Source organism: Apium graveolens, chromosome 11 (genome assembly GCF_009905375.1).
Source record: "Apium graveolens cultivar Ventura chromosome 11, ASM990537v1, whole genome shotgun sequence".
NCBI classification, from domain to species: Eukaryota; Viridiplantae; Streptophyta; class Magnoliopsida; order Apiales; family Apiaceae; genus Apium; species Apium graveolens.
Window position 1 is genome coordinate 34,318,549 of NC_133657.1, and position 72,089 is coordinate 34,390,637.

Genomic DNA, 72,089 nt, shown 5'->3' on the forward strand with positions numbered 1-72,089 from the left:
ATAGGGGGATAAGCAAGAGAGATATGTGTTTCTCAACAGGAAATGTGGTTGTACAAAAGAAGCTGCTGATGATTACTTCAAGACTGAGAAGTATTATCTGTAAAAATTTGAAGAACCAGTGAAATAAAGATGAGACTACTTGAAGATCAGTTCAGTGTTAGAGGAACAAGCATCTTTCATTTCAGTTACTCAAGAAGTCTAGAAATGCAAAATTTGATTCAGAAAACCAGTAGCATTATTTTCAAGTCCTGGTAGTTTACTTTTTCTAGTTGTTATTTGAGTTATCCTCTCTATTTAATTTGTTTGTTAGGTTTAACAATCAAATATGGAGAGATTGTTGGTGAGATTGCGTAGCTGTATGAACAGTATACTTGATAACTCAGCACCAGAATAAGACACAAAATAATACTACGTTTACACAAAAAATCAAGAAAAAATGAAGACAAGGAAAATACAAAGAATCAAAAGATTAGAAGAAGGCTTGAAGTCTGTTTACAGGTCATTGAAAGAAGTTCATTAATATGTTCATGCCCCAGTGGAGAATAAAGGTTAAAGACTTTCAGGGTTTCATAAATGTTAAAAAGTCAGTGTATAAGTGCCACCAGAAGATTTCAGTGTATTGAAGGTAGACAGTGTTTGAAGCATAAGAATCTAAAGAATTGGAGACATGGTATAGACTGTGGTTAAAGAAGACAACTGCAGTCTTGAAGTTATACTCACTAAAAGGAGTTCATTTATATGTTCAAGCGTCAGTGAAGAACAGTGAATGAAGTATTTAAGATTGTAGTAACATTGAAGACGTTGTCTAAGTACCCGAAAGGATTCCAGTGAAAGTACAGTTGTTTATTGACAGTCAGTGTTCGAAGCGATAAAGTTGCTGCAAGCTTAATAATGTAATCAAAGCTAAAATACGAAGACCTGAATCGAAGTTAGTCATCTGTGAAACAGACCAGTTGCACTAGGCATCAACTGTTCGTAAAAGGAATCGAAGTATTACTTATAGACGAATTATTAAGTTGAAGAATGTGCTTGGATTGAACGTTTATCTGTTAAAGTACGAGAAGAGGTGTACATGGTATGCAGATAAACAGATCGAGAAATTGGCCAAGTTCAAAGTTTAATTGTTAACTTAAACAAATTTATTCAATGGACTTTAATATAGTTTATTTAATAAACTTAAAATGATTTATTTCATAAATTTTAAATAAGTTTATTTTATAAATCTAAATTAGTTTTATTTATATAAATTATATTTTAAACTTAAATAACAAAATGAGGTGACCATTTGTTTTTAGTTGCTAATTATCGCAACTAAGAAAATGGCTAAGGAAGTCTACTCATAATCCCTCTAGTCGTCACTTAAAGTAATTGTAAGGGAATTGGGTTGCCTGGATGCAACTTAGTTCAAAAACTAAGTAAAGGAAGTATATTAGGTGGTGGTGATCGCAACTCAGGAAAACAAAGGCCAAAGAAGTCTTCTAGTCGCCATTTACTTGGAAAATACATATTAAATCAAGGCAAATACTCTCCTAGTGCACGCAAGTAAATAAATGGACATCTCTGGTTGCTAGTCATCTCTCGGCCACAATTTTAGTGGAAACATAAATTAATTTGTAAGTCTCAAAATCAGCCACATAAATTAATTATGTACAAAAGTCTACACTTGAAGCAGATGCAGTTCAGTTGTTTTGTTCATTTTTTCTCTCACAAGAGCTGAAGATTTGAAGTAAAGAGAGACAAAGGAGATACACACTCAAATTGATATCCGTTAATCTTCTCACCGGAGTAACGTTATAATCCCCGATTTAACTATTGTATATTCATAGGGGCTATTATAAACGTTATCTGGTAATTAAATCCTTAGTTAAGCAAAAGTTAGATATTTGTATAGGGTTTAATTTGTTGATCTTTGTAATAGCTAGTAACTTTGTTGTTCTTGAATTATAACCGGTTAATTTATTTACCGGAGTGTAGCAACCCCTCGCGGATTTATATATGAATATATATTCCCCATATATGTTCCTCGTTTTATTATCCTAAACACTATTCACCTCAAAAATACGGAAACACTAACTGAAAGCTAAATTATTTATCCACAAAAGATTCGAAAGTATCGTATTGAACCCCGTTTCTACGATAATTCGGGACCTAATAATTTTCATTAAGTTATAATAGATAGAGTAATAATCTCGTTAAAATAATATAATATTTTGATCCCAATATAATGAATATAGTGTATTTTTACTTTTAATAAAATAATAAATTAGTTATAATAATAATATATATATATATTTATTTTCAAATATATTACTTTAAAGAAATGTAACCGTATTGTTATAAAGAAAAAAAAATGGAGAAAATGGTAAGAAGAAATGATAAAAAGGAAGGAAAAAAGAGGGACAAGGACACAATAGAAAAAGTGTTGGGAGTCCGGAAAAAGAAAGAAGAGGAGCTTAACAAACGGACGGGGAGGGAGGAACGAGAGAGGGGCACATCGCATAGCTGTTGCTGCCTCGGCGGCGATTAATTGTGATGATAACGCGTTCAAATCTAGCGGAACAGCTACGAGAATATCAACTTCGATCCAAACATGATTGGGCTTCTGTCTCTTTCTTCTCCTCTACCTCCAATCTTTCTTCTTCCAGGTTTATGCCTTTCTTTCTTTCCTTTTTTTAATTCATTACTCTGTTTTACTTGATTCAACAAATTATTGTTTTTTTTATGGATTAATTCTATGCCCTTCATTTTTTCAATCTACTTTTTATTTATCTTCAACTGCCCCCCCCCCATTTTGTATCTCCAATTCTGTATTTATTAACTACAATTAGTTTACATTGGGGAATTTCTTCACCGCTGCTTGTACAATTTTCTTCTGCCAAAACTTTGCTTCATGTTTGTACCACTAGTTTTTTTTTGGGATTCAAATTTATGTCAGATCAAATTAATTCCCTACACCCCTAATCTTTATTAATTTTCTTCCCTCCAATCTTTATTAATTTTCTATTAATTTTATCTATTCCATTCCCTACACCCCAGCCAAATACAACCAAAGTTAATTAAACAAGTAAGAGTTTGCACTGGAATTTTCTTTTCTGGTTTATTGGCTTTGACAAAAAATTCAAACATGGGGTTAACCATCAATATAATGTATATAGTTTACGCAAGTTTCTACAATAATTAACAAAGATCACCTACGTAGACTGATCATTAACTCAGGAATCATTATATTTGTCGTTATGTAGCATGAGCTCTGGATTAACTCACCTCCCCATTTCCCACAGTAAAAATGTTGATTGCTAACAAGCAACACAGCATGAAACTAGATTTTATTTAGCAGTTCAATTCACAATTATATTAAAAACTACCTCCCTCTTTGACATTAGATCTCTACACCTTTGCAAAGAATTCTTTGACGGGCTCAATATTTTCATCCATCTGATAAATTGAGAGGAAGAACCAGAGTTAATAAAGTTTTGGCCCATATGACAATGAAGACATTAGAGAACAGATGAAAAGGAAGGGTATATATACATATATATTAGCGTAAAAATATAACTCTACTGCTGTACTCCCAGTCATTGATAATAGGATAACAATGTTCTACCTATATTTTCTGCCAGTTTGTAATTATTATAGCTAAAGATTGTTGTAACTTAAAACTATTATGATGTGTATATGTGTGTGTAATGAAATTGCTTATATAAATTAGCAAAAAAAATAAAACTTTTAATTTTTTATTAGTTTGAGACTTTACCTACAAGGTTACCCACCAAGTGGCAAGTGCAACAACAGGATATTCAGTTTTCTACTTACAATTGTGACATATCAACAAAAGATATATATATATGTGTGTGTGTGTGTGTGATAAAACCTTCATTTTGGAAGCACGCAATCATACTCTTACCAAATTAGATAACATAATATGTATTTGCAAGTTACAAGCAAAGATTACATCCTTGTAGCCAATTAGGTAACACAGGTTTTTATTTATCACTCCCTGTGTGAAAGATTATAACACATAATTTCTACTGCACCAAGATCTAAAATCAATTACCTTTTAGTACCGATTCATATATAGCTGTAAATTTTTATTGAGATGCATGAATTTTGAATTTGGAAAATATAACATTTAAAAGCGCTCTCTCATAACGTGGAAAAAATGGAGTGATAGTTTTCTTGTTACCCACACTAATATATGGATCTACTGACTGCACTTGCTGTTTTTTTTTAATCCATACTCTTAATTACTTAATTACTTAATAATTACTACCAATTATCATCACAATTAGCTTCTCTATGATCAGTTACTTTGCTACATTATGTGACAAATAATTTTTTCAGTTAAGTCACAATGTGTTTGGGAATAGCAACTGAGGTTTAGAGTTTTGTTCTTGCTTTTTATGCGTTTTGTTTATGGTAATAATAAAACTATAGTAACTTTATGGTAGTTAGAAACACTAGTGAGACCGAAGAGGACAGAAACTAATCACATGGAAACAAGTAAGAGAAAAATGAGAATTGGAAGACATGAATAGGATGATGAGCTGGAAAGTAGTGGTGCGGCACTAAACCTACGACCTGCGCACTAGATACGTTCGGGCACGGGGTGCGCGGGGGGGGGGGGGCTCGATACGTACGGGGTGCGCCACGAACCGTGGCGTGTCCCCGTATTTCACAGTCCAGATTTGTGGGGTGTGGGCAAGGCAGAGACCGTAATTTTTTTGGTTGACTTTCACTTATCGTTTCAATTAGAGGAGCCCTAATTTTAAGTTTGAGAGGAGAGATGACTGAGCCCTAATCGTCTCCGTCCCTTCACCGTGGTCGTCGTTCCTTTCATCGTCGTCCTCGTTCTATTCCTTTCCGTCGATATCAATTGGATTGGTGTTTTAAGATGTGTATCAATTGATATCAGTTGGTTTTGGGTTGGGCTATCACTTATCACTACTTTGTGTGTATCGTGTATGTATATATATGGGCTGATGCATATATGGGCCATTATTGCTGTTGTTTGACTGTTGAAAGTTTAAACCACCAACTTGGTCTATTAGTGTAATTGACTTCTTAAATACTTTTTTGCTATCTTTAAGCATTCTAGTTTCTTATTTCAGTTGTTATTATTATTTTCTATAAATTTTGGTATGTGCTGAGGCCTGAGCATTTGTTAGTTTTATAAAAAATATATAATTTTTTATATGACTATTTGGTTTAATTATATATATATATGTATATATATATATAGGGGAATGATCAAATACAAACTAAAATTAAAATAGAAACTAGGAATCAATCTAAGCCATTAGATCTACCTAATCTAATGGTCCCCCCTAAATCACCCCACCCACCTACTCTGCACCCTCCCACATTCAATTTCAGCTTTTCCCCTCCGTTTTTAAATTGATTTTTCCCGTCAAACCGTAAGTTTTTTTTAAAATCCGATTTCACTATATTTTTCTACATCTCTCAACGATCGATTTGCATATCATATGTGTTATATTTCGAATTAATTTAAAAAAAAATTATTTGGTTTCTAGTTTCTATTCTAAATTGGTTTCTATTGGAGTAGCCTCTATATATATATAATATATATATATATTAATTTTTCAATATTTTAATATTTGCCGTATACGCCAGCATCCGAATCCCCATATTTTTGAAATTGCGAAATTCCCGTATCCCGGTACCGCGCATGGTCCCCCGCACCCGCACCCGTGCTTCCTAGAAGATGAGGAATTAAAATATATATTTTTAATTAGTTTATATTTATTTAGTTTAAAGATTAATAATGTATTTATCTATATGTTTATGTGTGGGGCTAGGAGGATATTAATTAATTACTTTATTTATAATAAAGCCCAGTTGTTTGCGAACCTTATTACATTAGGTTACTTTATTAGGGTTTTTATGCCTTATATAGGATTTTAACCCCCCACATATGTCAGGAAGGCAGCAGTAGTATAATAATAGTAGTATGTCAAGCCAAGAGTCTTATTAGTACTACAGATATGGTAGTATCAGGTCATTAAGGGTAGTATGGTAATTGTTGAGTTAGTTACATTTGCAGACTAGTATAAATAGAGTTGTAAGAATACTTTTCAGATTATGCATTATGAATATATGAAAATGGAACTTGTTCCACAAGTCTCTCTCTTCTCTCTCTAGGGTTTTTCTCTAGAAATCTATCAACTTCTTCAAGTTACTATCTGATTCTGTCTCTCTCTACAATTTCTGACTCAATCTCTCTGTTTCTGCCTCTAATCTGCTGTTTCTCTCTGTTTCTTTGCTATATCTAGCAGTTATCTCTCATATAACTAGAAAATACCAAAAACAGTTACAAAACTAGTTCAAGAACCACCAATTCCTGACAAATTGGTATCAGAGCTCTAAATTCGGATCAACTACTGCTTCTATCCTGTTGTGCACTCTAATCCGAGCTGATCGCGCCTAGAATCACAGTAATCGCAGCTCAAAGTTCAGAAATTTAGTTTTTCTCACTTCAGGTGCTTTGTTTCAATCTCTACTTACAGATCTGTTCTTAATATGTTGAAATCGGTAATTGATTGTGTTGTTACTGCTTATTCAGTTGTGTTTAGACACAATTAGTGTTAGTAGCTGTTCTTATTGAAGAGAAACACAAAAGTATTAGGTCAGATTCTGTTTTGAAGCTTTGTAGTTCATATTACATTGTTTGGAGAACTTAGAGACACTGTTGGATCTCAAAATTGATTGAGGTTGAAGAGTTGATTGCATCTGTGAAGTAATTGTGGTTTTTGCGAATTAGTATAGTAAGGATTGGTGTATTTGATGTACACTAAGGTAATTGTAGTGGATCTGTGGATTGAGGTTGAAATTTAGTGAAAGCTTTTGTGGTCAGAAATTGTGCACACCGGGTGTTTGTGTGAGGTCCTGTGAGTGTAGAGTTGATAAACTAGTGTGTTGTTGTGTTCAGAAGTGATTTGTGGTGAACTACTATGTATTTGTAGTGTGCATTGAAGGTGTTCGAGATGTTAATTGAGTGAACAGTTGTTAAAAGTTTGGTGAATTGTGAAGGTGTAGCATTTGTGGAAGTAACTAGGACTGTGAATTCTTGTGATTGTGAAAGTTGTGAAGTATTAGAGTGTAGTTTTGAGTAGTTGAAGACAGGTGCCTATAAACTGTTTGATAATTTGATTTATGAGGAAGAAAACTGTTATGTGAAATTGTGTTTGGAGGTGTGCCTAGTAGAAATTGATAATACACAAGGATGAGTATGGAGGCCGAGGAGGACACAAAATTTGATGAACTTTTTCATGAAGTTCAGCTACAGTTCTTGAGCTATAGCGAGAAATCTAATAAGAGATTTCAGGAGTTGGAGAATTCGATTGAGATAGCTGCACGGTACATGGAAGTATTAACAAAGAAAAATCAGAAAAAGAGAGCACTTAAGTTGGAGAAGTTAGTTGCTAAAACAAAGCAGGAGACTGCACAGAAGGCACACGAGAAACCTCTACATCACCCTAAGCTCAGTTTTCCTATCTTCACCAAGGAAACTGGAGTGAGTGTATGGATACAAGATTGTGAACAATATTTCACAATGTTCAGAATTAAAGATGCAAAGAAGGCTGCAATAGCAGGAATGCACCTGGAAGGATTGGCTAGAAGATGGTTTCAGACCTATACATTGGGAAGAAATACTATGAATTGGACAGACTTTTGTCAACAACTAATTGATAGGTTTGGAGCATGGGGCCAGGAACTTCATAGTTCTCTGATAACAAGAAAGAAGGAGGTAGCAGAATATCAAGAGCATCTGAAGTTTGATGAATTTCCAGGTGAAGATAAAGGGGATTGGCAGTCTCACGAAATCATTTGTATAGCTTTGGGATTAGAGGATTTCTTTCAGCCGAAGAGAAATTCTGAAGAAGGAAATTATGGTGGTGCAGAATTGATAGGTGGTGAATCTCTTCAACTTGAACCTCTGATGCTTATGTGTTCTGTGAAGACTCTCAGAAGAATGATTCAAGTTCAGAAAATGGGGCACAATATAGAGCATTAGGCAACAAAAGGAAATGGCATGACAAAGATACATTTTCATTGTTGGACATCTCCACAGAAGATAATGATAAGCCTCTTGTTGAAAACCACTTCAGGCAGAAGTTTAAGAAAGAGGAACATGCATCACTCTTAAACGAGATTAAGCTAATAGACATTGGAGTTAGCGTTCCTTCTTCAACTAAAGAAGTGAAATCTGCAAATGATCTGAATCCAGTAATTTTGGATGAAACTCCACAATTTTTGGAGTATAGTGATTTCAGCAGTTGTCCTTTTGAAGCTGGACAGATCAAGTTGATACAGGGTGAAGAGCAACTACTTAGTGATAAAAACATAGCTTCAATAATTCTCACCAACATGACAAAAATGGCCGAGGCTTCCCTGTACAAGACAACTACTGAAGATCTCTTAACCACCACAATTTCTTACAGATGTGGTAAAATGTCTAGCAATTTCAGTAAGAATGAAGTGCTTATATTTGATCCTGGTGGTTCTGTTTTGAACGGCCAGCAAACAGATCCTGGTGGTTGTGGTTTAAATGGCCAGCAAACAGATTTTGTTGATGTGTTCAAAGATCTGGTCAGGAATATTCAAGAAACTCAAGGATTTTGTGTGGAGACTGCTGAAATTGTTAATAAGATAAATCAATGGTATGTGCATTCTGTAAGGGATGGAATGAAGGTGATACACAATTACCTTGAGATGAGACAAGGCATACCTAAAATGGATAGGGTTATTAAAATTGAAGACCCCGAGGCCTCAAAGAAAAGTGTTAAAAGAACCATTTTTGATCCAGGAGGATATTTGAAGTGTTTCAATCATGTTTACTATGGTGGTTCTACTGAATTTCTAAATGGTCATTACATGGTGCAAATTGTTCTAGAGGTAGAAGAGCTGACCAATAAATTACAAGAGAACAATTGGAAGTTTTATGCCCTCATCAATGCTCCAAGGCAGCATCTCGGGGAGCTTGTCTCAGCCTTCTATGAAGATATATTAGTGCATTGGAAAGTTGGACAAGTCTACCTGAACCAGCAAGAGGATAGTTTTGAAGAGCATGATCCACCATGAGGACATGGTTCAATTTCAAGGAGGGAGGAATGTCAGGAAGGCAGCAGTAGTATAATAATAGTAGTATGTCAAGCCAAGAGTCTTATTAGTACTACAGATATGGTAGTATCAGGTCATTAACGGTAGTATGGTAATTGTTGAGTTAGTTACATTTGCAGACTAGTATAAATAGAGTTGTAAGAATACTTTTCAGATTATGCATTATGAATATATGAAAATGGAACTTGTTCCACAAGTCTCTCTCTTCTCTCTCTAGGGTTTCTCTCTAGAAATCTATCAACTTCTTCAAGTTACTATCTGATTCTGTCTCTCTCTCTACAATTTCTGACTCAATCTCTCTGTTTCTGCCTCTAATCTGCTGTTTCTCTCTGTTTCTTTGCTATATCTAGCAGTTATCTCTCATATAACTAGAAAATACCAAAAACAGTTACAAAACTAGTTCAGGAACCACCAATTCCTGACAACATATTACTTAGATTTGATTATACATTTTTCCTGGGTATAATATTGATTTTATTCTTGAGAATCGTATAATTAATTGCTTATTGTTAAATCTTTGAGTTACTCTCTGTTCGATAATCTTGTCCTGCATCATAGGAGTTTCAAGGTTTCACAGCTAAATATTCGGCATGAAACCCTTGGGAATATATAATATTTTTAAACTCTAGGTGCAAGATTATAACAGCGGTACTAGGTTCTAGAGTTTTTCAATTCACTCGATATCTTATGCTTGGTTTGTTCTGATACTTGACTTTATTTAAGACAAGATCCTTCTTACTTTCTCTCTATGTTTGCCTCGTACTTATTCTTTATAATGCTTTTCTCTAGCATACTCATGTTCTGTTTTGGTTTTATTTGCACACAGGGTTGATGTCGTGGTCTTTGTATTATGGGAATTGGTCATTCTAGCCTTCTTGGTGTTTTCGGCAGTCTCTTTATATTTCAGGCATTTAAGACTCACCTTTATTTTGGTATGCATTGCATTCTTACTACTTTTATGCATGAAAGTTACAAAGCAATTGAGGCTTTCCAGGAAAAAGAAACGGAGGATGCTTCTACCATTATCCATGTAAAAGTGTATTAATTTGCTAATTTTTTAGGGCAACTCAACCTGGTCGAACAAGTTACTGAGTGTTTTGATCATCAGCTTTGGTCATTGGTATTTTTGGTTTTTGTTGTATTTAATTGCTTCTAAAAAGCGGATTAAAGAATGTATTCTGATGGGATTAATCTTTGGGTTGATGGGTGTTTCGTGTTTTAAGGATCGACATCCATATGTAATTATGAGCAAGATGTTTACATTTTCTTCAAATTAGTGGCACACAAAAGAATCCAGCAGTTTTTACAAGTGTCCCTCTATATCTTAGAAATCACTCACTTCGATCACTTTGAATTCCTTTTCAACGCATCTTTCCCAAGTTCGAACACAGTTAAGCAGTTGCATTTGAATATTACAATGTTTTTTCAGTAAACACTTGAAGAATATGAAATTCCCTGTTCAGGTACACAATGTCTTCATGTTGAGGTATCTACAAGTGTATAGTTTGCTATATCAGGAAAACCACTTGTATATATAAGTAGGCTTAATTTATTTTTATTTCTTTTTAACGACGTTTCCACTAACTAAACTGTCGAACCTGGAAGTAGTCTCCAAATCAGGTAACACACATAAGCTTTGTTTCAACTGTTGGATTCCCATTGAGGTTTAAAGAAGTGAACTTCGATTCCTTTTGTCACAATATTCCAAATTGCTCCAAAAACAAGTAATATGCTCAAGATCATTCCCATGAAACCTAGAGTCCAGTTGAGCAACCACATTACAGTGAGTTTCTTAGGTTTCTTGAGAACTATCCACATGAAACAGGGATATGCCAAGGTGATTGGCAAGGCAATTCCTCCTAATAACCCAGCCAAGCTTGGCAGGAACGGGAGTGCAAAAGCAATGAAGAATGCTAGGCATCCAAAGAAAGCACGAAATCCCATACGCAACCACCAGGGACAAGGTTTGTTCATGTTGCTCGTGTATCTAAACTCCAGGTTATCAAAAACAGGCATAGCGTATATCTGGAAAGAGGTGAGGCAGTTGATGGAAACAAAAAGACTTGTCATCCCTAAAATAACTTTTGATGTGTGTTTCCTATGATACTTGTAAAAGGCACTCAGCAATCCTCCATTTGCAGGTATCTAAAATTGAACAATGATTAGATTGGGCATCAATAAAACAATAATGGTACTATGGAGGTAAAAGAGCTCAAATAAGCTTAGCAAATAAGAAAAGAGGGAGGGGAGGGGGGGGGCGGTCAAGTAATGGTAGTGCTTACAAAGTTTCCGTAAGCCCAATAACCTACAATTGCGAGTGGGAACAAAGACAATGCGATGATAAGATAGGATAATGTTACACCTCTCCACATTGGCAAATGAGATGGGTGTTTCGGACTAGATGGCATTGTCCCCTGCACTCACATTACGTTTTATCAGTTGGTGTCATTTTTGTCCCCTGGGATTTATTAATCAAAAATTGAGGATTCAATTTTAGTTTCGCAAGAAAAGGATGAAAGAGTGAGAGAGAAAAGAATGAAGCTGCACAAATATAAAAGAACTGTGAAGAATATGAGTACACTAAACAGGCAGGCCCTTTCAAGATTAGTTGAATGAGTAGTGCTAAAGTTTGGACTGATATCAGGAAAGACCAACCTGAATCTCAAGCACTAAATTATGACCTCTAAAGGCAAATGCAATGATCCCAAGGGCATTAAGAATGTCACACAATCTAGCCATAGTGGGTTTTGCTTCCAGCTGGTGGTATGATACATCAATCATCCTTCCTTTAGTTAGAGATAGTATCCATATTAATGCACAATAAGCTACTGCAGTGATTGCACCAATTAGAGAAACTCCTGCTATGGAATTCAGATTTGGAAGCTGTGACAGGACGATGCCTGAGCATGTAAATACGAGGTACCATTCTGTTGTTGTCAATGGAGTCACGTCTGATGTAGCATCGGAAATTGTCTGGAAAAACAATTTCAAGGTTCCTCCTCCGATTATAATCAGGGTAACGCAGGTTCCTCCAGACAGATACATAGTTGGAATAAGTGCCATTATCTTTCCTGGTTTGTCACCTGTACTTAAATAAACAACCATGGTCATTAAAACTAAGAAATTTGGAATAATATGTAAGTATTGCTTTTAGACTTGGTGATATTGATCGATGGCATGTAAAGTTGTTTTGAATCAGATCATGCTTACCGAAAGCAGCCATTGAAAGCCACAAGTATCTACTATAGCGTGTACCGGGGACCGATTCATGGAGTTGAGTGAGTAACCATAATGTGTATAGTTGCCACACAAACGCTAACGCTAAACATGCAACTCCCCAAATCCTTGAGTAAAAACAAGTAGTAATCAAATTCATGCAATGAGTGGAAAAACCGACCCACGGAAATCTTTATTGATAGAGAGATTAAGAATGAAATTAATTAAGGAATGTAGGATTTCTTACCAACCAAGGGAATTAAAGGCAAGGGGAAGAACAAGGGCTTGTACTCCGAGCCCGGAACTAAGAGTGTGAAATGCAGCATAATAAGCATTACCATTCCTTGATTCTGTGATGGGAAGCCACGCTTCTTGAGGATCAAGTTTAGTGAGGTGACCTATTTCTTCCAAGTAGCCTTGCATGCTTGTAATAGCCTTCTTCACGGGGCTACCCAATGGAGTGGTCATTATCGAAAACGGGCTTTTTGTGGAGGGCGATGGTGTGGAAAATGGCCACTGTAAATCAAATTTGGAAGAGTATGTCGGTATTGACGGAGTTTCAACGTCCACCACCATTACCGGACTACTTGACTTCACCGCTACCTCTTGCTCAACGCCCATGATACCCAAGTTTAACATTTGGTATATCGTGGGATATTTGGAGAGTGTTTATAGAATATAAATCTCGCTTGCTAGGAATATTTATTATATAGTGCTGGGTGCCTTGGTGGTTGAGGCAAGTAACAAGTAAAAGTAGTAGTATTATATATAGGTTAAACTGGGCTCTATCATGACGTTTTTATGTTTGGGTAAATAGTTGGTGAAGAAGACTAGTGGGGGATCCTTTTGTCGATAAAGATAAAGTATAGTGTATCTTTTTATACTAGAATATGCATTCTTTGACCAAAGCTGCTTTTAGACTAAGTTTGTACTGAAAAATATTAAACGTGAGTCATTTTTCTGTTATGACATTTTTAAAAAATAAACTTTTCAATTATAATATTTATTTAAAATTATTCACGGTCACACATTAATATAATACACTTAATTCAACGTATACTATCTTATTATTTGTGATCCACATTAAAATCAAATATTAATTTCTAAAAAAATGTGATAATGAAATTGGCTCGTGCATTATGAGACAGAGAGAGTATTTTTTATTATTCAAAAGTTGCAGCCAAATATATAAAAAATTAAATTATAACTAATTTATTAAATCACGATTCGCAGCGGCCTAATAAATATACTTTTAAATAATATATATTAAATAATATAATATTTTTTTTATTATTTTTAATTTTTGTGTCGATCATTCTGAAATTTTGAATAAATATAGAATTTCTAATTAAACATATTTACTTTCAATGAACCGTTCTTTTTTTTTCACAAATCTAATATTATAAATTATAAAATTAGATACTATATTAATTGATAATCTATTTTATAACATAATGAAATGTACTTTCAATATTTTTAAGGATTAATTTAAGCGAAAAAAATCATCTTTAAAAATTATCTGCCAGTCTAGACTTAGCACAAGAAGACGACTTGGGAGAAAAATCATAAGTTTCATCTGAACTTGTTTACGATTTTTTTGCCATTTGATCTAACTCAGTCACGCATCACAGTGGGCTTAATTTAGTTACATGCTTTTTGCATATGTGTTTATGATAACATTAAATGTAAGTATTTATCTAAAAACAGAACAATAATCTTAAATTATATAACAAAAAGCACCTGGCCGTGTACAAACTAAAACCCAAATCACAAAATACAATATTAGCAAATTCACGACATGAATCTCATTGTGCAATTAAAAAGAATTATACAATAAAGTTTAATTTAGAAACAAAACTTATACATGTACATATATATAAAAATATGTAACAAAAGATGTACAAACTTTTCTCTAATAATATACCTCTTATTTTCTATATTTTGATGTATCAATTCATAAACATTATTTTATAATTTTTTTGACTTTTTATGCAAAATTAATTTTTTAAAATTAAGAAAGTTTAGAAAAATATTAAAATAGAAATTTACTTTCCCTTTATTAGTAAATGTTGAAAAGGTAAATTGAAGTATTTGTTGACTTGAAGAGAAAATTTAGAAAAATATAAGAAAATTATAGTTTTTATTAATTTTTTAATTAGAAAATGAAGAAAATTCGGAAATAGGATGAGGCGATCTAAAAGCGTCAATGCACCCGTATTCTTCTTTTTATAAGCATATTGACATTGATTATATATAAAATACCTTAAATTCTTTATTTTGGTATTTATCATTCACCTTCTAAATTTTTTAAAGTATTATTTACCCCCTATTGTGAAATTATCTTATAAGGGAAAAATTAAAATATCCACAAAATGGGGGTCAATTGCCCAAAATACCGATTAGCAAGACTGACCTCCCAAAATACTCATCAAATACGCATATCTGACATGCATATTTCATTTTTTTAATTTTGTAAAGAATAAGCATCATGAGAGATGCGTATTCACTATCTACACTAACCGAATACTCGTATTCACTGTCTACACTAACCGAATACTCATCTCTGTTGGGGTTAAACCCAATATATGATATGGGCTTGGTGATACAAGACATAATTGGATTGAGTAATAATTGTATGTGTTGACAATTATTATCATAATGAGAATGTGTAATACTTGTATGTGTAGACAATTATTATTGTAATCAGATTAGATATGTTTTGTTGGCTAAGTTTGTGATGGCTATATATACATAGTCATGTTATTGTTTTGATGTATGCTTAAGAGATGTAGTCGTCTTAAGTATCGTGCGTGAGATGCTTGAGTATTGTTTGACTCAAGTATCAGTTTGGGACACCATTGAGGTGTTATGTATTGATGTATTATTGATAATTGTTTTGATTAATAATACAAGTTGGGACGTGGGTTTTTCACGTCAAATATATTGTTGTGTGTTTGTGTGCGTACTTTGTATTGGTAGAATTGAATCTCGAATATGTGTGTGTTTCCTCTTAACAATCTCCTCGTTTTACTGTAAACAATGAATACACATGTTGGAATTGTGTATTTTTTTAAAAAAATTAAAATGAGAATATGCATGCTACACATGCATAATTATTGGGTATTTTGGAGGTCTGTCCCGGCGATGGGTATTATTTACAATTTAAACTAAGAAATAGTGTATTTTGGATATTTTGTCTTGTTTTAGGACATCTTAACATCTAATGTAACATCCCGGTATTTTTATGATTTTTTTATTAGATTATTTGATATTTATTATTCAATAACATTAGTGAGTTATAATTAAATTAATTTATGTAAGTTTATTTTTATTTTATATTCAAAATATTATTTTAAGAGTAGTAGTTTTACAAAAAAATGAGGGTAAAAAAAGGAAGAGAAAAAGAAAAAAAAAGAGTTAGGGTTTATAAAAAAAAGAGAGGCTTACGTCACTTTTATCATGAAGAGAATAGAGAAAGGAAAAAAAAGAGAAGATAGATGGATAGAGAGAAAGATGGGGAATGATATGGAGATGGATAAAGAGATGATCAATAAGAAATATTTGGAGATTATGAATTTAACGTTTGTGGAATTGTGGTTCTTGTGATTTGGGGTTCTGAAATCGTTGTTAGAATTCTCGACAACTAAGATCTTGAGGTACGGATATTTTTCTTGTATTATTTCTTTTCGTATTCGAATTTGTGTGTATGTATATTGTATATTCTGAATCTTTTTAAATTCACATATAATTCGTTATTCATCTTTTAATTGTGATTTTATTCTCTTTGAAAAGATAATATGATTATCTTCGTTTTTCATTCTTTACGATTTTTAAAATTCTGCTTGTAAATATGTCAAATTTGTTGTTTATGTAATCTGTCGCTTAAATTTCTGTTTGTACGTCCCAACTTCGTAAATTTATAGTAAATTAAAATTTTGTTCAAATATTATGAGAAATAGCATTCTAGAAAGCTCTTTTCGACAGCTTCATTTTATTTTTATATTTTGCTACCATATTTCATGATTCAGATGTCTTAAATCGTCAAATACTGAACTGATCAGGGGCTGATTCTGTTATGCAGTCCGCATTTATTTACATTCTGAATTCGGTTCTTGTTCATTTTTTACGTACCTTACTATTCTGGAAAGTTCTCTGAATTTCCTACGACTTTCGTATTTTACACTTTTCCATTTGAATTCATCTTTATGCATTAATTTGGCATTTTTTGAAACTGATCAGATTTGATCTTATCAATAATTAGTGATTTTGTGTGATATTTAGTTTCATGATACTTGATTAGAGTGTTTTGAGGTTATTTTGATATACTAGGGACCTTTGTCCGCGCACTACACGTGCTAGCTAAAAAAATTTATAATTTTTATATTTTTTTACAATAAATAGATAAATATTATTTTTTTTATTAAATTTGGTGATTTAAATTTTAATTTTACGATAAAAAATATAGTGTAGGGTTTACAGAAATAATATAACATAATATAGTCAAGAATGTTGCACTACACTGCCAACCAAAATTCTTTTTACAAATATATTACAGAAAATAACAATAAAATTAAATAATAAGCAAAAATCCTTATTTACGGCAAATAATTATAGAAAAACATCAATATATTAAAATTTCGTAAAAATGTATAAATCCCAAATTACGACCAAAGTATCTGTGCAAGACAAATTAACACATCTTTTATCACGTCAAAATGTTTGGGTTTTAATTCTACTACAACTACTATAGTGTAACCATCACTTGAGTCATAAGTGGGAAGTTAGTTATTGACATTATTTATCCTTATATATATATATATATTAATTTTTTAATATATATATTTGAAGTATAAAAATATGTATATTTAATAGAAGAAGCGTTAAATAAAAAATAATTTAAATTTTTTGCTTATATTTCTTTGTTAATAATTTTGAAATTGAAATAAAATAAAAATAAAATATTTATTGACGATTTCTTGGTGCTGTCTTCGACGACGCCTCGTGTTCTGCAACTAAAAAGGTATAAAAGAGAATATACAATAATTCTGAAATTGGAATAAAATTAAAATAATATAGTTCATTATTCTCGACTTCGTTTTCGACAATTTCTCGTTTGATATGCAACTAAAAAGGTATAAAAGAGGATATACAATAATTTTGAAATTGGACTAAAATAAAAATACAATATTAATTGATTGTTACTCGGCTTTGTTTTCGATGATGGCTCATATTCATTAACTAAAAAGTATAATAGAGGATATACAATAATTTTGAAATTAGAATAAAATCAAAATATGATACTTCTTAAAAGTTACCACGCCCCACATTTTGCATCTAAAAAGGTGTAAAACATGTTATACATTAATTTTATGTTATAAAATCAAAATAAGATATTTGCTGACGACTTACTGCTGGGAATCGTGGGTGTATTGACCGTTTCTCGACTTCGTTTTCGAGACGCCTCGTATACTATAACTAACTAGAGAGGATATACAATATTTTTGAAATTGGAATAAAATCAAAATAAGATATTTATTGACTGTTTCTCGGCATCGTCTTTAACGACGCCTCGTATTTTATAACTAAAATGTATAATTGAGGATATGCAATAATTTTAATTGGAATAAAATCCCAGTAAGATATTTACTGATAGTTTTTCAGTGTTGTCGACGACTACTGGTATTCTGCAACTAAAAAGGTATAAAAGAAGATATACAATAATTTTAAAATCGGAACAAAATCAAAATAAGACATTAATTGATTATTTCTTGGTTTGATTTTTGATGACACCCTTCTATAACTAAAAATTATGGTATAGGATATACAATAATTTTGAAGTTGGAATAAAATCAAAATAAGGTCTTTATTTACAGTTTTTCGGCGTCGTCTTCGACCACGCTTCGTATTGTGCAGCTAAAAACATATAAAAGAGGATATACAATAATTTTAAAATTGGAATAAAATTAAAATAAGATGTCAATTGACTATTTCTCGGCTTCGTTTTCGATGATGTCTCGTGTTATGCAACTAAAAAGGTATAAAAGAGGAACAATCTGTATCCAGTACACAAATTATGGGATAAAAGTACTTAATATTGGTGATGGATGAGAATGAATGTGAATTGGATGCACTGCATACGGAAACAGGATGTTGATTTGGGAATGGATGTGATGGTTTTGTTTTACGCAACCAATTGAGGCTTCATGATGAGCTGATCTTTCAATGTATGAGAGATGTAACTTTCCAAGTTTGATGGGGAATTTAACTTTATGTATTTTCATAATATGTAATCTGAATGAAATTCAAGATTGTAACATGTTCAAGTTATTGTTTGTTTTAATATGCTTGAGACAGAAGTTCGGTTGTATCTTACTCTTAATGATGTAAGATTATGCGAAGTTTTTTTTATATATGTGTTTCATCGTTATTAATTTTCTTCGAGGATTACTGATTAGAAGAGTGCTTATAGACAATGTAAATTACTTAAGAACTTAAATTAAGTAGTGCGCTTGCCACAACATAGAGATAATACATAAATAGAAATTACAGTAGTGGTAGTACCTTGATCACCTGGTATGTAAATATTGAGCCGAATCTTAAACTTCTTCTGCTTTGTTTGATTTTCAGTTGTTCTCTGACATTAATCAGAGATTATATGTAGATGTAGACCGTCGTTTTTAGGAATATTCATTAGGTTTGTATAAATAAATTAAATATTTATAAAAATGTTTTAATAATCTTATTTGTTATAAATACAAACTTCTTCACATAATTCTTGGATTGGTATGAGATTGAATACATATTTTATTGAGTATATAACAACTAAATCAAAACCCAAAGTGAATAAACAAGAACAAGAAAATAAACGACAATCACACAAGATAAAGATTTACGTGGTTCAGAAATTACTACTCCACAAGCCGCACTAATTTTGTATTGATCTCTCACAATTTGTTGTGTTATGATTTTACAATTATATTAGTATTTATAAGAGAAGAAACTAGGCCTCAATCAAAATTACAGTCCAAATCTGAAAAGTAGACTAATCCATAAACTAATCTGAATCTGAATCTGAATAGTCTATTTTCATGGGCTTAATTAATAGACTCCACAAAACCCAACAATCTCCCACTTGGAGTCTGGCCAATCTTCACTTCACTCTTGTAAGTCTAGTAAAATAAATTCTTCAATCAATAACTCTAACTAGTGCAGCACCTTCTCATCAATCAATTCTGAAGGCCAGTTGAAGCTACGCAAAGCTTCAACTTTTCATTCGTAACTACCTTAGTCAACATATCTGTAGGATTCTTTGAACCAAGGATTTTCTTCAAGGACAAAGTACCATTGCTTATCAACTCTCTTGTAAAGTGATATCTCAGCTGAATATGCTTCGTCCTAGCATGAAACACGAGATTCTTCGCAAGATGAATAGCACTGAATGTCGCTATACAAAGCACTGCCCGCCTGTTTCTTTCCCAACTCCTCAAGAAAATTCTTCAACCAAATCATCTCCTTGCTAGCTTTAGAGATAGCCATATATTCTGCTTCTGTATTTGAAAGAGCAACACTCTTTTGAAGTCGAGACATCCAACTAACTGCGGTGCCAACCAAAGTGAAAATATAACCCGTTGTACTTTTTTTTGTGTCCAAACATCCACCCAAATCTCCATCAGAGAACCCTTCCAAGATAACATCTTTCGTACTGAAACATAGTGCAACCTTGGATGTGCCTTTCAAGTAGCGTAACAACCACTTGACTGCTTCCCAATGCCCTCTTCCTGGATCAGACATAAATCTGCTAACAACTCCCACTGCATAAGCAATGTCTGGCCTTGTACACACCATTGCATACATTAAACTGCCAACTGCAGATGCATAAGGAACTTTAGCCATATCTTTCTTGCCTTCATCCGTTTTAGGTGATTGCTTCTTTGTGAGATTAAAGTGACTCGCCAACGGTGTACTTCTGGTCTTCGCATCCTGGACACTGAATTTCTGTAACAATTTCTCAGCATACTTCTCTTGAGATAATTTTAAAGTACCTTCAGTTCTATCCCTTATGATGCTCATACCAAGTATTTGTTTTGCCTGCACCCATTTCCTTCATCTCAAACTTCTCAGACATCTATCTCTTTAACCTGTTGATTTCCCTCATATTTGATCCTGCTATCAACATGTCATCAACATACAACAACAATATGATATAAGATGAATCAAACTATTTAAAGTAACAACAATGATCCATAACACTCCTCGTGTACCCATTCTTCATCATAAAGCTGTCAAACTTCAAGTACCATTGTCTCGGTGCTTGCTTTAAACCATACAAGCTTTTTATAAGCTTGCAAACAAGGTTTTCTTTCCCAGCTACCTGAAATCCCTCAGGCTGAACCATGTAGATGTCTTCCTCCAGATCACCATGTAAGAATGCAGTCTTAACATCTAGTTGCTCTAGATATAACTCTTCTGTATCCACAATACTTAGCACAATTCTAACTGTAGTCATCTTAACAACGGGAGAAAATATATCGGTATAGTCAATACCCTTTTTATGTTGATAACCTTTGACTACTAACCTTGCCTTGTATCTCTTGCTTCCATCATGTTCTTCTTTGATCCTGAACACCCACTTATTCTGTAAAGCCTTCTTTCCTGCTGGTAACTCTGTTAAAGACCAAGTCTCATTCTTCTCAAGAGAACTCATCTCCTCATCCGTGGCTGATTTCCACTGAACTGAATCATCCACTTGTACTGCCTCTAAATAACACTGAGGCTCCCCGTCCTCGGTCAATAACATATAATATGCTGAATGAGAATATCTTTGTGGTGACCTCACACTTCTGCTAGATTTTCTTACCTCAGTCTGTGGAGTTACTGGAAACCTATCATCAACATTCTCCGAACTCCCACTATTTCCTGCAAGATCTGTTTCTGTAATATCTTCAAGCACTGCTTCCTCTTTCTCAGGTTGTTCCTTTGTAAACTCAGAATCGACTACAAGCTTATCCTTATACACTGCATTCTCATTAAAAGTAACATCTCTACTTCTAACGACCTTCTTAGTCAGTTCATCCCAGAAACGGTAACCCATATCATCTGAGCCATAACCAATGAAGATACACTTCTTTACTTTCGGATCAAGCTTGTCCTTGTCGGAATCTTTAACACGCACATAAGAAACAGAACCAAAAACTCGCAAGTGTGAAAGATTTACCTCTTTTTCCTGCCACTCTTCTTCAGGAATCTTGAACCCCAAAGGACTTGAAGGTCCTCTATTTATGAGATACGCAGTTGTGCTAACTACATCAGCCCAAAACATCTTTCGCAACCCTGCATGTAATCCCATACTCTTGGCCCTCTCATTCAAGGTTCTATTCATGCGCTCTGCAACACCATTCTGTTGTGGTGTCTCTGGAATACTTATAATCATTCTAATCCCAAATTCCGCGCAATAACTTTTAAACTTATCACTACTGTATTCACCTCCATTATCTGACATCAAACTCTTCACTTTTAAACTGGTCTATGTTTTCAACTTCAGTCTTCCACTTCTTGAAAGTAGCAAATACATCTGATTTATTCTTCAAAAAATAAACCCATACCTTTCTAGTGGAATTATCAATAAAAGTGATATAGTAGCGAGATCCGCCCAACGACTCAACTGTTGTTGGACCATATACATATGTATGAACTAGCTCTAACTTCTTAGCTTTGGGGGTCCTCCCTGATTTTGCAAAAGTAACACGTTTCTGCTTTCCAAGAACACATGGCTCACATAATCCAACTTCCACATTCTTCAACTCTGGAATCTTCCCCTTCGAAGTTAACAGCTTCATACCTTTTTCACTCATATGATCAAGCCTTTGGTGCCACAAAGTTGAAGACTCAATCTCATCAGCAACTGCATTTGCTTCATAGCTAGATTGTTCAATAATGTACAAAGTCCCCTTTTTCTCCCCACGAGCAATGACCAAATTCCCCTTTATAACCTTCCACTGTCCGTCTCCGAAAGTAACTCGATACCCTTCCTTATCTAACTGACCCATAGATAACAACATCTTCTTCAGTCCAGGAATGTACCTTACATCTTTCAACGTCCAGCTAGTTCCCAAAGAGGTTCTGAGATTAATATCTCCCATGCCCGCAATATCCAAAGTCTCATCATCAGCAAGAAGAACTTTACCAAAATTTCCAACTCTGAAATTTAACATTAAATCCTTGCAAGGGGTAGCATGGAATGATGCACCAGAATCCATAACCCATGATTCAACCGAACATTCAACACAACAAATCAAAGCATCGTCATCCTCCACTTCTTCAACTACGTTAGTTGAATTATCCTCTTTACTCTTTCCTTTAGGAGCCGTGGGAGCCGTGCACTGATTTCTGAAGTGACCCTTCTTCTGAAAATTCCAATAAACAATATCCTTGCGATCTTTGGATTGTCCTCTCTTCTGTGACTTCGATCTGCTATGCCCCTTATTCTGCCCCTTTTTGAACTTTCTGCCTCTACTCTCAGCACTCAACAAGGAACCTGACGACTCTCCAGAGTTTCTCCTACGAATATCTTCTCTAAGAATCGAATCTCGAACTCCATCAAAAGTCATCTTACCGTTCCCATATGAATTACTTATAGCAGTGACAAATCCCAACCAACTGTCTGGTAATGAGGATGCCAACAACAAGGCTTGTACTTCATCATCGAATTTAGTATCCACCGATGCCAATCTTGCTAGGATGGAATTAAATTCGTTCACATGATCAGCAACACAATCGCCTTCATTTAATCTAGTGGCAACTAACAAGTGAATCAAATACACCTTATTTAAAGCAGACGGCTTCTCATACATGTTTGACAAAGCCTTGATTAAACCATAAGTTGTCATTTCCTTGACGATATTGTAAGCAACGTTCTTCGCCAAAGTCTACCTGACAACCCCCAGAGCCTGCCTGTCCAAAAGCTTCCAGTCTTCATCCTTCATTGCAGTTGGTTTCTTCTCTTCCAGCGGTTCATGTAGTTTTTTCTGATACAAATAATCCTCAATTTGCATCTTCCAAAACCCATAATCTTTGCCATCAAATTTGTCGATCTTTACCTTCCCGTCTTCTGCCATTGCTCCCACTCTCCTGAAAACCTAGGCTCTTGATACAAGTTGTTGAGTATACAACAACGAAAGCAAAACCCAAAGCGAATAAACAAGAACAAGAAAATAAACGACAATCACACAAGATAAAGATGTACGTGGTTCGGAAATTCCTACTCCACAAGCCGCACTAATTTTGTATTGATCTCTCACAATTTGTTGTGTTATGATTTTACAATTACATGAGTGTTTATAAGAGAAGAAACTAGGCCTCAATCAAAATTACAGTCCAAATCTGAAAAGTAGACTAATCCATAAACTAATCTGAATCTGAATCTGAATAGTCTATTTTCATGGGCTTAATTAATAGACTCCACAAAACCCAACATATTTATCCATGTTGAACATATGTATCAGGAATTTCCATAATTGTTTTTAAGAAGGGAGTTGGATACATATTCTTTTGTTGGGTCTAGTGTAAAAAAATTTCAGATTGAAGTTGAAGATAAACGAGTATAAAATAGGTACTGGAGGCGATGTTAGCTGGATGTATAGTGTAGGCGTAATTGTGGCTACATAATTTTCTACGGTATTTTATTTGTATAAAATATGGTTACTGCATCAATATCCCATCTATGTAACTTTTGGATATTGAGCTTTTGCATAGTCTAATTTTCTAAGTATAATCTTGAATATGTCACAAGAGTGTTTAATATCAATTCGAAGTTTATTAAATTTGATAATTATAAACTTGACAAAAATTAATATGCATAATTGCGTACTGTGAGACACTAAATTCTATAATCAAATGTTGATATGAAAATTAATAGAAAAATACCACCCATAAAGAATTATAAATTATGGAAGTTCAATTTTATTGTACTTACAGACTAAAATAAAAAGAAAGCAGTGCAGGCACATATGCCAAATCAAACCAAGTTCTTTAACAAAATAACTTATTTAAAAACATTAAAGTTGTGAATCATGCTTCAAATCAAGCCAAACTAAGTTCTTTTTTAAATTATATTATAAAATTATATAATCTTTACATGCACATATTCCAAATTATTTTAAAAATTGAGTATGATAAAATTATATTGCTTTTACAAGCACAGAAACATATTACCAAGTTCTTGGCAATGCATGCACATATGTCAAATCAAACCAAGTTACTTTATAAATATATTATAAAATTCAGTATTTATTAGAATATTTAAAATATGATAATTGAATGAGACCGTTTTACTTTATACTAAATTAGTATTAGAATTAGTGTTTTTATTTGTCAAATTATTTTAAAAATGACAAATAAAAATATTTGGAGCGAATAATTTTTATACGATAATGCTAAAGTGTGAAGGTAGGTATAATGTACTTTTTGACAAAGTGTACTTGACCTATTTGTTTTTTTTTTATTTTCAAATGGAAATTAACGATTAATTGAAGTGAGAGACTGAACAATATATTGATGGAGTTAAAATTTTATTTTGATTTAAATCATGTGAGCATGAAGTATTATATCACCTTAGTTGGAAATATTTATTTATTATTTCTAATATATTTTTAAGAGAAAATTGGTTAAAGAAAGTGTTTTGCATACTCTTGATAAACTAACATTTAAATCATAATTTGCTTACCTAAAATAATAAAAAAAAATCATCGAGCCCCTTTTTTGTTGTAAAATATTCATTCTAAAAATTTTATCGATTATAAAATTAAAAAATTTCTAATAATATAATAAAAACTATGTTCATATATTCATATAGTATTGACAACAAAATTTATTTTTCATTCACATTGATAATCTTTATATATATTTATATCTTTTTCACTATATAAAATACAAATATGTATTGATAAGAAACTCAGTGGTTCTATTTATATTGAATTTAAGCAGACGAACATCATTTTAAAAGAAGAAGTCACCCTACACAGATCCTACTTAAATAATTATTCCCACAGTTTTATCAAACACATTATTGAATCTGTGCACAAAGTTCTATGATGGTTCATTATACTTGTGTACACCTTGCACACATGGAGAGAAATTTATCAGAAAGAAAGGAAGGAAATAAATACCAATTCTACCCAACAAACTTTAGATGTGAATAATTTAACAAATACTTAGTTCCCCAAATGCCTTTACAGTGTTGTCAACTTGATTTACTTGAGCACCAGATTAATTCATTAGCTGAATTGATACTGAGTTGCTCCTTATGAACATGTTACTGTTTGAAATCATTCTTTGTAGAAGTACTACTCCATCTTTCGTAGTCAAGTATAGATTGCTATCGTCACTACGGAAACTGGAGAACTGATTTCACACGAAAACCAAGAAATATGGTGTCTCCTCCATCCAAATAAGTTATGTTAAGGAAGTGAAGATCCCGGGAATCATTCCGTGATGTTCCTAGTGAATCAAATTTATTTGTACTTGCATTATATATACTTGTGCATAAGATAACCAAAAATATAGTCTTAATAATATCTTTCAAAAATGTTTAACTCTATATACCTTGATACCTCTTAAGTAGTTGTAACAGAAGTTGGGAACCTCCAAGGCCAACAAACCCCGGCTTATCTAGCAGTAACAATAAAAAGGGAAGAAATCACTTAAGTGACATCTTAAAACATTCATCATACTTCAGTAGCTTTCTGTTACTTTTGTCTTTCCTTAATGTACAAACCATGCTATAATTAAATATCCATCTTATCACCTTGACCCTAAGAGTTACACTTTAAGTTTTTCCAAGAGAAAAGTAAAAACCCAAGTCAAAATAGATTATTGAATTTCTCTAAATTCATCACTGTTTCATTACCCAAATGCTATGATTAACAATAATTTTAGGCTTATAATTATTCCATAATTATGTGATTTGCTTAAAAAAATCAGCTGAAAACAGGTTACAATAGGGGGGCCAACTGCAAAAATAGCATATATCCTGGAATTAGCGTCTAAAAGCTGGTAAATGTTTGCACCAGACTTTATAGTTTTTTCATACACATCACTTTCTCCTTCATCCCTATCACCCTAAACTGCATTATCGACTCTAGAGAGTAGGTTAACACTGTCAAGCTTTAATTATTTATTTTCATTACCTCTATAAAATGTGAGGCCTTCCTGACACCACCGCAAGATTTTGCATACGACCTCGGTGCTTTCCTATCCTTTTCATTTCCATACAGTCATTCTTCAACACCTTACCAAGTCTGACATGCAGGCTATAACATAATTAACATATTTAACAAAGTACAAAATATATTTTAACATGCATAAGATATGTCTCCATAATTGTGTTATCTGGAATTAAATAAGCATAAACCCCGATTAACCACTAACAGGATCAAACATGATAAAGTTTGAGACAAGATTACAACTACCAACCAAAATCATATAATTTACAACCCAAAATAAAACCAAATTTACATAATCGATTTCGACTTGAAACCGATAGATAACCCATTATATCAATACAACCTCCCTGACTAAGCGCTTGCTCACACAAAACCTGCACTACCTGCCCTGGCATCTGGAAGCCCATAACACGGCAAGGATCACCAGGTACGCTCTTACGAGCAGTGCGCCTAACTCTGGCCATTCTCTTCCTTAACTGCCATGGTTAGATCAAGGCAAAACATATGAGTATAAAACTCAACAAGTAACTATATATGACAATTCTACAATTCAATATCCACAATATACCATTCTGATTTCAAGGCATTCTACTTTAACATATCTAGGTGGCAGATTTTTATCTTTGGGATTATGAAAGGGTTTATGAAGAAAGGCTTTGGCTTAGGAATCAAAGCTCAAGATAGGGTGAAAACTGACATTTATCACAAATCATTAACATGATCTCAAAGGATCATTCAAATGGAAAGAGAGAATCTATTCACTCTGGAAATAAGTATGATTAACAATAATAATATAATCAGGGTTCACAATCTGAATGCAAATCAATATCAACATCAATTCTCTTTACAAAACATTATAAGCCTATTTGGAATCAATTAATGAATAAAGGATTCAATTTTCTCTTTTAAATAGCATGGAACCCTTGATTGGACTACTTTAAATTTCAATTCGTAATAATACGGGTGATCATCCCGTATCGACCTCCATCCGGTCTTTAAGGTACCTATGGCATAATTTCAGCCTTAAATCGGACGAGCCCCGCTAGCCTCTTAACATGACTGGACTAGTCCCACTAGTCTCTTACGTCTTAATCCAATCCATCAGGAATTTATTTGGAAAACCTTGTATTGGAAAAGAAAGGTTTTACTAAATTCATTTTAACATTACCAAGAATATGAAATTATTCGGACTATTTCAAGTCGAAACTCGTTCTTAAGTTCAATTTCAAGACATCAAGGAAAGTGAATAAATCAAAGGATAGCAAAGTTCGATACTAGGGATCTTGATCAAAGGATCACAAGGTATACAAGATAGGGAATCAAACAGTTTCAAGAATCATTACGGATATGATTATGAAGGAATAGAGGATTATTACACAAGGGTTTCGCATAGGTTCTCATAGGGTTTACAGAAATTCAAGGTACGAACAGGTGATCAGGATATCAATAAGAAGGTTACTAGAAGGTCGAACAAGAATCTTATCAATAGCAGGTTCACAAGAACAATAACAGGGTATATATCTCAAGAATCAATAATAGGTATACAAGTGCTATAAAATTTCTATACTCTACATGGTATGAACAATATCCTCTCTATAACAATTTACACAAGTAAGTAGAGTTACTTGCTTGAATTCGCTTTCCTGTTTCACAAGGGTTGAACTACTGCCACCTAGTACACTATTCCCTTTCCTAGCCCGAAACCCTAATTAGATTCTCACTCGATGTTCCCAGAACGCTTAACAATTAACCCTTATCGAGAAACCCTAAGAGTATACATATATATACTCATTATCAATACATAGCACGTTTATACCAAAACCCATTTACTTTAACCAAATAGACATTGAATCGCATTTTGCGATGCAAATACAACACATAGCATATAATCCTTATATTTTAAACTCTAGACTTGAGTTATCATATCAATTATACACCCTTGTAACTAGACGACTTAATCCTTTCTTTTTCAACACTTAATTCGAACCAAAATAATTAAAAAAATCACATATCTCTTAGAAATTACACATGCATTCACTTAGCATCAAATCAATCACTTTTATACCTATATTCCATTTGGATATAACCATAAAACATAACCCAAGAATCAATCATGATCATGCAAGTACCAAAGTTGCATAAAAACTTGGGATCAAGCCCTCAGTATTCGTTTAAATCATCTTTTAGCCTAAATGCTTACATGCACCACTTTATATTAACATGCACTTACTAGAACCAAATCAAAATCACATCTATAGTTCATTTAAACACATAAATCAACTTTAATCCTTTAAGGTCAAGCAATAACACTCGAAATTTCCAAAATTAAGACATGCATGCATCCTTTGGAGTTCTTAAACCACATCTCAATCTACTTATTCAAGAATCTCTATAATCAATCAACAACAAGTCATTTACATCATAAAAATCAACTTAATAAACAAGAACCATTCGGTTTTTAAACAAAACAACACATGCAACTTCTATTTCGATTCTTTAAATCATTAACTAATCAAATCTCTCAATTACTTCTAGGAATATACATTAACAAGTCATTTCCATCAAACAATCAAATTTATTTTCTTAAAAACCAAGGACCCATTCGGGTTTTTAAAGAAACAACACATGCAAATTCTGAAAATAAGTTTTACGATTTATAGAGCTCGGTAATAACATCATCACTCACCACCGGTTCACCGGAGTTCATCACCGGTGGCGGTGGCTTCACGGTGGTGCCCTCATTCGAGGGTGTCCAACCACAAAACCCCCGATTTCTTCTAAAAATCACAACAACAAACACATGCAAGACATAATCATCACAAAATCACATCATCTTGATCCTATAGAACAAGTGTTGGATTTTAATCGCAGCAGGGGCATGGTAAAACACTTTTACACATACAAAATCCAAATAAAAGCATATAAATCGTGGTAAAAACGTAGGGATCGATTACTAACCTTTAATATGTGATCCAAAAGCAACGTTCGGAGATCCTTAGCAGCTGCTCCTCAAACGTGAAGCACTCCACCGGTATCCACCAAGAAAACGACGTTAAGGAGGAGGAGGAAGTGGAGAGAATTTATTTTTCTAAAACTTTTGGGTTTTTGGGTTCGAATTAAAAATAGGGTCTATAATAGTATATTTATAGGCAAAATTTTCAGCTAAAATTTTCCTATAAATATTATTATTATTATCCCATTTATTATTCTCATTAATAATTAAAACACCTTTTAATTATTAATCCTTTTTCTAAACACTTTAGAAATAATTCTCTCTCTTGATTTAATTTCCAAAAATTAAATCCTTAATTAATAATATTAAGAACTTTTCTTAATTAATTTATAATCAATTATATCTCATTTAATCAATTATTAAATTTGCCAATTAATTATTTATTTCATAAATAAATAATTATTAGCCATTATTAATTAATTCCTCCACCATTAAATCATTCTCTTTTTATGGTGTGACCCTGTAGGTTCAATATTAAGCCGGTAGTAGAAATAAATAATAATAAAACTATTTTATCATTATTTATATAAATTCTCTAATTTATTAAATATGATTAATTAATTAATCATATTTATTCTACATCATGAGGGATACTTCTCAGCATATCGCGACTATCCGGATAATACGAATTCACTGCTTAGAATACCAAAAACCTATTCAGTGAATAGTTACCGTACAATAAACTCCTTCTACCCCACAATGTCCCGATTAAATACAAGGTATGGTTCTCGTGTCAAGCCTATCTAATTTAATCACTTGCTTACCATTTACTATTCGTAGTTCTATGCAAATTAGAAACTCCTTTCTAATTTCATTCACTCTGGCCAGAGATTCCTGAACTAGCATAAGTGGATCAGCCTTGAACATTCGCTTCCTTCACTAGAAGGGGTAGATCCTATATTGATCATACACTATCTTCGTGTACAAATTCCTATACCCAGTAGAGCCCTAATAATTGTCCCTGGAGACTAAGAACTAAACCAAAGCATAGTTCAGTGTACACAAGATGACTATGATGACCTCAAGTCTAAGGATACTTGTATAACTATCACTATGTGAACAACTGCTGACACGTGAGTGAACTCCATCAGTTTTTCAGCTGTGCGAGTCATGTTTAGTGAACTTATTCTATAATAAGCACCTACATACTAGCTATAGTGTCACTACACAAATGTCTATGAGAACAGACATCCTTCATAATGAAGCAAGCATAGTATGTACCGATCTTTGCGGATTATTAATTACCAGTTAGTAATCCTATGATCAGGAACTATTTAAGTTTAGAGTTATCATCTTATAGGTCTCACTATTATGATCTCATCATAATCCATAAAAAGCTTTACTCTAAACTATGGTATATCTTATTTAAACACTTAAATAGATAGAGCCCGTAATAAAAACAAAACAAGTCTTTTATTAAAATCAATGAAATCAAAACAGATTACATAAAGAGTTATTCCTAAATCCTAATACATGATTGGACTTAGGACATATTCCTTTCAATCTCCCACTTGTACTAAAGCCAATCACTCTGGTATCTAATACCCATCTTGTCTTTATGACGATCAAAGTGACTTTCATAAAGTAGCTTTATGAGTGGGTCTGCTATGTTGTTATGTGTGTCAACTCTAATTCAATACAATACAAGAAATGTAACCGCGCTCCCACTAACCCTTTTGTAGACGCATGGTTCATCTACGTTTTTGATAAAATCAAACTCTTTGATTGTCTCATCAAAACGAATGTTCCATCTTTCGAGAAGCCTGCTTTAAATCACATATGGTTCGCAGTAGCTTACACACTAGGTTTTCATTTGGAAAGAAAACCATCTGGCTATTTGCCAGATCTCATAGTCGTAGTAAGCAGCAATCGCAAGCAAAATCCGAACTGATTTTAACAGGGCTACAGGTAAAAGGTTTCATCAAAGTCAATCCATTGCCTTTGTTTGAATCCTTTTACCAAAAGCCTGGCCTTATAGGTCTCCACCTGGCCATCTGCTAAAATCTATTTTTTGTATACCGTACACATAGATTCCATTCTGGATTTCATGGCACTATACCATTTCTCTGAGTCAACACTACTCATAGCCTCATTATAGGTCACAGGGTCGTCATCATCAATGACAAGGCCATAATACCTTTCAGGTTGGCGAGACACTCTCCGTGATCTATGAATGGGCTGTTCCACAAAAGGTTGTTCAGTCAGAATATGTGTTTCCACTCGATCCGTAGTAGTTTGTGCTTCTTGAACTTCATCCAGTTCAATTTTGCTCCCACTGTTTCCTTCAAGGATAAACTCCTTTTCCAAGAAGGTAGCATGTCTGGAGACAAACACCCGATGATCGGTGTAAAAGTAATACCCTAAAGTCTCTTTAGGATATCCCACAAAACTATATTTTACGGATCGATATTCCAGCTTATCTGGGTCAACTTTCTTGACATAAGCTGGACATCCCCAAATCTTAACGTGTTTAAGACTCGGTTTCCTTTCTTTCCATATCTCATACGAAGTTTGAGGAACAGATTTTGGAAGGCACCATATTCAGTAAATATGACGAGGTTTCCAATGCATAACCCCATAGGTATACTGGAAGATTTGCATAGCTCATCATGGACCGAACTATGTCTAACAAAGTTCGATTTCTCCTTTCAGATACCAATCTGGATGCGTCCACTGGGAGACTATACCATTTACTTTGAGATAATCCAGAAACTCTCCATTCAAGTATTCACCACCTCGATCTAATCGAAAAATTATAATACTATGTTTGGTTTGTTTCTCCACTTCATACTTATACTCTTTGAACTTTTCAAAGGCTTCAGACTTGTGTTTCATCAAACACATATCCGAATCTAGATCTATCATCTATGAAAGTAATGAAGTATGAAAATCCACCCATGGCTTGCGTAGACATTGGTCCACATACATCTGTATGTACCATTCCTAGCAAATTTGCAGTCCTTTTTCCATGTCTACTAAATGGAGACTGCAGTGCCATAATAAAGTGAGATTTTCATCATCCCTTTTCTTTTATTGGTTTATTCAATCTGAAGTAAATTATGTCACATTTATACAAACCATTATTTAAAGTACCACGTCCATAAAGAATATTATTTCTAAGAATAGAACATTCATTATTCTCAATAATAAATGAAAATCCAGCCAAGTCTAACATGGGAATAATATTCCTCACAATCGAGGGGACAAAATAACAATTATTTAAAACAATAGTCTTGCCCGTAGGCCTATATAAATGAAATGATTCTACATCTACAGCAGCAACTCTTGCTCCATTTCCCATCAGTAGAATCACCTCCTCTTCCTCAAGAGTCCTACTTCTCCTTGGTCCCTGTAACAATTGCAGATATGAGAACCACAGGCGGTATCTAATACCCAAGTAGAAATTTGATTTAATGACATATTCACTTCTATCATGAACATACCTGAATCAGAAGCGGTAGTCTCACTACCCTTCTTCTTCTTCAATTCTGCAAGGTAAACCTTGCAGTTCCTCTTCTAGTGCCCCACCTTGTTATAGTGAAAGCAAACAACTTTGCTCTTGGGGTCTTCAGCTTTTGGTGGAACCGGCATTTTCTCACCTACTTTCTTCTTCTTGGAAGGGTTCCTCTTCCTTTTCTTAGGATTGGAACCTTCACCAATTAGAAGAACAAAACTCTTCTTAGGGGGAAAATTCGATTCCGCAGTCTTCAACATGTTGTGGAGTTCAGGCAGGCTGACATCCAACTTATTCATGTGAAAGTTCACAACAAACTGCGAGAACGAACTCGGAAGCGATTGCAAGACCAAGTCTTGGCTCAGCTCCCCATCCATGGCAAAACCAAGTTGTCCAAGACATTCAATCAAATTGATCATCTTAAGTACATGGTCATTCACAGATGATCCCTCAGACATCCTACAACCGAACAGCTCCTTCGATATCTCATATCGAACTGTCCTCCCCGCCACATCATACAACTCTTGTAGATGCATTAGGATAGTGTGAGCATCCATATGCTCAAGTTGCTTCTGTAGCTCAATGTTCATAGAAGCTAGCATGATGTATTGAGCAACATTTGCATCATCTATCCACTTACGATACACAACATGTTCATCATTATGTGCATCACTAGCAGGTTCAGTAGGCTTAGGTGAGTCAATCACGTATTGCAGCTTCTCAATCCTGAGAACAATTCTCAAGTTTCGAAGCCAGTCAGCATAATTAGGACCAGTCAATTTGTGAGCATCCAGTATGCTCCTGAGTGATAGTGCTGAAGACATAATGTATATTGTAAATCTGTAAATGATAAACACATAATAACACTTAGCAAATATTCGATTTTATTTCAAAATACTATATGAATCGGGTCTTTATTCATAAGTGGCTCCCACTAGTTTATCTAATTTATTCAACCCCCTACGTGAAAAATTAAGCATTCATAATGCTAGTGGGAATAGGGATCCTACATTCCATTACACAACCCCGGCTGTGGCACGAAACGCCATGTAATGTTCAATAGGCAGACAACTCTTGTCAATTACATCTAATGTTATTCCCTAATCAAACTTTAGCCTCTTGAATAATTGAGTCACGGCTGTGGCACGACAAACTCAATATTCTAAGTCAAGTCTAACCCAACATTCCGTACAATTGAATCAGTCCCCAAAGGCCCACGGCTGTGGCACGTAACGACCTTTAGATTCTTATTCAATGTACACATCTCTATGTAATAGACAAGTATTTCTTATTTCAAAATCAAAGCCATCGGCTGTGGAACGAAACGACAATAATTCAAAAATAAGAACTACTTTCTATCATGTTGGAAGGCTATGACCAACACAAGCCCGTTGTATCATTGGCCAATTACTACTTGATATTATTTAATTTTAGAGGGATTATATTACGTTACAATCATAATCATATTATAAAGAGATTCTTCCTTTTAAATTAAATATTTCAAATCAATAATCAATAATCAGATGATTCCCAGATCGGGTGGAGCATTGTCAAGAGGCGTCACTTAATAACCCTTTCTTACAGATAGAAATCTGTTGTTGACAGAATCATCCTTTCTCTCATATCGAAAATTCATATTCAATTACGTGTTTCATAAACACAAGAATCTCATGATTGTATTCATAATATTATTATTAAGGTTATGAAACAATTTCACTATACTAGGTTGTCTAACAAACGCCTTATGTTCATTTAAGTTCACCTAAATCTATCATCGCATGATAAACTAAGCATATATCACATATATAAACATGAATAAACATCAAGGTAGGCATGTTATATCATCTAGCACATTAGTCTAAGCATTATACATCTCTATGTATCACATGAAGCATTTAAAAGCAGTTAAAATAGTTAAAAACAGCTTTAAAACACTTCCGGAAATATAAACAGTTCAAAACTTTTATATAAACTAAAATTGATCACTCCATTAGATCCGTCTTGGAAAAACGAATCCAACGGTATATTGCACGCCTAAAACGGAGTTACGAAACTCCCAGAAAATCAATTTTAATATAAACAGTCGGGCTGTAACGCATTACAGGAACGCGTTACAAGCCCTGTAACGCATTCCGGTGATGCGTTACAACCCTTTTAACCAATTAAAAGGTGTAACGCATTCCGTGAATGCGCCACAGGGTGTAACGCATTCCCGGAATGCGCGACACCCTTTTTTTTTCTTTTTTTTTCTTTTGCAGCAGTCGCCGCCTGCTTTCTTCTCGAACGCCGTGCCGCCGTACATCTGACTTTTCTCTGTCTGCTTTTCCTTTAATCCGTGCAGTAGTAGACAGACAAGCAACAACAGTACAGCAGATGCAATATATATATACTTACAATTTATATATATATGATTATTTAATTCCGAATTTAATTATAAGAACTTCAAAAATTCATAATAAAAAATCTATACATCCTAAAATTATGAAAAAAATACCCAGACGATCTACAACACTTGTAGAACCCAGATCAACATTCAAAATTATTCTGAGAAACGATTTCTCATCAGACAAAATTAATCCATGATATAATTTGTAAAAATCATAATTAATTCATACAAGCACATAAAATTCTAAATTTTTTTACCACAGATCTATATGCATATAACCTAGGCTCTGATACCAATTGTTGGATATTAATCGCAGTGGGGGCATGGTAAAACACTTTTACACATACAAAATCCAAATAAAAGCATATAAATCGTGGTAAAAATGTAGGGATCGATTAGTAACCTTTAATATGCGATCCAAAAGCAACGTTCGGAGATCCTTAGCAGCTGCTCCTCAAACGTGAAGCACTCCACCGGTATCCACCAAGAAAACGACGTTAAGGAGGAGGAGGAGGTGGATAGAATTTGTTTTTCTAAAACTTTTGGGTTTTTGGGTTCGAATTAAAAATAGGGTCTATAATAGTATATTTATAGACAAAAGTTTCAGCTGAAATTTTCCCATAAATATTATTATTATTATCCCATTTATTATTCTCATTAATAATTAAAACACCTTTTAATTATTAATCCTTTTTCTAAACACTTTAGAAATAATTCTCTCTCTTGATTTAATTTCCAAAAATTAAATCCTTAATTAATAATATTAAGAATTTTTCTTAATTAATTTATAATCAATTAAATCTCATTTAATCAATTATTAAATTTGCCAATTAATTATTTATTTCATAAATAAATAATTATTAGCCATTATTAATTAATTCCTCCACCATTAAATCATTCTCTTTTTATGGTGTGACCCTGTAGGTTCAATATTAAGCCGGTAGTAGAAATAAATAATAATAAAACTATTTTATCATTATTTATATAAATTCTCTAATTTATTAAATATGATTAATTAATTAATCATATTTATTCTACATCGTGAGAGATACTTCTCAGCATATCGCTACTATCCGGATAATACGAATTCACTGCTTAGAATACCAAGAATCTATTCAGTGAATAGTTACCGTACAATAAACTCCTTCTACACTACAATGTCCCGATTAAATACAAGGCATGGATCTCGTGTCAAGCCTATCTAATTTAATCACTTGCTTACCATTTACTATGCGTAGTTCTATGCAAATTAGAAACTCCTTTCTAATTTCATTCACTCTGGCCAGGGATTCCTGAACTAGTATAAGTGGATCAGCCTTGAACATTCGCTTCCTTCACTGGAAGGGGTAGATCCTATATTGATCATACACTATCTTCGTGTACAAATTCCTATACCCAGTAGAGCCCTAATAATTGTCCCTGGAGACTAAGAACTAAACCAAAACATAGTTCAGTGTACACAAGATGACTATGATGACCTCAAGTCTAAGGATACTTGTACAACTATCACTATGTGAACAACTGCTGACACGTGAGTGAACTCCATCAGTTGTTCAGCTGTGCGAGTCATGTTCAGTGAACTTATTCTATAATAAGCACCTACATACTAGCTATAGTGTCACCACACAAATGTCTATGAGAACAGACATCCTTCATAATGAAGCAAGCATAGTATGTACCGATATTTGCGGATTATTAATTACCAGTTAGTAATCCTATGATCAGGAACTATTTAAGTTTAGAGTTATCATCTTTTAGGTCTCACTATTATGATCTCATCATAATCCATAAAAAGCTTTACTCTAAACTATGGTATATCTTATTTAAACACTTAAATAGATAGAGCCCGTAATAAAAACAAAACAAGTCTTTTATTAAAATCAATGAAATCAAAACAGATTACATAAAGAGTTATTCCTATATCCTAATACATGATTGGACTTAGGACATATTCCTTTCAACAAGAACTCGGCAAAAACTGAACCCAAACACACACACACACACACTCGCATGCAAGTACCAAAACACACATGCAAGTGAATCAAAGCCCATATATGGAACAAGGATGAAGTTTTATGGAAGAATCCATAGAAATTAAGTGAAGAAGAGAGATATACCGAGAGGAAAAGAGAGAGAGAGACTTCGAGAGAGAGAGAGAAAGAAAGAAAGAAATGAGAGAAGGTGAGAGATGAAAGAGTGAGGCAGGGTGAAGAGAAAGAAAAAGGGGGAGGGGAGGTGGTTTTTATAAGAGTTTGGTAGGGGTAAAATGGTCATGTTCCAAACTTTTTAATTTCCTTTTCTCCTTTCTCTTTTTCTTTTTATCAAAGATTGAATTAAACACAATATAGCTCTCTCAGAAAAGATGAGAACGAAGAGAATAATAATTTTAAAACATAGATCTCGAAATTAGCTTTCCAACCACATTTTTAGAATAATTTTTGAGTGGATGGTTGGTTTAATACGGATTTTACAAGATTGCGCTCAAAATATAATTATAACACGTTAAATTCATTTTAAAATGCAGCGATCATGAAATAAATCCATCTATCATTTTTATAAATTCCCTTGGACTATTTGGGAGATAACAACACAACTTTCACACCTTGGACACACTCGGATAATTTTATAAAAACATTTAATGATTCAATAAACCTTATTTTAATTCTAATAAATCCCTTAAAGATTAACATGGCATATAATCAAACATATTTCCAAGTAATAGCACATAATCACGTATCATGACCCATACTCGATCACAATCCTTCCTTTTTATTATTATTAATCCCCTTTTCGCGTATCATGTCACGTTTTACCTGACGGCCCGACGCTAAACGTTTTCAACTACGCTTCACAATCGATTTCTACCGACTGACACGACACTAGAATATATTACTTTCTTACACAATCCATTTCTCATAATACCACATAGATCACATTTAAACACTTTATTCCCTTTTTAAGATGGGTTCCGTTCTATCTGACGGCCCGACCATACAGCTTATCTCTTAAGCTGACTCAACAAACTGGAACGCGTCATTTACGCTCCCAGCTACTTATATATAATAAGGACAATTTAACCAACAAAATCATTTAATCACATACATTATAATTACACCACAGAATTATACTTTATTCACTTAATCACGTTGCGAAATTCCCAGTCGTTATAGAGTAGATGAAGAGATGCAATTAACAAATAATTATACTCAAGAATCGTTATGCTAGATAAACTTATTCTAATAGAAAATTAAATAAGTTGTACTAACCTTCAAAAACAATCATGGAAGTGCAATTATTAAGGCTGCTGGAATGTTGGAGTCATTGGAATGTGCTTATTGTCATAACCTTGCACAATAGTCTCAGCTTTTGAGCAGTTCTTGGAGTAAAATACCATCTCTAGATCTGCTTAGACAATTCCAACAAATCCCACCCCATCGACAACAATAAAAACAATTTTTTTACTGTTCCAAATCCCAGAAAATTCCATTTTTGGCTTCAGCGCATGTACTATTAACTCCAGTAACAATTTGTAAATGATTGTTACTGTATCCTAAGCCAAACACAAAAAAATTATATAGTAAACTTGAAGCTTTTCTTAGAATTTCAACTCAGAAATTCTTAATCCTAGTGCCTAATGTGGAATATTTGGTGAAAAAGAATCAAATATTTATGGCCATTGTGAATTCAAACATAGCAGCTAGCAGCACTCGACACTGAATGTTCAGCAAGTTCTTCTTTATAAGAAAATAGTTTAATGTTCAACAAAAATGTAACTAACTTGAAATATTTTTTTGGAACTTCCCTGAGCAAGCCTTCACGACTTCCTATTCAATTATGACGTCAAACATAGCGGCACCTGTAATATATATATATATATATAATTCCAGTATCAACCCAATCATGATTATGTGTAAAATAAAACATGAATAACTTTCAATGTATACCTACTTACTGGTTTAATGGTCCAAGTGAAATTCTAGCTCATGGTTTTCGATCAACCGAAGGAAGGCTTCATTATGATTACTATGATATGAAGACTGTTGTTTTGCATGAAACTTGACACCTTCTTGAACTTAGTCACATACTTAACAAAAAACACATACGATCATCCATAAAAATCAACAAAAAGTTAACTAATAAAGAAAAAGAGAGTAACATTCACCAATGAATAAATCATCAAACAATTAATAACTTAAGGACGTGAACATAAGTAAATTTACATATACATACACACACAATATTGATAATGAACAATTTAGTTATGTAAATTAAAGGGTAGACAAAAACAACATTAATAAGAAAAACTTACACAAATTATGGGCAAATAGACCAAGAAACTCTGTTGCCTAGACTCTATTTCATACTCTGAATTATTCACTACCGTCAACCATGGAGTTTATGATTGTTTTCTAAATTCGTACATAGAAATAAGTCATATTTTAAATAAATTGAGAGATATTAACAACAAACCATCTCATACCATTGCCATTCTGATATATATATATATATTAAATATCGTGTGCAGAGTCTAGAAAACTTGTCTAACAGAAGTTCGACTAACATCGAAATAAGTAAAGTAAAAAATAAATCAACACAAATACATCAATGTCACATATAATGAATCAACAAAAATATGTCAATGTCACATATAATGAATCAGAACTCTAATTCTAACAAATTTATGTTGGGGGAGATAAAAAGAATGCACATTAACATGTATACCTTAAGTTTGGTAATCTAAGTATCTAATTTATTTCATTGAGATGAATACTATGGTAAGTGGATAAAACTGTCAAATTTGGATCCTAGAATATCCATTGTCTTCACATAATCATGCCTGAAAAAAATGTCAAAACAATAAGTAAGGATAATTATTATGTAAGAAGTTTAACATACACACATGTATGATCCAATCATCCAGCATAACTTACTTATCCAAATTGTTGAAATATCTATGTTTCCTAATATCCAAGAAAGCACATAATTTAATGCCTTAATAACAGTATAAACATTGAGGCACAAAATAATGTTGCGTAATTAGAAGAATAAATTTGAATAGCACTATGAGTTTGTAATATGCAGATTCAAGCATCCGCAGATTGTAAAATTGATCATGCATTATGTTAGGTCCCGAATTATCGTAGAAGCGGGGTTGAATACGATAATCACTAAATTAAAAAATTCTTTTGAATCTTTTACGGATATAAAATTTAGTGCTCAGTTAGTTGTTCCGTATTCTTGAGGTGAATAGTGTTTGGAACAGTAAAACGAGGAATACAAGATATTCGGGGAAATATATATTCATATATAAATCCGCGAGGGTTGTTGCTACACTCTGGTAGATAAATTAACCTGCTATAATATAAGAACAACAAGTTCCCAGCTACTACAAATATTTACAAATCAAATCCTATACAATGATCTAGCTTTTATTTGTCTAAAGATTTAATTACCGGGTAACGATTATAATGCCCCTATGAATATACAAGAGCTGAATCGTGCATTATAACATTACTCCGGTGAGAAGAATAACTGATATAGATTTGTGTGTATATCTCCTCTGTATCTCTTTGCGGCAAATCTTCAGCTCTTTTGGGAGAGAAGATGAATAGAACTATACAACTGAATTGCTGAAATGCTTCTGCTGCTGTAGTGTAGTCTTTATATTCAACTGAAATATATGGTCAAATATTAACCACACAAATCAATTGAACAAATCAATAAAGTTGTGGTTGAGGAGTAAGCTTGCTAACCTGCGACTAGTAACTCAACCTGCGACTAAGAACTCAACCTACGACTAAGAACTCAACCTGCGACTAAGAACTCAACTTGCGACTAAGTCCTCAACCCGCGACTAGGAACTCAACTTGCAATTAAGAACTCAACCTGCGACTAAGTCCTCAACCTGCGACTAAGAACTCAACTTGCGACTAAGAAGTTAACCTGTGACTACAAAGTTGGTTTTGCCTTAGAAATATTCTTCACAACTCCAACCTGCAACCATATAGCTAACTGGCGACCATTGTTGCCTTTTTTTCTTTTTATTTAAGTTTAAGTTGTAACTAAATTAATTTATAAAATAAACTTAAATATAACTTATATAAATAAACTAATTTAGATTTATAAAATAAACTTAATTAAAGTTTATAAAATAAATCTATTTAAGTATATGAAATAAATTATATTAAAGTCCATTAAATAAATTTATTTTATTTAACAATTAAACTTTGAGCTTCGTCAATCCATAGAGCAGTTTAGCTGTATACTCCGCGCACCTCTTCTCGTACTTTAACAGATAAACGTTCAATCCAAGTACGTTTCTCAACTTAACAATTCTTCTAAAATTAATACCCAGATTCCTTTCACGAGCTGTTGACGCCTAGTGCAACTGGTCTGGTTCACAGACGACTAACCCCGATTTAGGTCTTCGTATTATAGCCTTGATTACATTGTTAAGTTTGTAACAACTTTATCGCTTTAGACACTGACTGTCAATAAACAATTTTACTTTCACTAGAATCCTTTCTGGTACTTTAGACAACGTCTTCACTGTTATTGCAATCTTGAATACTTCATTCACTATTCTTCACCGACACTTGAACATATAAATGAACTCCTGTCAGTGAGCATAACTTCAAGACAACAGTTGTCTTCTTTAACCTCTGTCTATACCGTGTCTTCAATTCTTCAGATTCCTATGCTTCGAACACTGTCTATCTTCAATCAATGCCAATACACTGAAATCTTCTGGTAGCACTTATACACTGAATCCTCATCATTTCTGAAACCATGAAAGTATTTAACCTTTATTCTTCACTGAGGCATGATCATATTAATAAACTTCTTTCAGTGAACAGTAAACAGACTTTAAGCTTTTTTCTAATCTTTTGATTCTTTGTATTTTCCTTGTCTTCATTGCTTCCTGATTTCTTGTGTAGTCATAGTATTATTAACCTGTCATGTTCTAGTATTGTTCTCATGTTGAGTTATCATGTAACTGTCTATACATCTACGCAGTCTCACCAACACATTCCTGCAGAATTCACAGAAAGTCCATCAAGATTAGTAACAAGATCAGATACACTTCTTCGCCCAATAACACCAAAGCTTTCATTTAATTAACTGTATTATCAATTATCAAGTAGGCCGGCTCTGTCATATATTGCCCTTTTGTAGAGGTGCATTTGACTTTAAATCTCCATCATTTTCTTCACAATCCGAATCAATAATATATTCCTTCATCCTGTTGACTCAAAAGAATAGTCTCCTGTTATAAATTTGTTCAAGCAAACAATTGTAAAAACTTTGATCTGTGTATATGTATAGGACCTGACACCTGATGTTCTAAAATTTTATTCTATTCATAAATTTTTTGTGTCAAACACTTCATTGAGTATGCTGACGTAAACAAAAAACCGAAAATAATATAATACCTTTATCAACTACTTTCATGGCCTTCCCTTTATCCTCATCCTGAGCAGAATCACAATTCTCCTCGGTGACTCAAAAGAATAGTCTCACATAACCACAAAAATCTTAAGCTCAACATTCTAACACAAATTTATAAACATATACAAATATATATACATACACACATACAAACTTTATTCATACATGATGAAAAAAACATCATTTAAAAATCATAATACTATAGCAAATCAAAAAAGAATAAGAAGGTACATAAAGTATCATATGTATATATACTCACACAAACCTGAACTATAATTTTTGAAACAATTGGTGTACGATGCATTATCCCTTCATCCTGAACAAATTTTTAAATTTTAAAAAATTAAACAAATCATACATACACACACATATATATATATAAAATTGAGTGAGAATGAAGACGGAGAAGGAGAGGGAAAAAAAGAAGAAGAAATAATTGATTGATCGTGTGTATCGCCATTCTTGAGAGATATGTGAGAGAATCATTCATAATTTTGAATTTTGAAAATTAATTGGGAGAAGTAGCTGCAAGACTTCAACAAAAATATAAAAAATGTTATCTTAAAAAATTTGTTAAATAGAGGAAAGTGTTATCGATTTATCTTACCAATACAACGGCTAATCAAAAGACGACATTGTAAGATGTGCGAAGTGTTGAAGCATGAGTTTGATTAAGGTTCACTCCGAGTGATATATTGCAACTATTGATTATTTGACAAAGACACTGTGACTGTGACCTATAACAATAGTAAACTGAGTGACATCCAACGGTGACTACCTTGCAAACATCACAAAATATCGAGATTAACCCAACATGATAGAGTAATATGTTCTAAATAGACACGCTGATTCTATGAACCTGATTACAAACATTTTAACAGTTTAAATAATTGTCCAGGATATTTATAAGAAGTTTTGGTCATGAACAGAGCAGCCGCACTTTTGGCTGGCTTAAATTTACAGAATAACACATGACAAGGTTGTCGCGTGCCTATCAAATAAAAATTCCTAACAAATCTTTCTAACTATGTAGTAGGGTAAGTCAGAGTCGATACCACAGAGACAAAGGTACCAATCACTGGTAATTTTTGACTCAATTTAACTAAGTAAGTAACACAATAAAAATTGAGAAATTGATTAACTAATATTATACTAAAGCAAATATGTTGTATTACTCAAATAACTAAAAACATCCAGAGTTAAGTATCCCCACTAGCATAAAATAAATCCAATTATGATTCCCACTCCAAATCAATCATATAATACTCAAGAGAAAAGACGCGCCCTATAAAATACTAATAACCTCTCTCGAGTATTAATGACTTCTCTAAAATACAATCAAGCCTATTTTCATGGTATCATGCAATTTAGAGACATTAAACACAACATCTTAACTTCCTAACAATCCGTTATACCTATTTTCATGGAGAAGTTCATGTCCTTATTTGATAAATCATAACCACCTAAATCCATTTTTTGTTGATAAACAGACATTTGGTTCAAACAATACACATAATCACATCTGACATGTAATTGTTAATTAAGCACAACTCAATAAGAAAGAGCATGTAATATAACTAAATTGGGGGGATTGGAAAATCATGCATCAATCATAATTAGGGTTCAACTTGACCTAGATTTAAACATCTACTCACTCATAAGGAGATTGGAAAAATCATGCATCAATCATAACTAGGGTTCAACTTAACCCTAGATTTAAAAATTTACTCACTCATAACTAGCTTAACAAAATACATAATATAATAAGAACATATAATTGAAATTAATGAGAATAGAGAAGAAAACCTTCAAACTTTTACAAGAATAAAAGTAATTATCTTCCCCTTTGTACATTTATGTATGTATATATAATAAAATTATTTTAATACTTTTAGGAAAATACAAGTACGTTTCCTAAACTGCTTGAAATAAAGAAAATCTGCAGCTGACTTTTATTCAATAATTCTGGGCCTCTCTAGTTATAATTTGATACTTGGACCTTTGTAAAATGAAAGACAATTCCGTTAGCTTCACGTGGGCTATTAAATCGTCCAATTCTGACTTCTAGAACTCAAGATACGGCCCAAACAGTGAATTACGCGCATGCAGTCCAACAAATCTGAATTTCCTTCTAAAATCTCCAAATTAAACTCTTATTCTCCAATCCATCCAAGTTTAGGATTTACTTGCTTCCTACAATAAAATATTAAAATCTAATTAATAAAAATCCAAATAATGCAAAATATAACAAATATGAGTAATAAAATTATATAATATATATATATATCCTATCAAACATCCCCACACTTATCATTTTGCACGTCCTCGGGTAAAGAAGAGATAAAAACTAGTATTAACTAATTAACTAACTAACTCCACTTTCGTAGATGACACGATTGCATTGAGCACATGCAACAAGCCGTTAAACCCCTAGGCAGCCTAGTAGGACGAGTTTTGTCTCATGAGGATTTATAGAAAATATACCCATAAAATCAAAAAAATTCAATCACTAAGTCTCTCAAGCATGAAACATATCATAGTACTCCACACATTATAAATCTCATTCACATAACATCCCGAAACTATCTGAAAGTACAAGTACTCTCACTGTAGACATCATTAACACATAATAATCCAAGTATGCACATAATGTCTTGGTATACAAAAATATCATGAAATAGACATCAAAGATGCATTCAGTAAGTAAGCATGCTATGGATAAAAATGTCATATGAATCTCAACTCACACAAGTGTATAGGGTAAGTGTTTCACTCAAGTTCAATCAATTTACATGTGCTACCATATGCTTGATTGTCCATTAAATCTCCACTACTTCGTATATTTGCATACATGAATCAAAAGGTCTTTGTCAAAGGTTGTAACGAGGCTTAGGTAAATGGTAGGGAATCAAATAAATAGGCTAACAAGTGGCTAAGCTTGATAAACTAATAGAGCATAATGTTCACTTTTAATTTAAGCACCCAACATGAAAAGAAGATCATGTAAAAGTTAAGTACATATACCCATGTACTTTTCCTGTTTCACATTGTAATAATCAATGGACACAAATCCTACTTAATCTTCTTTTTTTATTTTTATTTTTCAAGTTTTTTTCAAAGTCAAGTCATTCTCCAATAATCAATGTTATGAGCAATTGATGATATCAAACATAAATTATCTTTCGCATAACCTAGAAGCTCTCATGGATAATTGTTCATCCTTTCGAGAGAGTACGTTTGTAATAAGTTTTTATCAGTTAATATAAAAACTGTTAATTCTGTTGAAGTTTTGTCGAATAGATTATATTAACTGTATTCACCCCCCTCTACAGTTGATTAAGGGCCTAACAATTGGTATTAGAGCTTGCTGTTAACGTAAAAACAGTTTAAGATATGAAAATAAATCTACAATGGGAGAAAAATAAGAAGAAACACAGAATCCGAAACCACCACCCCCAGCCACATCACAGATAAGCAGCAACATTAGTAGGTATGAAGTAATCAAGGTGCCTATCCTGAAGATACATGAATATCCAATCTGGAAAATCAGGATGGCCATGTGCTTGGAAGCCACAGATACTGAATACCTAAGCAGGATCCATGATGGTCCTCATAGACCAATGAAGGTAGTTGTTTCGCTTGCAGGAGAACCAGAAAAGATGATAGACAAAGACAGGAAGGACTACTCTTCTCAAGATATCTCATCTATCATGAAGGATACTAAGGTAAGGCATATCCAACACAGCAGTCTCGATAGTGTTATGTCTAATAGAGTCATTGGATGTAAGATAACAAAAGATATATGGGATGCTTTAGAAGTAAAGTGTCAAGGTACGACTGCTATCAAGAAGAACAAGAGGACAGTACTTACTCAAGAATATGAGCACTTTGACTCAAGGCACAATGAGTCCTTAACTGAGATCTATGACAGCTTTCAGAAGTTGTTGAATGACTTATCCCTTCTCAATAAAGAATATGATTTAAAGGACTTGAAGTTCCTACTTGCTCTCCCTGAAAAGTGGGACTTTAAAGTTACATCAATAAGGGATAACTATAAACTTGATATCACACCTCTAGATGAGATCTATGGAGTTTTGAAAACTCATGAACTAGAGATGGAGCAAAGAAGCAAGAGGAAAGGATCAAAAGTTAGACCAGTTGCACTCAAGGTTGAAGAGAAGCCAAAGGAGAAAGCTAGGAGGAAAAGCTACTCCAAAGGGAAAGCCATGATTGCAAATTCAGATACTGAATCATCAAATTCTGATGATGACTCAAATATTGATATTGAATCATATACTGACAGTGATCACAATAATAATAAAGATATGGATTAAATGGCTTCCCTACTGGTTAAAAGTTTCAATAAGATGGTCTACAGAAAATTCAATAAAGGGAGAAGATTTTCCAGAAAAGGCTCCGGTTCCTCAAAATCTGATAAGAGGAACAACAGAAGAAATTTTGATTGGAAGGAATCTAGATTTGGAAAACCTGACAAGTCAAAAGAGAGATGTTACAACTGTGATGGACTTGGACACTTTGTAGATGACTGCAGAAAACCCAGAGCTGAGAAGAAACAAGCTTTGATCTCAAAGAAGAGAAACTGGGATGATTCATCAGATTCAAATGATGGGATCAATTATGCTCTCATGGCAAATGCTAATGCTGAAGCTGACAATGTTCAGTTAAAGGTACCCCAGACTACTCTTGGATTTGATACTGATGATATCTATGAATTAAGATTATTTCTTAAATTTCTGAATGTTAGTTTTAGGGATCAAACCTTAGAGAATAATAGAATCAAGAGTGAAAACTCTGTGTTAAAGAAAAAGAATGATCACCTAGAAATTGAGTTTCTTTCCATGCTAGAAATTAAAAAAGAAAGAGATAATTCTGTTTTTGTTAAAGAAAAATTGTTAGAAAAACATGCTTATCTAGAGAAGGAGCTAGCTAAAGAAAGAGAAGTCATTAAACTTTGGACTAACTCAGGAAATCTTAGAGAATGGCTGTTGGGGATCAGGATTAGGATATCTAATTCTGATAAGAAAAGTGGAGAAGAAACTGAGAAAATAGAACCAATAAAAACTGATAGTCAGGTTAAATTGAACAAGGTTCAAATAAAGACCATTAAGTTTAATCCAAGTGCTAATAATGTTAAATCAATCCATGAGGAAGGTATTACCTCAGCACCTAGATCTAACTTAATTACTGAAAAGAGTGAACAAGTTCACATAAATCAGTAAATATTGGTTCAATGACTCAGAAACTGCTTAAGCAAAAGCTGAAGGACTTATACATGAAAGACAAGAGGAAAAGGTCTAGGAAAAATAGGAATGACAAGGTAGGTGTTAATAAGAATGGAAATTATGTGACTCCTCCTAATGCACCTAGGAATACATGTTCAAACTGTGACAACACTAATCATCTTGCTAATTCTAGTAGGAAGAATAAAGAGATAAAAGTTGTTCCTTCCAAATCAGAGTTTAGGAATAGAACAGTTAGATATAAGCCACAAAATCCTTGTTTTCATTGTGGCAGTGTTTGTCACTCTATTTATACATGTAATGAAAATCACAGTTTGTATTATGATTTTTATAAACTGAAACCCTCTTTAGTTAAAGCAAAATATGTTTCTGTATGTATAAGTACTGATAGTAAGAATCTTAACATAAATTCTGATATGAAGTATTCTGCTGCATATGTTAACAAACTTAAAGAGGCCAAATGATCTAAGCAAGTCTGGGTCCTTAAAAACACTAACTGATTCAAATTACTGATTGCAGGGTGACACGAGGAATGCTCTAGTCTTGGACAGTGGATGCTCAGGATATATGACTGGTTATAAATCCCTGCTATCAGGGTTTGAGGATAAGACTGGCCCAAGTATTTCTTATGGAGATGGAAACTTAGGAAAAATCTTGGGATATAGCAAAATAAAAATTGGAAATGTCATCATTGAAAATGTAGCTCTGATTATAGGACTCAAGCATAAACTGATCAGTGTGCGTTAAATCTGTGACAGAGGTTACCATGTCAAATTCTATGAGGAGCATTGTTAGAAATAATGATGGCAAGATTGCAGATACTGATATAAGACATGGTATTTTATATGAAGCCAGGGTCTCCACAAGAATTGATAATTCAGAAGTTTGTCTACTGAGTAGAGCATCTGTGGAAGACAGCTGGAACTGGCATAAAAGACTTTCTCACCTCAATTTTAATAATATCAATGAACTTGTGAGGAAAGATCTTGTAAGAGGATTTCCCAATACAGTGTTTACTCCTGATGTCTTATGTGATTCATGCCAGAATGTCAAACAAAGGAAAACATCTTTCAAGAGTAAAACTGAATCCTCCATTCTTTAACCATATCATCTACTTCATGTTGATCTCTTTGGTCCAGTGAATGTTATATCAGTTGCCAATAAGAGGTATGCACTTGTAATTGTTGATGAATATACAAGATACACATGGGTGTGTTTTCTGCACACCAAGGATAAATATCCATTCTTCTTGATCTTATGAGGGAGCTGGAAAAAGGATCAACATACAAAGTGAAGATCATCAGAAGTGATAATGGAACTGAATTCAAGAATAGCTCTATGGAAGACTTCTACAAACTCAAGGGGATAAAACAAAAGTTTTCTGCTCCTAGAACTCCACAACAAAATGGAGCTGCCGAAAGAAAGAATATAACTCTGATAGAAGCTGCAAGAACCATGCTAGAGGAAGCAAGATTGCCTACCTACTTCTGTGCTGAGGCTGTGCAAACTGTTTGCTTTACACAAAATGCAACAATAATTAACAAGCATGGAAAAATACCATTTGATATGGTGAAAGGAAAGAAGCCAAATTTTAAATACTTTCATATATTTGGTTGTAAGTGTTTTGTTCTCAAAACTCATCCGGAGCAGCTTACCAAGTTTGATTTGAAAGCTGATGAAGGAATTTTTGTGGGATATCCATTGTCTACAAAAGCCTTTAGAGTTTACAATCTGAGAACAAAAACAATCATGGAATCTATACATGTATCTTTTGATGACAAGAAGAAGCTCTGCAAGATGCTGATTGGGTCACAACAATGCAAGAGGAACTCAATGAATTTGAAAGGAACAAATTCTGTATTCTTGTGCCAAGACCAAAGAATAGATCTATAGTTGGCACACAGTGGGTGTTCAGAAACAAAACTGACAGTTAGGGCATTATCACAAGGAATAAAGCAAGACTGGTTGCAAAGGGTTACTCACATTATGATGAGACATTTTATCCAGTTGCAAGGTTAGAGGCAATAAAAATCTTTCTTGCCTGTGCTGCTCACAAGAAGTTTAATGTGTTCCAAATGGATGTGAAGAGTGCATTTCTAAATGAAGAACTTGAAGATGAAGTTTATGTTGAACAACCTACAGGGTTCATTGATCCAAAGTATCCAGATCATGTCTACTTACTGGATAAGGCACTCTATGGACTAAAGTAGGCTCCAAGGGCCTGGTATGAAATACTTGCTCTATTTCTTCTAGAGAGTGGTTTCACAAGAGGTATAATTCATAAAACTATCTTTTGTAAATAACATGGTAAGGACTTGTTATTAGTACAGATATATGTTGATGATATCATTTTTGGATCCACTAATGATAAACTCTATGAGAGATTTGTAAAGCTAATACAATCCAGGTATCAATGAGTATGATGGGAGAATTGAGTTATTTTCTGGGGTTAAAAGTTAAACAGACTGATGAAGGAATCTTCATAAATCAATCCAAATACACCAGGAATTTACTCAAAAGATTTAGAATGCAAGACTACTCAACTGCATCAACTCCAATGGCCACTGCAACCTAGTTAGATTTAAATACTGGTTCTTCAGTAGATATAACTAACTACAGAGATATGATTGGCTCACTCCTATATCTGACTGCTAGTAGACCCGATATCATATATGCTACCTGTCTCTTTGTAAGGTTCCAAGCTGACCCTAGAGAACCTCATCTATTATCTCTGAAAAGAATTTTTAAGTATCTCAAAGGCACTATGAATCTGGGACTATGGTATTCTAGAGATTCAGACTTTAAGATAATTGGATATTCATATGTTGATTTTGCAGGATGCAAAATAGACAGGAAAAACAATTCTGGAAGCTGCTAATTCCTTGGTGGCAAACTGGTTTCTTGGTATAGCAAGAAACAAAAGTCAATTTTTACATCAACTGCGGAAGCAGAATACATTGCTGCAGGAAGTTGTAGTGCTCAGATTCTATGGATGAAGAATCGACTACTGGATTATGGGTTAGACTATTCTTCTATTCCTATATATTGTGATAATCAAAGTGCTATTGCAATGACAGGGAATCCAGTGCAGCATTCAATGACTAAGCACATCAGCATAAGATACCATTTCATAAGGGAACATGTGGAAGCTGGTACAGTGGAATTGGTCTTTGTTCCAACAGATCAGAAAGTAGCAGATATATTCACCAAGCCTCTCTCTGAAGCCACATTCACAAGATTGGTGAATGAATTACGAATGATATCAGGGCAATTCTCAAACTCTGATAATTAAGTCTGCTGATATTTTTGAAGCATGGTATCTTATTATGTGTCAATACTTGCTAGATACTGATTATTATGCTAAATGTTTGATACCATGATAACATGCTAATTGTGCTAAATGATCTTATGTGAAAATTACATGTTGAACTACTGATTATGCTTATACACTATGTTATTAGTTAAACTTGCTTTGACTAATAGTTTATGTCAGTAGTTGATAAATCCTGATAGTAGTAATTAAAATACTGATAATGGTCAAACCATGATTGACTGTTATACTTTGTTGATTATTTTAAATGTATTCAAAATAAATTGTTTAACAGTATTTTTAATTAATCAGTGAGTGAGTGGAATATCTTTTAATTGCTTAAATGGGTTAGCTACTGATGCAAGTATCTTGTAATACTTGAGTATTTACATTGGAAATAGGAATCTGAAGGGAAAGATTACTTTTTGTTTACCTAGATACGCATAATCGTTTATTTGCATTCTGAACAATTATTACATGGTTAATCAAAGAGTCTCTTCAATTTTTACCTTCCTTCTATAAATACAACCCTCCACTCTCAACGCTTCTCACTACCGTTTCACTCACAAATTCCAAATACACACATCTTCTTCATTCAGAATCTATGGCCACCGTCTAGTCCCTTTCACATGGAGTCTACCTTCCAGTAGTAAATCCTGAATACGGAAGATTGTATTTCAACGTTGCTCGGCTCAGGGTAGTCTTCCACAGCCAAGATTATCCTCACTTTGAGATCCCACAGTCGATTCTTGATCGACTAAACTCTGATGACACTAAGTCTCTTCATCTTTTTAGACTAGACATCCAGTTTGAAGAGATGACATGAGCTGATGTGGCTGCACAACGGCGTCTCGAGGAAGAACAATGCTACCTCGTATGGCTGGCATTACAGATATCATTTCACTTGCAGCTTCTATGTCACGGATGTTCCATCGGTGGACAACGAAGAAGTTGGAAGAAGAAAAGAAGAAGAAGTCAGAATATTTAGATTGTTTAGGGTTTTAATTTTAAAATTCTATAAAAATCTTGTACTCTGCTTCTTAATGATTAATGAAATATTATAACTTCATTGATTCTCTCAGTGATTACTTGTTTACTTTCTTATGTGTGTGTCTGAATGTTTTTAAATGTTAAATCTAAATCAGTACTACATGCTAAACTTCAGATATTCTTAATAGTGCATGTGAATAAACTAATCTCTTTTTAAGTTCATGTGAACACTTCAGTACAGATTAAGCACTACGGGAAGTAACTGTTGTTAAAGAAGAAATTTATGGAAGATTTAATTCTTAGTCAATGAGATTTATTATCTTTGAGTGTTCTTAACTATCCAAACATGTCTTTTCAAGACATACTTTTAAGACTTGCTTTTTCTATTCAAGAAAGTTGCTCACACTCAATTCTTAAAGTTATATATCTTACATCTTAAATTTCTTCTCACAACTGAAACACTTGAATTCTTTTCTTAAATGATGCAAAAAATCAAGTGACATAATTCTTGAATTATGTTCACCAATCAGAAACGAAATTTAGTTGGTTAGAGACTACTTGCTGAGGTAGATCGTAATGATACTAACAGAGACACAGAGGTTTCATCAGTTTTTACTGAAGACTCTGTGATAGCTTTCAATAAACACATTTCAAGTGTTAGTTTTTTGCAAGAACAAGGTTTGAGATCATGGTACATGATTATAACCTGATCAAATCCTCTCCAATTCAAATGGAGTTTCTCATTATTGATGAACAACAACTGTCATAACCACAATATCTACTGTAAGCTTAATTGTGAATTCACAAGGTATAAATACTGTTATTACTTTATCAGCATTTATTTTAAATACTGATTTAGTTCTTTCGACATATATTATATATTTTTCATGATATAAATCATGTTGACATGATTACTTCTAGACCTTATTTAAGGACTACCTCTAGTTGTATGATTATAGATCACCCTTCTTTAGCCACCTCTTATTTATGTAGGACAATCTTTCTGAGCCTTTTTCTGTGAGATGTGTGAAAAGATTGAGATAAAGCAGAATTTAAGAGAGGCAAGATCCTTCCTGGCAAAAGGAGAGGTAGATGAGAGATAGGATTTGGTAATCCCTGTGAGGAAGCTCTGAATATTAAAAGTCATGAGATGTGTGGTGTGAGGAGTAGTGAGACTACTGTAAAAGAATAGAGATTAAGTTTATTTGCTATATGTTTGTGGGTGCTCATAGTACTAAAGGAACATATGCTGAACTGTAGTCTAATGAATCTCAGGAAAACTCTGATGTACTATAGGCCATTAATCTCCCTGCAAGTCTAAGTACTGGTACTTTCTTGTAGTCCATACATCATACTATTCCACCACATGAGATAATCCATGTTTTTGTTGAAAAACAGTCCATTTACTTTACTTTTCCATCACCGGAGGAAATCCCTATTGTTGCTGAAGATCCAGTAGCACAACAGTCCATTCATAAAGTTTCATTCATTTCAGAATCACCATAACATTCTACAGGAACTGAGCTCCTGAAAGTTAATCTTGAAGCTCCACTTTATTTATCTACAATAATTGAAGATGTGGAGTTAACTGCTGAAGGTGTGGAAGCTTCTGAAGCTACCGGATCATATACTGCACCAATTTCTCATTCTATTCTACATGCTGAAGCCGGTGATAAAGTTCAGCAATTAGTGCAAGCTCCAGCTGCTCTTGAAGAATCTAATGATGGTAAAGAAACTCATATATCTAATGCTATTTTAAATCTTGAGGATGATCTTTTATTTCCTGAAGATATGCCTATGCATGTGAGACAACATATAATGAAAGAGTTAGATGCTAAAAAGAAGCAGGATTCTTCTGATAATCTCTGGAATGCTCATTGGAAAGATGATACATATCCAATTTCCAGAACACAAGCTTTTGCACATCTGGAAACTGCTATTCAGAAAATTACAAATCCTGATATGCTGAATAATCTGAAAGCATCAACTTTAGTTGTCAGATCCTTACACACAGCTCATAAAGCAACTACTACTCAAATCAATCAGATCAAAGAATCATTGATTGCTTCAAAGCTGCTTACTCATCAGGAAATTCAGAAACAAATTTCACCAATAGTTGCCAGAAAAATTGCAATTGAATCCAGTCAAGCTAGATTGGAAGCTAAAAAAACTCAAATTTTTGATCAACTTACAGAAGTACAAAATTCAATGAAGCTGATTCTTTCTCTAGTGCTTGGTGATGATGCCAAAAAGGGGGAGCAAATTATTAAATCTAAATGCAAGCAGCGGACATTGACAAGTACTGATGATGAAAATCCTGATGGAGATAATAAGGGGGAAGAGAAGGAAAGCAAAAGGAGAAGAGGTGAAGAGCTAGTTGGAGTTATTGGTTCATCAAAAGCAATCATTAGATTTTAGTCTAGACAAGGAAGAGAAAGTAAGAGGAATGAAGAAGAGTTGAAGATTTGACTGTGACTATTAAAATGCAACAATCTTCCCAAGTCACAACTGTTGCTGATGAAGACCAAGGTATTCTGGAGAGAGAAGCTAGTGTTGAAGCAAGTCGATATCTTCAAACTCTGAAAGTTAAAGGAAGAAAGACAACTCTGTTCTACAAGGATCTAAAGATTCAATTATTTGACTTTGAGGTGAGTAGAAGAATATTTGCAAAAGAAAATCATGGAGTTGATCTTGAACAACTAAGGAAAATGGAGGAAGACTTCAAAAATTCTATGAAGATAACAAATGCTGATATTGTTGTTATTTTTCAAGTACTTTATGAATATGATCCTTCTACCAGGCCAACCAGAGGTATAGTTATAAGGGAAATCAGTCAGGCAGAAGATAAAAGATCTCTCAGATCACAAGTTACTGGAACTGCTGACAAAAAGCTTAAAGGAAAAGAGGAGATAGAAGAAAAGTCAAAGATTTCAAAGCCTAAAGTCAAAGCTGTTACAAAGAAGAAATCATTATCTAAGGAATCTAAATCTCGAAATCTGATAGATCCAATCTATACAGTAGTTCAAGCTCATGATACTGAAGAAAAATGTGAAGAAGAAGAAATCATCCAAGCTTGTCAAAGAAGGAAGATTTCTGGAAGCATTCTGAGCTAAGGAAGTGGAATTAACCTCTGACATTGCTCAAGTTAAAGAAGCAGTTCAGGATGAAGAGTAAAGTCTGATATTCATTGAAACATGATTGAATATGCTTACTTGATTCCTGCAGTTAGATAGTTTTGACATCATCAATTGGAACTTGTCCATATTTCCATAATGAACAAGTTGGGGGAGATTGTTAGGAGCAATTGATAATATCAAACATAAACTATCAGAAATTCACTTCAGAACTTATATATCAACGAATGCTGATGACATTAACGGATGATGAGATATCGACGAATGATGATTTCGATGGATGATAATTTCAATGGATAATGAAATCAGTATTTGTCACATCAGTTGATCTTCGACGAGGAAAAGGAAACAGGAAATCAAGGCGGTGAAGGACTTTATCTCAGAAGCAATTATATAGGTTTCCTTATTTGTTGGATATATTTGAGATGTCATGTCTAATATGTTTCATGTTTAGTTTTCAGATCTTAACAAACATGAAATATCAGTTCTTACTAGAATCAGTAATTACTAGAAGTCAGGACTTAATGTCATATCAGGACTTAAGGTCATATTAGAACTTAAGTAAGGGAGGACTTACAGTTAAGGAAGGAAGCTGATTAACAGTAGAAGATCGAGACTAATACAGAAGAAGATATGCAAGGAAAGAGTTAGAGGACTAGAAGAATTATATAAGATATCTGATTGATATATTTTAGGAGACATAATTTATTCCATATCAATTAGAAGTTATCTTGTAATTGTCTACTATATAAACACAGACATAGGTTTACACTATATGTGTTATCATTATCGAGAAGATCATACATTGTAACCTAGCAGCTCTCGTGATATTTGTTCATCACTGAGAGAGGATAGTTCCATTGTAACAGAGTTTATTATATTGAATACATATGTTTTCTGTTACTTGTGTTCTAAATCGATTTGATTGTATTCTTCATTGTATTCAACCCCCTTCTACAGTGTTGTGTGACCTAACAAGTGGTATCAGAGCCTATCTGTTAACACACATACAGTAAAGATCCAAAACAATCATGTCTAAAGAAGCAGAAAATCCAACCAAGCCCGCCAAAACTGAAGAAACTCCAAAGACTCAAACCCACAGTCGATATGAGACTATTAGGGTTCCCATGTTGAGACCTTCTGAGTATCCCATATGAAAAGAGAAGATGGTTATGTGTTTGGAAGCTACAGACCCAGAATACCTTGACAGAATTAATGAAGGACCACATAAGTGAAAGTGTTTGTCCTAAATCCAATCATGTATGATGAGTTAGGAAGAACTTTCTTGTATTCCTATTTGATTTCATTGATATTAATAAAAGACTTGTTATGTTTTTATTATGGGCTTTATCTATTTAAAGTGTTTTAAATAAGATGTTCCATAGTTTAGAGTAAAGCTTCTAGAATTATAATGAGATTATAATAGTGAGATCTAGAAGATGATAACTCTAGACTTAAACAGTTCTTGATCATAGGATAACTAATCGGATGTTAGTGGATCCGCAAAGGTTGGTACATACTATGCTTGCTCCCTTCAGGAGGATGTCTGTTCTCATAGGCATTTGTGTGGTGACACTATAGCTAGTATGTAGGTGCTTATTAGGAAATAAGTTCACTGAACATGACTCGATAAGTTGAACAACTAATGGAGATTACTCACGTGTCAATAGAGGTTCACTGAGTGATAGTTTTACAAGTGTCCTTAGATTTGAGATCGTTAAAGTTATCTTATATATAATGAACTGTGCTTTGGTTTAGTCCTTAGTCTCAAGGACATCCATTAGGTCTATTCTGGGCATATGGATTTGTGTATAGAGATAGTTAACGTCAATAGAGGATCTAACCCTTCCAGTATTGGAAGAGAATATCCTATGTTATTCTTAGTATGCAAGTTCTGGAATCTCTGGCCAGAGTGTATGAAATTAGAAAGGAGTTTCTAATTTGCATTAATATGAACTTTGCATTATGAATAAGAAATCATATGATTAAATTTGATAGGCATGACACAAGATCGATGCCTTGTATTTAATCGGGATATTATAAGGGTAGAAGGAATTCATTGTACGGTAACTAGTCACTGACAGGTTCTTGGTATTCTAAGCATTGAATTCATATTATCCGGATAATCGCGATATGTTGAGAAGCATCACTCACGATGTAGAATAAATATAATTAATCAGTTAATTATATTTAGTGAATTTTATTATTCATGTAAATAATTAATAAAAGTTTATTATTATTTATTTCTACTACCGACATAATATTGAACCTATAGGGTCACACCATAAAAGAATATTTTCTTTGATGAAATAATGAGAGAGAGAATTATTTTCTAAATAGTTTAGAAAAAGAAATAATGATTAAAATAGTTTTAATTATTACTAGAGCATTTTATAAAGATAAAATATGGGGCTAATATATATATATTGATATATTATAAAAACCCTAGGAGAGCCCTATAAATAGAATGAGATGACTCATTCTAAAACACAATTTTGGTTTTGTGAAAACCCTAGCCTCCATCTTCTTCCTCTCTCTCTCCCAAAAACTCCATTTTTATAAAAGCTCGGTTTTACAAAAGGTTCATCGAAGAGGATCGTTCTTGGTGGATACCGATAGAGTGCTTCACACACTGAGGAGCAACTGCTAGCACTCCATTTTTGTAAAGCTTCGATTCACAAGGTATGGTTACGATTCCTCAGTTTTTCCCTTTTATACATTTTTCTATATGTGCGGTATATGGTTTTTACGGAATAAATGTTATATCACGCTTCTGCTCATCCGTAAATTCATTCATTGGCATCAGAGCTAGGTTCTGCATATAGAGATTCATATAAAAAAATTCAGATTTTTTAATGCATGTATGGATTTGTTATGATTTTTTCAAGTTTATTTAGATTTAATTATGAATTAATTCGAAATAATTTTTGCATAATATCTGGACTACTGATCTGGGTTCTACAAGTGTTGTAGATCATCTAGGTATTTTTTTTTATAATTTTGTGATGTGTAGATTATTTCTTATGAATTTTTTAAAATTGTTTTAATTAAAAATTCATGAAATAATTATGCATGTGAATAATTATGATTAAAATTTGCACAAGGACCCATGGGTGATTTGATAATTTTCTGCTACTGCCTGATTTAAGAAATCATATTATTTTGATTTTTATTAATTTATTTAATGTTAATTAATTTATTATTTATTAAGGAAGGGAGTAAAAGAAAAAGGGGGTTACCTTTTTGTTTGTAACGGCTGGAAGGTGACTGACAAAGAACAAAAAAAAAGGAAAACTGCTGTCGGCTGCTGCAGGCGCGTGCGGCGCACGCGGGGTGGGGGGTGTTGCGCATTCCGTGAATGCGTTACACACTGTTGCGCATTTACGGAATGCGTTACACACGTAAATGGCTCAACAGTGTTGTAACGCATTACGTGAATGCGTTATAGACCTTGTAACGCATTACTGTAATGCGTTACAGCCCATCTGTCTTTTTTAAATTTGTTTTTTGAGAGTTTCATAACTCCGTTTTGGGCGTGCAATATATCGTTGGATTTGTTTTTCCGAGATGGATCTAATGGAGTGGTCAAATATTTTTTATATAAAAGTTTTGAACTGTTTATATTTCTGAAAGTGTTTTAAATCATGTTTTAATTGTTTTAATTGCTTTTAAATGCTATAATAAATCCATACATCATTATATCAATATGTGACATGATATTGCTTGCATGTTTACTTGTTTATTTATTTTTATATATGAGATATATGTCTATGTTTACCATGTGATGATAGATTTAGGTGAACTTAAATCAATATAAGGCGTGCTCTAGAAAACCTAGAATATGAATCATTTCTTGCCTTGACAATAATATTATGAATACAATCATGAGATTCTTGTGTTTATGAAACACGTAATTAAATATGAATTTTCAATTTTGAGAGAAAGGATGATTCTGTCAAAAGCAGATTTCGATCTGTAAGAAAGGGGTATTAAGTGACGCCTCTTGACAATGCTCCCTCGATCTGGGAATCATCTGATTATCGATTATTGATGTGAAATATTTAATTTGAAAGGAAGAATCTCTTTATAATATGATTATGATTGTAACATAATATAATCCCTTTAAAATTAAATAATATCAAGTAGTAATTGGCCAATGACACAACGAGCTTGTGTCGGTCATAGCCTTCAAACATGGTAGAAAGTAGTTCTTATTTTTAAATTATTATCGTTTTGTGCTACAGCCAAGGGCTTTGATTTCGAAATAAGAAATACTTGTCTATTACATAGAGATGTGTACATTGAATTAGAATCTAAAGGTCTTTACGTGCTGCAGCCGTGGGCCGTTGGAGACTGATTCAATTGTACGAAATGTTGGGTTATACTTGACTTAGAATTTTTGAGTCTATCGTGCTACAGCCGTGACTCAATTATTCAAGAGGCTAAAGTTTTATTAGGGAATAACATAAGATGTAATTGACAAGAGTTGTTTTCCTATTGAACATCACATGACGTTTCGTGCTACAGCCGAGGTTGTGTGATGGAATGTAGGATCCCTTTTCCCACTAGCATTATGAATGCTTAATTTTTCACTTAGGGGGTTGTATAAATTAGATTAACTAGTGGGAGCCACTTATGAATAAAGACCCGATTCATATAGTTTTTTGAAATGAAATTGAATATTTTCTAAGTGTTGTTATGTGTTCATCATTTACAGATTTACTATATACGTTATGTCTTCTGCACTATCACTCCGGAGTATACTAGATGCTCACAAGTTGACTGGTCCTAATTTTGCTGACTGGCTTCGAAACTTGAGAATTGTTCTCAGGGTTGAGAAGCTGGAATATGTGCTTGACTCACCTAAGCCTGCTGAACCTGCTGACGATGCACATAATGATGAACATGTTGTGTATCGTAAGTGGATAAATGATGTAAATGTTGCTCAATGTATCATGCTAGCTTCGATGAACATTGAGCTACAGAAGCAGCATGAGCATATGGATGCTCACACTATCCTTATGCATCTACAAGAGTTGTATGATGTGGCAGGGAGGACAACTCGATATGAGATATCAAAGGAGCTGTTCGGTTGTAGGATGTCTGAGGGATCATCTGTGAATGACCATGTACTTAAGATGATCAATTTGATTGAATGTCTTGGACAACTTGGTTTTGCCATGGATAGGGAGCTGAGCCAAGACTTGGTCTTGCAATCACTTCCGGGTTCGTTTTCGCAGTTTGTTGTGAACTTTCACATGAATAAGCTGGATGTCAGCCTGGCTGAACTCCATAACATGTTGAAGACTGCGGAATCAAATTTTCCCCCTAAGAAGAGTTCTGTTCATCTAATTGGTGAAGGTTTCAATCCTAAGAAAAGGAAGAAGAACCCTTCCAAGAAGAAGAAAATAGGTGAGAAAAAGCCTATTCCACCAAAAGCTGAAGACCCCATGAGCAAAGCTGTTTGCTTTCACTGTAACAAGGTGGGGCACTGGAAGAGGAACTGCAAGGTTTACCTTGCAGAATTGAAGAAGAAGAAGGGTAGTGAGACTACCACTTCTGCTTCAGGTATGTTCATGATTGAAGTGAATATGTCATTAAATTAAATTTCTACTTGGGTATTAGATACCGCCTGTGGTTCTCATATTTGCAATTCGTTGCAGGGACTAAGGAGAAGTAGGACTCTTGAGGAAGAGGAGGTGATTCTACGGATGAGAAATGGAGCAACAGTTGCTACTGAAGTTGTAGGATCATTTCATTTACATATGCCTACGGGCAAGACTATTGTTTTAAATAATTGTTATTTTGTTCCCTCGATTGTGAGGAATATTTTTCTATTCCCATGTTAGACTTGCCTGGATTTTCGTTTGTTATTCAGAATAATAAATGTTCAATTCTTAGAGATAACATTCTTTATGGAAGTGGTATTTTAAATAATGGTCTGTATGTATGTGACGTAGAGCATGATTTACTACAAATTGAACATACTAATAAAAGAAAAAGGGATGATGAAAATCTCACCTTTTTGTGGTACCACAGACTTGGTCATATTAGTGAAAATAGATTGCGGACATTGCATAAGGAAGGGTTACTTGACCCCTTTGATTTTGAATCATATCCTACATGCGAGTCTTGCCTATTGGGTAAAATGACCAAATCTCCATTTAGTGGACATGGAGAGAGGGCTGCAGATTTGCTAGGATTGGTACACACAGATGTATGTGGACCAATGTCTACGCAAGCCATGGGTGGATTTTTATACTTCATTACTTTCATAGATGATCGATCTAGATTCGGATATGTGTATTTGATGAAACACAAGTCTGAAGCCTTTGAAAAGTTCAATGAATATAAGCATGAAGTGGAGAAACAAACCAAACATAGTATTATAACTCTTCGATCAGATCGAGGTGTTGAATACTTGAATGGAGAGTTTCTAGATTATCTCAAAGAAAATGGTATAGTCTCCCAGTGGACTCCTCCATATACTCCACAGTTGAATGGGGATCTGAAAGGAGAAATCGAACTTTTCTTAGACATGGTTCAGTCCATGATGAGCTATGCGAATCTTCCAGTAATCCTGTGGGGTTATACATTGGAAACCTCGGCATATTTAATAAATAAGGTGCCTTCCAAATATGTTCCTCAAACTCCATATGAGATATGGAAATAAAGGAAACCGAGTCTTAAACACATTAATATTTGGGGATGCCCAGCTTATGTCAAGAAAGTTGACCTAGATAAGCTGGAATCTCGATCCGTAAAATGTAGTTTTGTGGGATATCCTAAAGAGACTTTAAGGTATTACTTTTACACCGATCATAGGGAGTTTTGTCTCCAGACATGCTACCTTCTTGGAAAAGCAGTTTATCCTTGAAGGAAACAGTAGGAGCAAAATTGAACTTGATGAAGTTCAAGAAGCACAAACTACTACGAATCAAGTGGAAACACCTGTTCAGACTGAACAACCTTCTGTGGAACAACCCATTCGTAGGTCAGGGAGAATATCTCGCCAACCTGAGAGGTATTATGGCCTTGTCATTGAGAATGACAAAGAGTTGTCAATCATTGATGATGACGACCCTATGACCTATAATGAGGCTATGAGTAGTGTTGACTCAGAGAAATGGCAAAGTGCCATGAAATCCGAAATGGAATCAATGTATACCAACCAAGTATGGACTTTGGTCGAAGCACCTGAGGGTGTGAAGCCTATTGAGTGCAAATGGGTATACAAAAGAAAGATTGGAGCAGATGGCCAGGTGGAGACCTATAAGGCCAGGCTCGTGGCAAAAGGATTCAGACAAAGGCAAGGGATTGACTTTGATGAAACTTTTTCGCCTATAGCCCAGTTAAAATCAATTCGGATTTTGCTTGCGAATGCTGCTTACTACGACTAAGAGATCTGGCAAATGGACGTGAAAATGGCCTTCCTCAATGGGAAACTTGAAGAGGAAGTGTATATGACACAGCCAGAGGGTTTTCTTTCCAAGGGAAATGAACACCTAGTGTGTAAGCTGCTACGAACCATATATAGTTTAAAGCAAGCTTCTCGTAGATGGAACATCTGTTTTGATGAGACAATCAAAGAGTTTGGTTTTATCAAAAACATAGATGAACCATGTGTCTACAAGAAGATTAGTGGGAGCGCGGAAACATTTCTTGTATTGTATGTGGACGACATACTTCTTATAGGAAATGATATACCGATGTTGCAATCAGTCAAAGTGTGGCTATCGAAGAACTTCACCATGAAGGACTTGGGAGAAACATCCTACATTCTCGGTATGAAGATCTATAGAGATAGATCTAAAAGAATGATAGGTCTTACCCAGGGTACATACATCCAGAAAGTGCTTAAAAGGTTTAGCATGGAAAACTCTAAAAGAGGTCTCATACCGATGAGCCATGGAGTGTCCCTTTCCGAAACGATGTCTCCTAAGACACCTGAGGAAATAGAGCGTATGAGTAAGATTCCTTATGCTTTAGCAATTGGATCTATCATGTACGCGATGTTATGTACTAGGCCTGATATTGCTTATTTAGTTAGTGTGACGAGCATATATCAGTCCAATCCAGGTGAAGACCACTGGAAAGCAGTGAAGAACATCCTTAAGTACTTGCGAATGACTAAGGATATTTTTCTTGTTTTTGGTGGTGGATCTGAGTTGAAAATAGAGGGTTATACTGACTCTAGTTTTCAACAGAAAGTGATGATAGCAAATCCATGTCAGGGTACGTGTTTACTCTGAATGGTGGTGTGATTAGTTGGAAGAGTTCCAAACAGTCTACAACGGCTGACTCCACAGCGGAAGCAGAATATATAGCTGCAAGTGAGGCTGCAAAAGAAGCCGTTTGGATGAGGAAATTTGTTTCTGAGTTGGGAGTTGTTCCTAGCATTGAGGAGCCTATTGTGTTGTATTGTGATAACAACGCAGCAATAGCACAAGCCAATGAACCTAGGTCTCATAAAAATTCCAAACATATTTTGCGACGCTTTCATTTGATTAGGGAAATCATTGAAAGAGGAGATGTCAAGATTGAGAGAGTTGACACACATAACAACGTAGCAGACCCACTCACAAAGTCATTATCTCAGATTCACTTTGATCATCATAAAGAGAAGATGGGTATTAGATACCAGGGTGATTGGTTTTAGTTCAAGTGGGAGATTGAAAGTGTGTGTCCTAAATCCAATCATGTATGATGAGTTATGAAGAAATTTCTTGTATACCTATTTGATTTCATTGATATTAATAAAAGACTTGTTATGTTTTTATTATGGGCTTTATCTATTTAAATTGTTTTAAATAAGATGTTCCATAGTTTAGAGTAAATCTTCTAGAATTATAATGAGATTATAATAGTGAGATCTAGAAGATGATAACTCTAGACTTAAACAGTTCCTGATCATAGGATAGCTAATCGGATGTTAGTGGATCCACAAAGATTGGTACATACTATGCTTGCTCCCTTCAGGAGGATGTCTGTTCTCATAGGCATTTGTGTGGTGACACTATAGCTAGTATGTAGGTGCTTATTAGGGAATAAGTTCACTGAACATGACTCGATAAGTTGAACAACTAATGGAGATTACTCACGTGTCAATAGTGGTTCACTGAGTGATAGTTATACAAGTGTCCTTAGACTTGAGATCATTAAAGTTATCTTATATATAATGAACTGTGCTTTGGTTTAGTCCTTAGTCTCAAGGACATCCATTAGGTCTATTCTGGGCATAGGGATTTATGTATAGAGATAGTTAACGTCAATAGAGGATCTACCCCTTCCAGTATAGGAAGAGAATATCCTATGTTATTCTTAGTATGCGAGTTCTGGAATCTCTGGCCAGAGTGTATGAAATTAGAAAGGAGTTTCTAATTTGCATTAATATGAACTTTGTATTATGAATAAGAAATCATATGATTAAATTTGATAGGCCTGACACAAGATCCATGCCTTGTATTTAATCGGGATATTATAAGGGTAGAAGGAATTCATTGTACGGTAACTAGTCACTGACAGGTTCTTGGTATTCTAAGCAGTGAATTCATATTATCCGGATAATCGCGATATGTTGAGAAGCATCACTCATGATGTAGAATAAATATAATTAATCAGTTAATTATATTAAGTGAATTTTATTATTCATGTAAATAATTAATAAAAGTTTATTATTAGACTTTTTCTCACCGGTCGAGCTTATTTCTACTACCGGCATAATATTGAACCTATAGGGTCACACCATAAAAGAATATTTTCTTTGATGAAATAATGAGAGAGAGAATTATTTTCTAAATAGTTTAGAAAAAGAAATAATGATTAAAATAGTTTTAATTATTACTAGAGCATTTTATAAAGATAAAATGTGGGGCTAATATATATATATTGATATATTATAAAAACCCTAGGAGAGCCCTATAAATAGAATGAGATGGCTCATTCTAAAACACAATTTTGGTTTTGTGAAAGCCCTAGCCTCCATCTTCTTCCTCTCTCTCTCTCTCTCTCTCTCTCTCCCCAAAACTCCATTTTTATAAAAGCTCGGTTTTACAAAAGGTTCATCGAAGAGGATCATTCTTGGTGGATACCGGTAGAGTGCTTCACACACTGAGGAGCAACTGCTAGCACTCCATTTTTATAAAGCTTCGATTCACAAGGTATGGTTACAATTCCTCAGTTTTTCCCTTTTATACGTTTTTCTATATGTGCGGTATATGTTTTTTACGAAATGAATGTTATATCACGCTTCCGCTCATCCGTAAATTCCTTCAATAAGCCAACCAAGCTCTCTGTTATAGTTGCAGATCAGCCATCAAAGACCGTACCAAAGGTGAAAAGTGATTATACTACTTAATATATCTCGTCTATTGCCAATGATGCAAAGGTAAGGCATTTGCTGCATAGTGCCATTGATAATGTCATGTCAAACAGGGTAATTCACTGCAAGATTGCAAATGAGATATGGGATGCTTTGGAGATAAGATGCCAGGGAACTGATGCAATCAAGAAGAACATGAGGACTATACTCACTCAAGAGTATGAGCACTTTGACTCAAAAAGTGATGAGTCATTAACTGACTTATATGACAGGTTTGTCAAACTCTTGAATGATCTGTCACTGGTGGACAAGGAATATGATCTTGAAGATTCAAATCTAAAATTCCTTTTAGCTCTTCCTGAAAGTTGGGATTTGAAGGCTACTATTATAAGAGACAACTATGCTCTTGATGAAACTACTCTTGATGAAATTTATGGTATGCTCAAGACTTATGAACTTGAGATGGATCAAAGAAGCAAGAGACAAGGGAGAAAGTCATGGACAGTTGCTCTTAAGGCTGAGGAGTAATTTCCCAAAATGGTTGTCTCAAAGAAAGGCAAAGGAAAAGCTCTCATCACAAAGTCTGATTCAGAATCATCAAGTTCTGATGATGATGATTCAGAAACTGAAAGTTTACCTGAAGTAGATGCTGATGAAGAGATGATGAAATTGTGTGCTCTTATGGTGAAGGGTATCACAAAGATAGCCTACAGGAAATTCAGAAGGGGAAAGAAGTTTTCCAGGAAAAGTGGAAGTTCTGATAAGAAGGGTTTCAGAAAATCTGAAGGCAGAGGAGGAAAGTCTGACAGAGGATATTACTCAAATGTCAAATGCTACAATTGTGGTGAAAGAGGCCACATATCTCCTGAATGCAAGAAAGGAAAGAGTGACAAAGGCAAGGCACTTGTCACAAAGAAGAAAAGCTGGACAAACACTTCAGATTCTGAAGATGAGGTGAACTATGCCTTGATGGCAAATGCTGATGGCAGCCCTGAAGCTGCTGAGTTAAAGGTACCTCAAACAACTTATGCCTTTCATACTGATGATATTACTGAGTTGAGATTATATATTAAAACCATGTTTATTAGCTACAGAGATCAAACTTTAACATGTGAAAGATTAACTTCTGAAAATCTTTCTTCTAAGAAAAGGAATAATTATTTAGAAAAAGAGTTAGTTATGTTCCCTCAAACTCAGAAAGAGAGAGATGATGCTTTTTATGTTAGAGATGAATTGCTGAAATTGAATAAATTTCTAAAAACTGATTTAGAAAAAGAAAAAGAGATTATCAGGACTTCGACTAACTCTGGCAGAATAACTCAGAATTTATTAAGTAGTGGAAACTGGAAAGAGGGCTTAGGTTATGGAGATGACAAAAGTGAAAAGGGAACTGAAAAAATTGAGCCAATTATTGTTAAACAAACTGTTAAGCCAAAGGTAAATCATGTTAAGTTTGTAGCTAAAACTGTAAAGTCTGATTCTGAAAAGGTAAAAGAGTATGTGACAGAAGTTAAGGAGAAGTCAACTTTTGACAAATTAGAACAGGATAAACCAGCTGAAGTCAACATTGGATTAATGACAAAGAAGCAGCTTAAGCATAAGCTGAAAGAAATAAGGAATGTCAACAAGGTTAAGGCAGCTAGGAAAAATAGGAATGGAAAGGAAGGTGTGAATAAATGCAATAATTATATGCCTGTTCCTAATGCTCCTAGAAAGAAATGTTATAATTGTGGAAAATCTAACCACCTTGCTTCTTTTTGCAGGAAGAATAAGAATATAAACTCTTTATCTCCTAAGTCAGGAGTTAAGAGTCAGTCTGTTAGGTTTAAGCCACAAAATCCTTGTTTTCATTGTGGTAGTTTATGGCATTCCATTTATACTTGTAAGGAATATCATAGTTTATACTATGATTATTATCAAATAAAACCTTCTTTGAAGAAAGTTGCTTAAATTCCTTCTAGTGTAAAATCTGAAGCAAAGTCTGATATAAGTTATGATAAACAGCATGTTAGCATAAAATCTAATATTAAATCCGCTGCAAATGCTAACAAACTTAATAAGGCCAAAGGATCCAAGCAAGTCTGGGTCCTTAAAACTAACCATTAGTGGTCTTTGTGATTGCAGGGCAACAGGAGAAACATCCTAGTACTGGATAGTGGATGTTCAGGACATATGACTGGAAATAAAGCCCTGCTCTCAGACTTTGTGAAGAAAGCTGGCCCAGAAGTTTCTTATGGAGATGGCAACATGGGAAAAACTATGGGATATGGAAATATTAATCTTGGGAATGTCATCATTGAAATAGTAGCTCTTATCTCAGGACTTAAACACAATCTGTTGAGTATAAGTCAAATATGTGACAGAGGTTATCATGTAGATTTCTTTGAAGAACACTGTGAAGTTATAAGCAATTCTACAGGAAAAGTGGTTCTGAAAGGTTACAGGCATGGTAACATTTATGAAGCCAGACTTTCAACAAGTATTGATGGTTCTGCAATCTGTCTGTTGAGTAGAGCATCAATTGAAGAAAGATGGAATTTGCACAAGAAACTCTCTCATTTAAATTTCAACAATATAAATGAGCTTGTAAAGAAAGATTCTGTGAGAGGATTGCCAAAGTCAGTTTTTGCTCCTGATGGCCTTTGTGATTCATGTCAAAAGGCAAAAAAAAGAAAATCTTCTTTCAAGAGTAAAACTGATCATCAATTCTTGAGCCTTATCACCTACTACATGTTGATCTATTTGGCCCAGTCAATGTCATGTCTATTGTGACGGCCTCAACCCCGGGGTCAGGAGTTGACGTCATCAATAACAATATTAACAACATAACATAATCCAACTCAACATTATTATATAAACACAACCCTTTTTTCCAAGATATTTTACAGGTTTAAGTATGACTTATGTTACAACCATCATAAAACCAACTTACTAAAGACAATCCAAACGATACTATCTTTGTTCAGCAACTCAACAGACCCGCTTGGGTCCAATACAACTACCTCAGAGGAGCCTGACACGGAAGGAACTGGAACTCTGCCCTGACTACCACGAGAGAATCCCCTAGGCATCTGCAATACATATATAAAACATTTTACAAGGGTGAGCAATCAATTGCTCAGCAATACCACTATATGAATAATAATCAAAAATAGTTTATGATAACAGTTATAGGAACAGTATTTATAACTTGCTAGAAAACAAGTAAAACATGTATGAACTGGATATCAAAACTAGCATGCTCTGTAAAACCAAATCATTAGTTGTGTGCTTTGCATAAATACCAAATTTCAATTTTAGCATGCTTCTTTCATTTTCAAATCTTCCGTCCCATCATAGGACCCATAAAACCATTTGTCCTGTTACGGGGACCCAAAATCATTTGTTCCGTTACGGGAACCATAAAACTTGTCCCATCACAGGACCTATAAAACTTGTCCCATCACAGGACCTATAAAACTTGTTCCTCTCCGGGAACCTCAAAATAACTTGCTCAGATATAAAAGTATTGGATGATCCCTGGTGAGAAAGCTGATCAGGCTATCTCCATAGGATAACTCTATCTTGGCTATCCTATAAAAACTTGTTCCGGATTTCAGAGATTAGATAGGTCCCTGTCACATTAGGCTGATGGTTATAATAGGGTGTGCAACCACTTCGCCTCTTATGCTATCTTCCAGGCCATTACGGGCCTCCTGCGCACACTCATCCAATTATCTGATCATTTTTATCCAGTTTTCCAAATCACTTACCTATCTCTTTTCAAAACAATTCTATCACAACACATTTTCCAAAACATTTTTCATTTTATTCAAAACTTAGAGATAGGTATTTTCAGAAGTTACTTTCCCCCCAAAACATCAGTTAACAAATCAATTTGAATCACAGGGATACGTAACTTAAAATGTTCTGTTCCAGTACGTAAATTAAATCAACAATTATTCATATATTACTGAACCATAAAAGTATGGTCAGGGGTACTTGCCTTGTAGAGCTTTACAACTATCACTGACTGATTTTGGATCGACTCGGACGTTCGGGCTTTATCACCCAATTGGCAGACTATCCTGGATCCGACTTCAACGCTCAAGTCCTTCGCTTGGAACCTCGCTACGCTTATCGACTGATCACTAGGTTATCTTTAGTCTGACGTCAACTTTCAGGCCTTCCGATTAGAATCTACAGAGTCGAACTACTCTATATTAGACATCCAGTTATGTTTGACATATCCTCGCTATGAATCCTCCCCAAACGATAACAATCCCGACTCGTACTTATACAAGTAATATAGTACACGTAATAATAGTACATGTAACAATTAGGTTGCCTTTAATGATTATTTATAAATATACCCTCTCGAATTGTATTCCCGAATTTAAACATATAAATTCTTCAAAAAATTGGACAACATCTCTACTAAATATTAACATACCAATCGATATTATATCGACATCCACAAAATCACCAACTATAATTTTTAATCATCCATCCAAAACTATTCGAACCAAAGCATTACCAACATTCCCACATTTAAAATCGGATCAAACATAAAACTCGAGTTTGCGAAATCTGAAATTTTTGACTTTTAAATAAACCCATTATTTTAAAGAAAATGCCGACATACTCCTATCAAATATACATCCCAACAATTCGATTGAATCAATTTCAAAATATGTTGAACCACTGAATAACTCCAGAACTCGAATCAAGACTTCGCAATTTAATTATTTTTAACAAAATTTTCACAACCGGAAGCATCAACCACGACCACCGGCTCGCTGGGTTCACCGCTGGCGGTCGACTGACCTCCGATCGACCCCAAATCGTTGGTGTCTGATCGAGGTCGAGTTCCCTGACTTCCTTAAATTCTCACAACATTTACATAACAACAAAAGCTTCATAACATCACAACTTTAAGTTCAAAACGAAACCGAGATATACATATATACATACGTATCCATACATGTTCGAGGGATGAATTCAGGAAGGTTTAAATTAAAGGGCGGAAGAAGAAAAAGAAAAAGAAAGAAAAAAGAAGAAGTAGGGTCGACGGAGTTGCGGGAGGGAAGCGGTGAAGGAAGGAGAAGCAGTCGGGGGGGGGGGGGGGTGATGTGAGAATAAGGAGAGAGAGGGGTTTTGCAGGAGATGAATTTCTTCTCTTTTTTTAATTGCAATGTACTAATTATTATTAATAAACTGAAAATAAAAGAATGGACACGTAGGAATAGAGATGACTACGAATTTTTACAGCCTGGTTTTGTCCCGCAATTTGTTATTAACGGATAAACTTTCGGTTGAAACTAACCCGAAAATTTGCCAAAAAAAAATTGTAAAATTTGCAGAATAATAAAATATTCCTAAAATAAAAGTTTCGTAATTTTTAAATCATTTTTGAAACGCAACTCGTACCCGCATTTAACGAGTTAACGAACAAACGCGCGGATGAATTTAATCCCAAAAATAATAAATAAAATTATAAAGAAATAAAAATAATTTTAGAGATAACTTAAGTATTTATGGAAATAAATCTTGAGTAAAATCACCTTTAAATAATAACACAGCTCTACAATGAATTACACAAATGATCCTCGAACACCAACGATCACACATAATTAATAACAAAATAATATCCAGCTGACAAAACCCATGCACATATATTTTATTTATTTAATAATTACATATTTAAATAATACAAAAATATACGAGTCGTTATATCCTTCCCCCCTTAAAATTCTGTCCTCAGAATCTGATCCGACTAAACAAATGAGGATATTTGTCAAGCATATCTGACTCTAACTCCTAAGTGGACTCTTCCACTCGAGGATTTCTCCACAGTAATTTAACTATGGGAATAGACTTATTTCTAAGAACTCACTCTTTACGATCTAGGATCTGGATCGGTCGTTCCGCGTAAGACAAATCTAGCTGAAGCTCGACTGGTTCATACTCAATAACCTGATTCGAATCGGGGATATAACGCTCCAGCATAGACACGTGGAACATATTATGGATATGCTACAACTGCGGTGGCAATGCCAATTCATAGGCCACTTTACCAACTTTTCTCAATACTTCAAAGGGTCCAATATATCTAGGACTCAACTTATCTTTCTGTCCAAACTAACCAATCCTTTCCAGGGCGATACTTTCAACAATACCAACGATCCTACTTCCATATCCATGTCCTTTCGGTGTAGG

At 34.0% G+C, this 72,089-nt stretch overlaps 2 protein-coding genes across 2 annotated transcripts; one reads left to right on the forward strand and one right to left on the reverse strand.

Moving 5' to 3' along the window:
• Nucleotides 1-2,397: 2,397 nt before the first annotated feature.
• Nucleotides 2,398-10,447, forward strand: LOC141697189 (uncharacterized). The gene is made up of 2 exons (XM_074501463.1): nt 2,398-2,645; nt 9,965-10,447. Exons 1-2 carry the CDS (start codon nt 2,533-2,535, stop codon nt 10,170-10,172), a joined length of 321 nt encoding a protein of 106 aa, XP_074357564.1. The 5' UTR covers nt 2,398-2,532; the 3' UTR covers nt 10,173-10,447.
• On the reverse strand, nt 10,408-13,072 carry LOC141697188 (lysine histidine transporter-like 8). The gene is made up of 5 exons (XM_074501461.1): nt 12,602-13,072; nt 12,349-12,482; nt 11,794-12,221; nt 11,421-11,552; nt 10,408-11,283 (listed from the first exon to the last, which is right to left on the reverse strand). The coding sequence occupies exons 1-5, from the start codon at nt 12,991-12,993 to the stop codon at nt 10,780-10,782; spliced, it is 1,590 nt and encodes a 529-aa protein (XP_074357562.1). The 5' UTR covers nt 12,994-13,072; the 3' UTR covers nt 10,408-10,779.
• Nucleotides 13,073-72,089: the final 59,017 nt, after the last annotated feature.

Excerpts from the sequence above, each read along its gene's own strand:
- LOC141697189 (XM_074501463.1), top strand. The coding sequence starts at position 2,533 with ATGATAACGCGTTCAAATCTAGCGGAACAGCTACGAGAATATCAACTT. Across the intron at positions 2,646-9,964 it reads TCCAATCTTTCTTCTTCCAG|GGTTGATGTCGTGGTCTTTG; the intron begins GTTTATGCCTTT and ends ATTTGCACACAG.
- LOC141697188 (XM_074501461.1), bottom strand. The coding sequence starts at position 12,993 with ATGTTAAACTTGGGTATCATGGGCGTTGAGCAAGAGGTAGCGGTGAAG. Across the intron at positions 12,483-12,601 it reads GCCTTTAATTCCCTTGGTTG|GATTTGGGGAGTTGCATGTT; the intron begins GTAAGAAATCCT and ends TTTTTACTCAAG. Across the intron at positions 11,284-11,420 it reads ATTGGGCTTACGGAAACTTT|ATACCTGCAAATGGAGGATT; the intron begins GTAAGCACTACC and ends GTTCAATTTTAG.